The sequence below is a fragment of the Akebia trifoliata genome, chromosome 7 (genome assembly GCF_017979445.1).
Source record: "Akebia trifoliata isolate Shusen 1 chromosome 7, ASM1797944v1, whole genome shotgun sequence".
Taxonomy (NCBI): domain Eukaryota; kingdom Viridiplantae; phylum Streptophyta; class Magnoliopsida; order Ranunculales; family Lardizabalaceae; genus Akebia; species Akebia trifoliata.
This window is the reverse complement of record NC_141381.1, coordinates 13,517,824-13,569,490: the sequence shown is the minus strand read 5'-3', so window position 1 is coordinate 13,569,490 and position 51,667 is coordinate 13,517,824. Positions and strand designations below refer to the sequence as shown.

At 34.7% G+C, this 51,667-nt stretch overlaps 1 protein-coding gene across 2 annotated transcripts; it reads left to right on the top strand.

Annotated features, from left to right (window-relative positions):
- The first annotated feature begins 36,465 nt into the window (after window positions 1-36,465).
- On the top strand, window positions 36,466-49,827 carry EMB1865 (CRS1 / YhbY (CRM) domain-containing protein). Of its 2 annotated transcripts, XM_086447405.1 has the most exons (9): window positions 36,466-37,456; window positions 41,012-41,477; window positions 41,738-41,868; window positions 44,183-44,527; window positions 45,142-45,298; window positions 45,374-45,666; window positions 45,812-45,871; window positions 49,495-49,641; window positions 49,777-49,827. In XM_086447405.1, exons 1-8 carry the CDS (start codon window positions 36,596-36,598, stop codon window positions 49,621-49,623), a joined length of 2,442 nt encoding a protein of 813 aa, XP_086303531.1. In that variant the 5' UTR covers window positions 36,466-36,595; the 3' UTR covers window positions 49,624-49,641; window positions 49,777-49,827. The 2 variants fall into 2 exon arrangements, with proteins under 2 accessions (XP_086303531.1, XP_086303530.1); XM_086447404.1 differs by lacking the exon at window positions 49,777-49,827 and having other exon boundaries at window positions 49,495-49,740.
- The last annotated feature ends 1,840 nt before the right edge of the window (window positions 49,828-51,667 follow it).

Below are 51,667 nucleotides of genomic sequence, written 5' to 3'. Positions count from 1 at the left end.
ATTGAAAACTTCAGAAGTTCTTTGACAGATGAAAACGAAAAAGAAAATCTGACAAAACCATCGCTCGAGTTGGTTGACGATTCCAAGCTTCCAAAAGAAGAATCAGATATCCTGTTCGTGGGGGAAAGATCGTGGATCGATTAGAACAAAGGGTCTAAGACGATCGGCTTTGCCAAACCGATCAGTCGGTCTTTGTTGAGGACGAAGGAACTTCGTTGGGAGAGAAGAAATAAACAGAGAAAATTTGGTTTAAAACATGTGGGTTTGACCATTAAAAAAAAAATTTACTTGAGACACCCCTCCTTAATATTTAAACCGATGGGTAGCTTAGCTCCTCAACAGAACCTCTAAATTGTTTTATTTTTGTAGACACCCCATTTTTGTACTCTCCTGATTAATCAACTCGTCAACCCGATCGCAACGGTTCCCAATGATGGATGTTTATTCCAATGCTTTATTTTGTTACCAGATATGTTTCAGAAATCCGGATGAGGTATCTCGAACTGACAAAACTTAGAAACCACGCTACGCTAGGAAAATACGATCCCAGGAACATAGAAATCATCATCTTACAAACCAAAAAGAAGTTTTACGATAAAAATCACTAAAAATGACCAAATTACCAAAATACCCCTAACATCAAAATAACCCTAGAGCCTACATTACGCTTAGAAAAACCCATTCAAACACATAAAACAACAAATTGAAACCAAATAAATCATTTCGCTAATTTTCACAGAATTTGACAAAATTACGAAAATACCCCTCATAAAATTCACGACCATTTCACACAAAAAATTTCATAAATGACAAAAACCAACATTCCCATTGAATTCCTTATGAAAAACTGATTCCAAAACATCCTGGACCATTGAAAAACGACTTAAAACGTAAAAAATCCTCTTCAAGGGTAAAACGGTAATTTTACAACTTTAATAATTAAAATTTTCAAAATTAATAAATAAATCATTAAATAACGTAAATTGAAACATTAAAGTCAATCAAGTAAGACTAAAGTCAAGATATTAAAAGTCAACCAAGAAAGACTAAAGTCAAAATATTAAAGTCAATCTCATAAGACTAAAGTCAAAACCCTAAATCAAAACCCTAATCTAAACTAATCAAGTCAATCTCATGAGACTATAATAAAAACCCTAATCTAAACTAATCAAGTCAATCTCATAAGACTAAAAGTCAAAACCCTAAATTAAAACCCTAAAGATTAAGTCCATCTCATGAGACCAAAGTCTAAACCCTAATTGAAATCCTAAAAGAAACCCTAATCAAACCCTAATTCTCCTAAAAAACTTTATAAATAGGAGCCTCCACACCCTATTTTCGTATCAAAGAAAAAACCCTAGAAAAAGTAGGTGAAGAAGCCTCCACAACCTGCCCAAAACCCTAATTTTGGAGCCCCAACTCCTTACCTAACACCCTACTTCGATTTTAGCCTAAAAAATACCTAGAAACCTTTCAAAAACACCCCAAAAATCTATAATAAATTCAAAGCATCTAGATCCAAGAAGGAGATACCTTACCTCAGAGATCAGGAATCAGATCCGGAGACAGAACAAAGCAAGGAGTACGGTACAAGGAGTAGTTTCACGAAATCTGAGGGAATAGAACCTTTGCGTATCGAATGTAACATGTTTCTATTTTTTTATCTAGGTTTTGGTCATTAGCAATGTAGTCTTACTTGGGATAAGTAGAGACCGGCATTGGCCGGGCGAGGTTGGTGCCTAACACCTTCCAACCCCGTAACATGATCCCCGGATTCAGATTTTCTGTAGTAGATTAGTTTTTTTATCCATTTTAGAGTCAGTTTGGTTCCTAGACCATAATAACTAGGTGGCGACTCCCAAACCTCAAGGGTCAAAAGCGGATCCGCGTACCCCGCAGATCGAGGACGCTTTCAATTTTTTTTTTTTTTTTTTTCAATGGACAGCACGGGTTGGAAACAAAAAAAAAATTTAAAAAAACATCAACCAACAAATCAAGCTCACATTAAAAAAAGAAAAACAAATCTACTCATATAAAAATTATTATCCAATCATCAAGATCTCATCCTTAATAAAACCATTCATCTTGAAATATCGCATTATTTAAGGTCATTCCGAGGGTCATTCCGAATGGCCCTTGATTGAACCATAAAGACTAACTTGTTAGATCAACGTATTCCAAGTAGAACCCAAATAATTAATGATCATATAATATAAAAAAATAGATAATCAAATAATAAAAAGAGACTAACTAAAAAAAAACACTAGGTTATTGGCAACGTTCCTATACTTGGGGCATTTCAAGTTTGATCCTCAATGTCCCCAGTGGAGTCACCACTGAAAGCGCTCTTGATCCGCGGGGTGCGCGGATCCACTTTTGACTTTTGAGGTTTGGGAGTCGTCACCTAGTTATTACGATCTAGGAACCGATCAATGACTCTAAACAGATAAAGGACTAATCTAGAACAAAAAAAAATTGAATTCGGGGATCATGTTACGGGGTTGGAAGGTGTTAGGCACCAACCCCGCCCGGCCAAAGCCGGTCTCTACTAACTTCCCAAATAGGTTACATTACTAAAAAAACCTAGATAATAATAAAATAAAAAATAAGAAGTTATACCTTTCCGATAGTAAAGATTTTGTTCCCTCACATCTGACAAAAATTGCTCCTTGTACTGTACTTCTTGCTTTGTTCTGTCTCCAGATTTGATTTTCGATCTCCGAGGCAAGGTATCTCTTCTTTCTTGAATCTGAATTCTTCGAGTTTGTTAATGGATTTTGAAGTGTTTTTGGAGGGCTTTTATGTGTTCTTTAGGCTAAAATCGAAGGAGGGATGTTAGGTAAGGAGTTGGAACTCCAAAACTAGGATTTATGGGAGGCTAGGAGGCTTTTAGACCTACTTCTCTTAGGGTTTATGATTTGATACGAAAATAGGTTGTGAGCACCTCTATTTATAGATTTTTTTTAGGGGTTGATTTTGATAGAGTTAGTGTTTAATTAGAGTTCTTTTAATTAGAGTTGTGTTTTAGTTAGAATTGTTTTAGGTAGAGTTATGTTTTAATTAGAATTGTTTTAGGTGGAGTTGTGTTTTAGTTAGAACTCTATTAGATAGAGTTATTATTTAATTAGAACTCTATTATGATTTTGACTTTTGGTCTTATTTGATTGACTTTTAATGTTTTGACTTTAGTCTTAATTGATTGACTTTTAATATCTTAACTTTAGTCTTACTTAATTGACTTTAATTTTGACTTTAGTCTCACTTGATTGAATTTAATACCTTGACTTTAGTCTTACTTAATTGGCTTAAATTTTTGGAGAACCCCCCTCTATTGTATCTTTAATTCTTTGGACCCCCAAATGAAGGGGTCCTTAAAGAAATATCTCACGAACCCTCAACAATTTTGCCTGAGAGCCAGATTGATCGATTTCTTTGGTTTAAATTTTTAAATTAATTTCATTAATGTTTCAATTTAATTATTTAATTTTTTATTTATTAATTTCAAAATTTTTAATTATGAAATTACCGTTTTACACCTGGAAAGGACTTTTCACGGTTTAAGTCGATTTTTAATGTTCTAGGATGTTTTAGAATCAATTTTTCGTAAGAAATTCAATGGAAATATTAGTTTGTGTCATTCATGAAATTTTTTGTGTGAAATGATTGTGAACTTTATGAGGGGTATTTTCGTAATTTTGTCAAATTCTGTTAAAATTGGCGGAATGATTTATTTGATTTCGATTTGTTATTTTATGTGTTCGAAAGGATTTTTCTAATCGTAACATAGGTTCTAGGGTTGTTTTGATGCTCGGGGTATTTTGGTAATTTGGTCAATTTTTAGTGATTTTAATCTTGAAGCTTCTTTTTTGGTTTGCAAAATGATGATTTTTATGTTTCTGGAATCGTATTTTCCTAGCATAGCGTGATTTCTAAGGTTTTGTCAGTTCAAGATACCTCATCCGAATTTCTGAAACACATCTGATAACAAAATAAAGTAATGGAATACACATCCATCATTGGGAATCATTGCGATCGGGTTAACGAGTTGATTAATCAGGCGAGTGCAAAAATGAGGTGTCTACACATGGTCTACCTTTATATGGGGTTCTAGCTCTGGTGCAGTGGCTGGCTCTTCCTCAAAAGTGATTTCAGAGACTCAATCTCCTTAGATATTTTCCAATTCAGACTTTTTTAGTTAATTTAATTAGTTTCTAGTCTAAATTATCCCCTTTTTTCGTTTGGATTTCTAAAATCTGGAATATTAATCTCCCAATCATCAATGGAACCACCTAACCTGTCAATCTAAAGTAGATATTTTAATTATATATTTTATTTTTATTATATTCATGGACATCTTTACATAATGAAAATTTTGGCATCTAAAAGCGCCATTGATCCATGGGTTACTGATCTATTTTTTTGGGGTTTGGGATTTGGGAGTCGCCACCTAGTTATTATGGTCTACGAACTGAAATATTGACTCTAAATTGATAAGAAAACATCGGTCTACAAAAAGAACGGTCTAATGATCACATTACGAGGTTGAAAGGTGTTAGGCACCAATCCCGTCCGGCAAATGCCGGTCTCTACTTTTTCCAATAATTATTACATTGCTAAAAATGACTTAAGAAAAAATATAATAAAATAAAAACCTAATTTCTCCGAGTGATTACCACAACTGGTTCCCTTAGAGCTGGCGGAGAGCGTCCTCGTGTGAGTTTTCTTACTTTTTATTCATCACTAGATCTACTTCTGATCTCCAAGACAAGTTATCATTCTCCTATATCTGAGTATTTTTTATTTTTTGGGTATTTTTTTGTAGGATTTCTAGATGTTTTGGAGGGTTTTTTAGTATTTTTTATCAAAAACTGGGGTTTGGATGTTAGGTAAGGAGTTGGGGTTTTAGATTTAGGATTTTGGGAATGTTGGGGGGTGTTTCTAACCTTTCTTTCTTAGAATTTCTCCTGACCTGCGAGATTGGGTTGTAAAGGCTCCTATTTATAGATATTTTTGGGAGCTATTAAGTTTGACTAGGTTTCTTTTAGATAAGGTGAATTAGGGTTTAATTAGGATTTTGAATTAAGATTTACAATTAGGATTTTAATTCTTACGTACAATGAAAGAATATTTTTTAAGTTTTTTGGAGAACCCCCTAATTATATCTTTAATTCTTTGGGCACCCAGATGGAGGGATCTTTTAATAAATGTCAGGTGAGCTCCATTTGAATTTTTTAGGTTGAAAAATTATCGTTTTGCCTTCAAAAAGGGCTTTTGCGTTTCAATGTCATTTTTTGATATTTTGGGATGTTTTGAAATCAGTTTTTCGTAAAGAATTCAATGGGAGTATCCGTTTGTGTCATTTATGGGTTTTTGGTGTGAAGTAGTCATGAACCCTATGAAGATATTTTCGTAATTTTATTGAATTTTATGAAAATTGGCGAAGTAGTTTATTTGATTTTAATTGTTATTTTATATGTTCAAAAGGATTTTTCTAAGTCTAATAAAGACTCTATGGATGTTTTGACGGTAGGGGTATTTTGGTAATTTAGTCATTTTTAGTGATTTTTCTTATAAAGCTTCTTTTTATCTCAAAATGATGATTTCTATATTTTTTGATCATATTTTCCTAGCATAGCGTGATTTCTAAAGTTTTATTTGCTTGATATACTTCATTTGAATTTCTAAAATATATCTATTAATAAAATAAAGCATTAGAATATTCATCCATCATTGGGAATCGTCGCAATCGGGTTGATGAGTTGATTAATCAGGCAAGTGCTAAAATAGGGTGTCTACAGATGCCCCTCTTTAGCAAGGGTTGAAGAAAACTAGATAGTAATCTATTTTGATAGATTGTGCGATATCTGAATGCCAAAGTTAGTAACAGTTCATTTTGCAGTCTAATTTAGCAATTCGTCAGGGCATTCGGATCCTTGAGGGTAAAATTCTCTCCGAACTAAACGTTGTCAGGTCCTCGAGCACGAGCTCTCACTGACGGCGTCAGAACCTTGAACTTTGAAAAAAATTTCTTGACTAAAGCAAATGTGCACATGTGTGCAATAGTGTGATGTTTGCTGAGTATTTTATCAGATCATTGAGAATAAACTCTCATCGATTAAAAAGAATGTCAGATCCTAGAGATCTTCTCTCACTGACAATAATGATTCCAATTGAAGTGCACTTATGTAATAAGAACAATCATATGATATGAATTAAGACAAGTTTGAACAACAAGGTAATTAGAGTCATAACATTATTAGAATCAAGTGATGTAGGAACTTCATTAAATCCTTTTTGAAATTCTTTTTTTTTAAGAGTTCGAAAGAGCTTGAGTCTCATTTATCGAACTCGAACTTATTGGAGCCACGCTTTTCGGGCTAAGGTTTGTAGGAACTTAAAAAATCCTATTCAAGTTGGAGTTTCGTTTCTCAGACTCGAATTTACTAGAGCCACGCTTCTCGGGCTAAGGTTTGCAGGAACTTAAACTATCCTACCAAAGTTGGAGTCTCGCTTCTCGAACTCGAACTTACTGAAGCCACGCTTCTCGGACTAAGGTTTGTAGGAACTTAAACAATCCTATTAAAGTTGGAGTCTCGTTTCTTGGACTCGAACTTACTAAAGCCACGCTTCTTGGACTACGGTTTGCAGGAACTTAAACAATCCTACTAAAGTTGGAGTCTCGTTTCTCGGACTCAAACTTACTAGAGCCACGTTCTTGGGCTAAGGTTTGCAGAAACTTAAACAATCCTACCAAAGTTGGAGTTTCGTTTCTCGGACTCGAACCTGCTGGAGCCACACTTCTCGAGCTAAGGTTTGCAGGAACTTAAACAATCCTACCAAAGTTGGAGTCTCGTTTCTCGGATTCGAACTTATTGGAGCCACATTTCTTGGGCTAAGTTTTGCAGGAACTTAAACAATCCTACCAAAATTAAAGTCTCGTTTCTTGGACTCAAACTTACTAGAGTCACGCTTTTCAGGCTAAGGTTTATAGGAACTTAAACAATCTTACCAAAGTTCAAGTCTCGTTTCTCGGACTCGAACTTATTGAAGCCACGCTCCTCAGGCTAAGATTAGTTAAAGACTCAGTATTATCGAGCTCAAAGTTTGAAAAATCGGGGCTTTATTGGCTTATCATGCATCTGGATTCATAATTATCATTGGCCTTCGTCGGACTTTTAAGTTTTTATAAAATTTTCCTTTTATCATATGATTAAGAATAAAATTTTGGAATCATAATGACTTTAAAAAATGCCCCTAGTTTCAAGGTTAGCTTTAACTGGAACTTGACTATTAAACTGATGGAATGGATTGCACGAGCAACTATGTACTTTGATATATGACATACAGAAGAATCGACATTCCTTCAAATTTTCAAAACTTTTAAGATTATTATAAGTGCAATAAGGAATTTGATCATTTTCATTTTTAATTTCCTTTGAAAAATGCTTGAGCTGGACTTAAAATCTTGATAATTATTAGAATAGAAGATCTTTCTCTTCAAAGTAGTCAATGGTTCTACATTTTCCTTTAATGAACATATGGACACTCTTAAAGATTTGATATGCTCAAGATGACTTCCGAGATTTATCGAATTCAGCATTGTCTTCATTGGATATGAGCTCTCGAATGTTGTGACTTGCTCCTAAATTTTTTTCTTAATGGGATTTTTCCTTTCTCTTTTTTGGTGCTCTAATTTTTGCCTAAGTCGCCTTTTTAGGTTTTCAACCTAGCGGGTTTTGTTTTTCTTTTTATAAAGATGCCTTAATTTTTTCCTAGAACACTTTTACAGGTTTTCAACCTAGCAGGCCTTCTTTTTTTATAGTTATGCCCTAATTTTTGCCTAAGTCGCCCTTTTGGGTTTTCGACTTAGCGGGCTTCTTTTTTTCCTCGATGATCTTGAATAACCAACTTGACAACTTCCTATTGAATTTTTCTTCTCAATGGGATTTCCTTTTTTGTGTGCCCTATTTTTACCTAGGTCGTCTTTTCAGGTTTTCAACTTAGCAGGCTTCTCTTTTTTTCTTGATGATCTTGAATATTCAACTCGACAACTTCTTGATTCCCTACACCTTAACCGAGTTAATTAGCATTCAAGGGGACTTAATAGGTGGGCTTAGGACATGGTTTAGAAAGAAAATGTATAAGGCTCGAATTTCCCAAAATGTCTCTAGTCTGATATTCTTTTTTTTTCTAATGCCCTTATTTTGGCATTCTTTTTCTTTTTGTAAATCCTTTTGATTCTCTTTTTTTTAATACCCCTAATTTGGCAATCTTTTCTTTTCTGTCAATTCTTTTGACTCTTTCTTTTAATGCCTCTAGTTTGGCATTATTTCTTTTAAACCTTTTAATAGAGGATTTTTCTTTTGTATGATACTTTTCTTAATAGAATACATTTTTTGCATGATCGGGCTTGAAGTGACTTCTCAGGTTGCCTACGTGCCCCCAACTATTTCTTTTCTTTTAGGATCATGTCAAAACATAGTTCAAAGAAAAGATTTTCTTCTAGAGGTTGGTTGGTGTGATTTAGAAAGAAGATGCTACTAATTCTTTGAAGGCTACAAAGGGCTAGAAAAGATTATCTTTTTTTTGGCAAGATAGGAAAATTATTAGACCAAAAAAAACTGCCTTTGGTAAAATGCTACTTGATTTAGCTAAGGTTTTAGGAACTCAATGTCTTGATTGCTCTGTCAAGTAAGGTCTTCTTTTACGAAATTGAATGTGATTGAGTTCTTTGTATTTGACATCGACTCGTTCAACATTTTTAGAACTTCAAAAATTCTCTTATTCTTTTATGAATGACAATCTCCCTCTCTAAAATGAGCAGTATGATGGATCTTCTTGTGGATCTTAGTACCTTTGTCGATGGTTTCAAATGCATCATTCTTGATCGATAAACTTTGACTTTGAAAATCACCTTTGACTTTATGTCTTGATCTATTTTGAGTGCAATTTATCAATTAGACCATATAAGAACGTTTTTTAATTTCTCAAGTAAATTTATTATTCTCTCGTATTCCCCTAAGGATAATGTAACACCCATTTGCACTTTTTGAGTGTATTCTTTAATTCCAATATTTATCAAACTTGATTAGTGAGCCTTAAGTCATTCTTCATGTCAAATTTTATGTTTACATCATTATTGGACGCACGATAATCAAAAGCTTCCTCATTTTATTGGAATTAAAAAATATACACTGATAAACTCGACTAAAACTCAAAAATTATAGAAAAACTAACGTAACTAGAACAATTAACTGGATTTAAAGACTAACAAAAATTGAATTGAAACTAAAAGAAAACTCAGGAACACTTATCTACAAAGTAGGGAGGTTCTTCAAGGTAGATGAACATAATATTATGGTATAGGGGTAGACTAATTGGACTTGACATTAGTATTTTGGCTAGATGGCAGTTTAAAACATTTGTGAGCAATTATTACTTGAGTGGAAGTACATCAAGATTAACCATTGATTATAAAGGTTTGACTCTTAACCATATGATTAAAATTTGAAAATTTCCCAAGTCCGGTGGGAAATACCGAATCCAAATGACTATAAGTCTATAGTGACCAAAAAAGTGAAAAAGGTTAGCCATGGGTCTACCCCTGATTGGGATAGAACATTCAATCAAACAAATTAATTTGACCAGTATCGAATCTTTTTGGTATAAAAAGTCTAAATCTTTGAAAGTAAAACCAATTTGTTTAACCGGTTTAGTGTTGATCAATTTGATGCATTTGTCGATTGGGCTAATTGATTTACATTTTTCACATTGGGTCGGATCGATATTGAGGGTTTAGTTTGAACGGTCTAGACCGGTCCGCCCACTTACCTATTGATTGGATTGAATAGAGCAACTCAGGAACACCCATAGTCAATTTGGGTCGTGACCTATAGGAAGGCTCTTAAATTCTAGGTTTACTACGTACAATGTAATTTATCTGGCCACCCTTGCCCAAGTGCACCTATATACCTCTCGAGCGTACTCAATCAGATGGTACGTGGTGACTTGGTTTGATATACCATAAAAGCGATAATCTAAGACTCCAACCTAAGTCTCTAAAGTCGAAAGCAGCCGGTTTAATCCCCAGTTGAGAGGTGGCGCACGATGCTGAGCAAAGACACTCTTAAGTCACCTCTCATCTATAATAGACGTCGTCTATCCCCCTAGTACATGAAGTACAGTGGGGCAGGATCTCACTTAGGCACTGATTTTTACCAAAAAGTGCAATTGGTACAACTTAGGTTAACTTTGATATACCGTATAAGCACAAGTCAAGGATCGTAGCTTTCATAAATGGTTTAGCATCCCACAAGAGGACCAACCATGTACTAGTACAACGTTGGCAATCGAAACATGTGACTTTGCGGCTTACAATAGGAAAAGGCTCAGGTCGCCCCAGCATGGGTGCATCGATATACTTTTCAGAATCACCTAATCAAACAGTAATGATGCCCCTGTTTGATATAACCTAAGGTACATGACTGAAGTTGTGATTTTTATGAATGACGTCGTATCTTCGAGGAGATCGAGCCACGCACTAGTGTCACATTGGCTATAAGGGACATGCAAACATGCAATGCAATAAAATAAACATGATAGTAGTGTGTGCCAAATAGGGTGGGGTGTGCCCAGGGCATTTTTCAAAGAAATCGGCCCATGTGCCATATCAAACCATACAAGCAAGGATATTACATATATTAATCAAAACAATACCAATCTCATCAACATTAAGATCAAAGTAAGCACATCGAAAATAAATCTATAGAGATCATGGCATTTCAGATAGTCAATCAACAACGATAGCACATCCATAATTAAGCATCGACCAATCACAAAAAACTTTTTTTTTAAATAAACTAAAATAAAATGACCCTTTTTTTATTTATTTATGGTCCAATCGAGGTCGCTTTGGGTGACCCAAACAAAATCAAGACTTTAACAAATATTGACTTGTGGATAGAATGAAAATTGTGGAAATGAGTGATTTTTTTTACGAATTGATTTTTGTTTTACGAAGCAACAAACAAAAACTTCTCTTTTATTTTAGCCAAAATTGATTTTAAAAACAAATTTTTTTTTATTTATCTTTTTTATAAAAAAAAAACTAAAAAAGCCTAAAAAAAATCTTTTGCCACACTAACTTGTTCGCAATCAAATAAATAATTAACAAGCATCTAGATGTGTTATGCTATAGATAAAATTGGGTGTGACAATAAAAAAAAGTATTCTCCTTAGAGAGAGAAGGTTGCGTCCCTTACAACAATTGAGATAAAAAATTAAGATATTATTAGCAATCCATCGTTTACTTATAACACACCAATTCTTTTGAAAAATAAATAATTGTCTACATATGGATTGGTGTGTTACAAATGAAAATTGGTGTGTTAATAATAGCTCAAGATGAGATGAACCAAGTAACCATGATTTTCACCAATTAATTTAAATGAAAATTACACAAAAATACGCTTATTTAACTATGGTTTCTCATATGATCTCTTGGTTTCGATCCCAAAATTCTAAAAAATCTCCAGAAGATTTTAAATCTCACTCCCTTGTTCGAATAATTTCTCAAGTTGAGTTGGCACCTAATGCAATGGTTCAGAGACAAGAAAAAAATTTCTTGAGTGTTCGATTAAATGAAGAATTTTTGGAAAGAAAAAACAAAATAATAATTTCGTTAAGGATTGATGGGTGATCCATCATCAACATCAACTGCCAAGCCGATTTGGATGATGATAGACTTCAGGAAAATTAGAGATGAAAATTATTTTCTGCCTTTTTCTTTGCATTGCCATCAGTCCCATCGTTAGGCCTAATGTTTCGACTGTCGAATAAGTTCGACCACAACAACAGAGGCAGTTTTCAATACTTCTAAGGTGTAGCAACTCGGCTGTAACATCTGATTTCAAGAGTATTCTCTTTTTTTTTTTTTTTAAACCTTCAAGAAAACAAAGGACGTCAATTTCTTCAAATACTTGAGAATCGCACATCACAAACACCACTACAAGAAGATCGAAGCGAGTTGAAAAACGAAAGATGCTTGACCCTTCAATGATATTTAATAAAAAGTGAGAATGATCATTCTTTGGGTTAAAGGCATCCGATAAGATAGGTTTGAAATCGTTGAGACAAACTAGCAAAAAAGAAAGAGAGAGAGAGGGATGAAGGAGAGACATTGTCTCATTTTCTTTGTTGTTTCTTCTTTTTCATATGTGGATAAGAAGATAAAAATAATAAAAACAACGTTTCTGCTAGCGGTACACCACGCATAAAATTTATTATTTATTTTTTTGCGATTCTTTTTTTTTTTTTTTTTTGGAATTCTCTCTTCATCACGAAAAAAATTAAAAAAGAAATTTTTTTTTATTTCTTAGTGCATCACTTACAAATAATTTATTTTCATAACTCGCCATCCGTGCATAGTAACGTGCTAAAAAAAAGATTTTCATCCAAAATTTTTTTTCTAAAACTCAATGGCTCCTCATTCCAACCATCATCATTTCATCCTTATCTTATTGATCTTTGAAATTTTGAATCATTTAGGGTTATTACAGGTGACCCTCAATTGGACCATAAAAGAAATAAAAAAAAAAATCATACCCAAAATCGGAACAAATTATCCACAATTAAGCTAAAATAATAAAAATAAAACACAAATAAACAAATAAAAATAAAATAAAATAAAATAAACTAGGTCGATTTGGCAATGCACCAAAATTAGAATTTTTTTCAAGTTTGATCCTCAAAAGATCTCTAGTGGAATAGCCACTGAAAGCGTCCTCGATCCACAGGTTACGGATCCTCTTTTTTTGGGAGTTGCTACCTAGTTATTATGGTCTAAAAATCGAAACATTGACTCTAAATAGATAAAAAAAATATTGGTCTACAACAAGAATAGGTCCGAGGATTACGTTACGGGATTTAAAGGTGTTAGACACCAATCCCGCCCGGCAAACGCTAGTCTCTACTTTTTCCAAAAATTATTATATTGCTAAAATTGACCTAAGAAAAAATAAAATAAAAACCTAACTTACCCGGGTGATTGCGACAACTGATTCCCTCAGAACTGGCGGAAAAAGTCCTCGTGTGAGTTTTTTCTATTTTATATTCGTCACTGGATCCACTCATGCGAGTTTTTCGTGTGAGTTTTCCTATTTTTCCATTTTTTTTAGGTATTTTTTAGAGGATTTCTAGATGTTTTGGAGGGTTTCTGGATATTTTTTGAGCAAAAACTGGGGTTTGGATGTTCGATGGGGAGTTGGGACTTCCAATTTAGGATTTTGAGAATGCTAGGGGGTGTTTCTAACCTCTCTTTCCTAAGATTTCACTTAACCTCTGAGATTGGGTTGTGGAGGCTTCTATTTATAGAGTTTTTTTTGGAACTTCTAAGTTTGACTAGGTTTCTTTTAAATAAGGTGAATTAAGGTTTAAGTAGGATTTAGAATTAGGATTTTAATTCTTACGTACAATGAAAGAATATTTTTTAAGTTTTTTGGAAAACCCCCTAATTATATATCTTTAATTCTTTGGGCCCCCAGATGGAGGGGTCTTTAGTAAATGTCAGATGGGCTCCATTTGAACAAGTGGACTACTACTTAAAATTTGGCCCGTGGGCTTAATTAATTGATTTTATTTGTTTAAAATTTAAAATTTAATTTATTAAGATTTCACTTTACATTCATTAATATTTTAATTATTAATTTTGAAATTTTAAATTTTTAGGGTTGCAAAATTACCATTTTGCCCTCAAAGAGGGCTTTTGTGTTTCAAAGTCATTTTTTGATGTTTTGGGATATTTTGAAATCAGTTTTTCGTAAGGAATTCAATGAGAGTATCAGTTTGTGTCATTTTAAGGGTTTTTGGCGTGACGTGGTCATGGACCCTATGAGGGCGTTTTCGTAATTTTGTCAAATTTTGTGAAAATTGGCGAAGTAGTTTATTTGGTTTTAATTTGTTATTTTATATGTTCAAAAGGATTTTTCTAAGCGTAATAAAGTCTCTAGGGATGATTTGACGTTAGGAGTATTTTGGTAATTTGATCATTTTTTAGTGATTTTTCTCGTAAAACTTCTTTTTGTTTCAAAATGATGATTTCTATATTTTTGGATTATATTTTCCTAGCATAGCGTGATTTCTAAAGTTTTGTTTGCTTGAGATACCTCATCTGAATTTTTAAAATATATCTAGTAATAAAATAAAGTATTAGAATATTCATCCATCATTGAGAATCGTCACAATCGGGTTGACGAGTTGATTAATCAGGCGAGTGCTAAAATAGAGTGTCTACAACATCGCTGCTAGAGATTGACATAATTAATTGTCCAAATCAAGGAAAATCAAGAAATTTTTCTAATTTTTCTAGGTTTTTTTTCTCTTTTATTTGAGTTTTTATTTCAAGCTTTAAATTTTCTTTTCTCATGTATGAGATGAATCTTAAAGGTGGAGTGAATAAAAATATCAAATTTTCTTAAAGATTAATTTAGAAGTAGATTAATATTAATTTAGGTTTAAAGTTTCGACAAATAAGCTTTTTAACTCATTATTTATTTTAATTACTCGAGAAGGCCCGGATTGTAATAGAACTAAGGACAACGTGATAGTGGGATGTAATTGTCTCAACCCCTTGGATTTGTACACCGAAACTGATGTCAGTGGCTCGAGTCGACTTAGTTAGGTCATTCCCCGTTTAGAACAGGAGGTAAGTTCTTCTTAACAAACTCACGAATCTATGGCAAGTGGGTTTCTGATTGTGTTTTTTTGTTACAGTTCTCACATATTGATTACTTCATTTTAATAAAAGGACACCCCTACAAGGAGAACACTACATAAAATAAGGATCATATTTCATCACTAAATCCTTGCCCCTCTAGGATTAAATTGAATCTCTCAAATCAACCCAATTAATAATTAAAATTTAGTAGACTTGGACCTTAAGACCTTTAAACTCAATAGGAGAGACTCGTTTCGAGTTGTCCCAATTCCTATTCTTGATCGTAATTAGTGCCTAAGAACGATCTTGACCCGTTGTACCCTGCTATACGAGAGGAATAAACTATGCCTATTCTAAACTAGGGGTGATTTAATAGTGCTCTTGCTACGCATTGTGTGCCACCTCTTTTCTAGAGATCTAACTGGCCGATTTCGATTTTAGATAATCAAGTTGGAAGGCTTGATTCATTATTTCTAAATAGTTAGGAATTGTCTAGTTTTAGGAACCCATAGCAAGTCAACTAGGTTGTTTGATCTTGTCTCTGTATGTTTGATATTATTGTTGGATCTCGAGATTGAAATAACTTTCTCTATTATCCGTAAAATCTAATATACTACGTTTTTTGAGTAAAACATAAACAATAATCAAGGTAACCCCACTAATAGAACGAACAATCAAGGTAATGCCATTGATAGAGTGCACATTCTATTAACAAGAGAGAAGACTATGCATGAACTATTGACTCACACATCAACACATCCTCCCTCTTGTATAGTTCTGCCTCAAGTCGAGGTAGACAATTTTGAAATAAGCCCGGCTACCATCAACATGCTGCCCAAATTTCACGGGATAAAGAATGAGCAACCATATATAAATCTAAACAAATTCTTGATAATCTACTGCACCTTCAAGAAAAAGAACTTGGATGATGAGAATGTAAAGTTACGCATGTTCCGATTTACACTAGAGGATCATGCAACTACATGGTTCAACTTACTCACTTCAGATTCCATCTATGCATGGGATGAACTCTCAGAGAAGCTTATGGTCAAATACTACCTTGTGTCCAAAATAAAAAGGAGTAGGAAAGCCATTAGAAATTTCAAGGTAAGACCCGATGAGGAATTCTTGCAAGCTTAGGAGATATTCTATGACTTATAGATTAAGTGCCCACACCACGAGCTTAACAAAATGTAGCTGGTGCACTCCTTTTACGAGGGCTTGTCAGCAATGCAGAAACCTTAATCGAGTTCATGCACAAAGAAAAATTCCTATACCAAACCCCAAATTAGGCTTATGACCTTTTAGTCTAGTTAGTCGAGAGCGTCTAGAACTAGAGTAGTGTAGGCAAAGAATAGGATATAAAGGATTTAGGAATTCGAAGGCCAAGTATCTATGATCTCAAGTCCAATCCTAAATTGAAAATTTTCATGGCCAATCTCATCAATGGAGTCAAGAATTCAACTCAAAAAGTTGACACCCTTGTTGTGTCATCTCTACCTAGAATTTAGTTCCAAGAGCCCAACCTATAATGAATATAGGAAGTGAACATTGAATCATGTGCATTCTATACGAAAATTGACACCCTTGTTGTGTCATATCCACCTAGAGTTCAGTTCCAAGAGCCCAACTTTACTATGAACATAGGAAGTGAATACTGAACCATGTGCATTCTATGCAAAAATATTGAACACACGGTCAAGTACTGTCCAAGCTTTTCCACAATTAAGGTCGAACATGCCAATGCCATCAACTCATACACTATCTTTAGGAAAGTCACATCCAATTCCTATAGTCAAATGTACCATCGACAGAATGATTTTAGTCAATCTTAGGATAGGCCTCCTAGATTCCACAAAAATTCTTCCCAAAATTATTAGGGCCTAAGTCCTCAACATCATTCTCAACAAACTCAACAATTCAATCAGTGTATAGTTCTCATCCCACATAGTATGCCTAACTATTATGCCCCTTAACATACATCATCAATGGAAGTTATAATAACAAATATGATAAAGATGATGCAAGACCAATAAATTAATATGATGCAAGATCAACATCATCAAACTCAGACCATTGCTAAGCTTGAAGTTTAAATGGGGCAGTTAGCACAAATTATCAGGAAAAAAGATATGTGTCATTTTTCAAGCCAAACGGTATCCTATCCAAGAGGCCATTTCAATAAGCAAATAACACACCAAGGACAATATGAGGTAGGTAATAACTTTGGCACAGACCACGAGGTTGTCTAGGCCATTCACACCTAAGGTTTGGAAAAAAGTGGATAATAATATCCATCTTCTTGAGAACAATGAACAATTTAGTGACCCTATTGATTGATAGGGACTCAAGGCCCAAGAAATAGAAAATCAGAAGAAAGATAAGGAACCACTAAGTGTGTCATCAATCCTTACATATATGCCTAAGTGTCACGGCCATGTTATTTCGAAGCGAGGTTGTGCAGTGCTTGGGGTGATAGCCTACAAGTAAGCATATCAAAAATATCTCACATACACAAAATGTAGTTATCAACACAAGAGAATAGAGGCAGCACGATGCAAAGCCTGGAGGCAACCTTATTGATATAGTATGCAATTACCCGGAGTAACATATTACAAAATCTAATAATGTGTGCTACAAGCAACTAGTAATCTACTACACGTGGGACGCCACATAGCTTAGGTGAGGACTCAAAGTCAACGTGGGTGTAAGTCGGGGATTGGGACCAAAGAAATCTTTCTTACAAAGAGTACGCTAAGTCTTTCCTAAGTTTCCAGAAGGAAACATCAAAAGTAGAGGTCGGTCATACTCTTTACCATTTTACAATAATGCTATTAAGTTAACAGATATGCCCTGGTACGGGGCTAATATGGATTCATATGTAACACTGAGATAGATTTACATGGATGCTCTTGGGTGACTCCAAGGTGAGCCATACCTAACTCTAGGTGTCATAATGTTGGCCTTCACAATTTTTCCCACCTATTCTGCAGATGTCTTCGTCACATTGTCCCTAAGAAACTCTCCAATCTTCTACTTAAAAAGGTAGTAAGTTATTTACATTCTCCCAGGTAACTTCAAATTCTGGCATGTTTTTCCATTTGATGAAGTACTCTAGGTTGCTTCTTGCTTGAACTACTGTTGACTTGATGTTTTATGAGGACCTTGTTGAGAACATGCTCTGCTGAATTGTTCAATAACAAGGTGTACGTGTTGGAATGTTGCGTACAGGATTTTGCTAGATCTGTATGGAACAGCTTGAGATAGCTGTCATGGATAACATGGTGAATATTGCGTAACCAGTGTGGTAACTTCAACTTGTAAAAAATTTTGGCGACTCTAGAAATGATGAGCATTGGGCTTTCATAACATTGTATTAAGCATATGTGTGATCGCTGAACTTGGTTGAACATTCTTAACTGATCTATCTTGAGAAGAACTAAATCACTAACTTTGAAAAGATCTGGTCGATGACATTCATCATCCTATTTCTTCATTCACTTAGACGTTTTTTCAAGGTAAGATCTAACAATTTCATTGTTGTCTTACCAAAGCTTAGGAAACCTGTACGCCCTTGAACATTGTTGCCAATAGCCTAAAATAATAATATGAGGTGGTGAGGTTGTTGGCTAGTAATAAGTTCAAAAGGACTCTTATTAGAGAAAGTGCTCTTCTGAAGGTTGAAACAGAATTACGTGACATCAAGAAGATTCGCCCAATCCTTATGGTTGGTATTGACAAAATGCCTTAAATACTCCTCCAACATAGTATTGAATCTCTCAATTTACCCATTTGTTTAAGGATGCCCACTGGTCAAAAAGTCAAGTTGAAACTCAAGTAATCTAAATAGTTCAGTCCAAAACTTCCCTGTAAATTTTGAATCTCTATTACTATTAATGTTTTTGGGCACACCCTAATACTTGATGACATGCTTGAGAAGTAATTGAGCGGCTTCTTCTACAACTCGAACTTAATAGTAACATGATCTCATCTCCAACTTCGAAAAGTACTTGGTTGCCTCAAATTGATCAAATAAGTTGGCAATCAATGGGATAGAATACTTGTTCTTGATGGTAACCTTGTTGTAGACACCTCATTTTTGCATTCGCCTAATTAATCAACTGATCAATCCGATTACGATGGTATCCAATGATGGATGAATATTTCAATATTTTTATTTGTTACTAGATGTGTTTCTAAAGTCAAGATGAGATATTTCAAGTAAGCAAAACTTTAGAAATCACGTTACGCTAGAAAAATAAGAACTAAAATATATAAATCATCATTTTAAGATAAAAATAAACTTTACGAGAAAAATCACTAAAAATGACCAAAATAACACTATTATCAAAATGCCCATAAAGCTTACATTACGCTTAGAAAAATCCTTTTAAATACATAAAATAATAAATTAAAACCAAATAAATTATTTTGTAAATTTTCACAAAATTCGACAAAATTACGAAAACACCCCTATAAGAATCATTTCACGTTGAAAAATCATAAGTGACAAAAATCAATATTCTCATTAAATTTCTTACGAAAATTTGATTCCAAAATATTCCAAAAAGTCAAAAATCAACCTCTCAATGCAAAAACCCTCTTTGAGAGTAAAACAATAATTTTTCAAATCCTAAAAATTAAAAATCTAAAACTAATAATTAAAATATTAATTAACATAAAGTGAAATTTTAATAAATCAAATTAAAATTATTAAACAAATAAAATTAATTAATTAAGTCCATGGGTCAAATTTTAAGTAATGGCTCATTTATTTAAGTAGAGCCCATATGATATTTTGTAAATAACCCTCCACTGAAGTTATCGAAGAATTAAAAATATAATTTAATAAAGAACCCTCCATTGGGAAGTTCTCTAAAAACTTAAAAAATTATCATTCTACGTAAGTCAAAATATAAAATTCAAAATTCAAATAAAACCTAATTAAACCCTAATTGAAACAAACCATATCTCTAAGAGACCTAATCCAAACCATAATCTCCCAAAAAAAATTTTAAAAAGGAGTCTCCGCCACCTAAATTCGAAGGTCAAGAAAAATCCTAGGAAAGATAAGCCAAAAACTCTCCCAAAACCCTAAATCTGAAGTCCCAAGTCCATACCTAACACCCAAATCCTATTTTTTTTTATCTAAAAACACCTATAAATTCTCAAAACACCCCGAAAAGTCAGAAAATATTTAGATCTAGAAGGAGAAAACTTCATCTCAAATATCAGAAGTAGATCTAGCGACGAAAATAAAAACAAAAAGATTCACATGAGGAATGCTCTCCGCCAATTATGAGGAAATCAACCGTCGCAATCACCCAGGTAAAGAAGGTAAATTTTTTTTTTAATTTAAATGTCATATTTTTCCTACAATGTAAAATTTTTGAAAAAAGTAAAGACCGGTGTTCGATAGACAAGATTGATGTCTAACACCTTCCAATCCCGTAACATAATCCCCTACCTTTTATCTATTTAGAGTCATGTTTTAGTTCCTAAATCGTAAAACTAGGTGGCGACTCCAAAAAAATAAAAAGTAGATCCACACCCACGGATCGAGGGCACTTTCAGTGACCTTGTTCAACACCCGATAATCAACACAAAATCGTAATGACCATCATATTTATTTTGGAACAAAACAGGCTCCCAATAAGGTACCTTGGAAGGTCTAATAAACTCAGACTCTAGAAGTCCATAAAGTTGTTTGCTTACCTCAGCTAGTTCTGAAAGACTCATCCTATAAGAGCCCCTCATAGGAGGCGTTGTACAATGTACTAGTTCAATCTTATAGTCAATCAGCCTATGTGACAATGAGGCCTTAGGGAGCTCTTTCGGCATCATATCATCAAATTCTCTCAATAACTATTTAATTGGAGTGAGAGTTGATCTATGATCCTGATCATCAGGTTCAACTAGTAAAATATCAATAAAAGTTTTCTCTCATTTTTTCAATCATTTTTTTAGTTGAAGGGCTAAGATCATCTTTTTCTCTTCATTACATATGGACACAAGAATGAAGCTTGGGCATTCACTTATCATGCCTAGTGTGTTGGCAAATGGCATTGGAACAACCCTGTTTTATCACAAGAAGTCCATCCAAATGATGATTTTGAATTCATCGAGTGAAATTACGAGCAAATCGAGCTTACCCCTCTATGTCCCTCTCTTGATGGACACGACCTTAGCCAACCCTTGGATAAGAGTAGTATGGGAGTTAACAACTTTCATTTGGCTATATTTTTCTCAAGCCGAATATTGAGGTGTTTCGCCTTTACAAGGGAAATAAAGTTGTGTATAGCTCATGTATCAACCATTGCCTAGGTGGTCTTACCACCAATCTTGATGTCCACATACATGAGACCCTTTCATTGATGGATCTGAGTCTTAGAGGTCTATTTGAATGCATTCAGCAAATGCATGGCTCCCATGTGAGGAGACTCATTTCATCTCACCCACTTGTATTCTCGTGACTAGGGTCACTCTAGAAGGCTAGTAATATGCTCAATTTAGATCGTGTTGGTACTTAAATGTCTTGTGAGGATCACCACACAAAATGCATTTAAGTTTGTTGTAGTGATTGTTAGACGAGGTACATGTGTTCTTTGAAGAAGAGGAATCTCACTGCGATCCCTAACTAGAACTGTGTCTTTCTTATCTTTGGAAGACTTTTGGGTGTGCTCACATTGCGGGAAATACCCTTTCGATTGAGGGTTTACCTTATTTTTACCCAAATCCATAGGAGTATAGTCAGTCAATCGCTCGGTTGTGACAATAGTAGACATAAGATCTTGCACACGTTGTCTTTAGAATTTTGTCTGAACCCAATGCTTGAGCCCTTCTTGGAATGAAAACAATTTTTCTTCTCAAATATATCATGAATATCAAGCATCAAGGCGAAAAACTACTTGACATAATTATACACGATACGTGTCTGGTGAAGTTGCCTCAATTTTCTATAGGTAATAAACTCCACATTCTTTTATAAAAACTGATTTTCTAGCTCCCATTTAAGGTCATCCCATGTATCGATGAAACATTGGCCATTTTCCATCTTTATGTACTTGGTTTGCCACTATAGTTTGGCATCACCTGTGAGATACATGGAGGCCGTGGTGACCTTTACCTCTTTTGAATCCGAACAAGCGGCACAAAAATATTGTTCCATATTAAATAGGAAATTCTCGAGCTCTTTCGCATCACAAGCACTATTAAAGGTGCATGGCTCAAGGAATCGCAAGCACGATGGAGGAGCTTCACTACCAGTAGGTCGTTCATTACCAATGGCTCTGACTAAGAGACCTACTTTGGTAGTGAGCTTTATGATCTTTTCTTGTAGCTATACCAGGAATCCTTGGGTATCTTCCTTGAGGTCAATCAATCTAGTGTTGAGGGTCACGGATTTGTTATCCAACGTGTTATGGCGATCACCTAATTGATTATTACCATCAACGAGACTCGATAGCTGGGCCATCAAAGATTCGAGTACCTCTATATGTTCCTTATTGGTACATAGGGGTGGTGGAGTTGGAGCGGGTTGGTCCACGATGCTTTTCTTTCCTCTTACCATTGTTTGCGTGAACTAAATGAAACTGAGGAAAAACTGGGTCTTAAAACCAACTTGGCTTTAATACCAACTATCACGACTGTGTTATTTCGAAACGAGGTTATGCAGCACTTGGGGTGATAGCATGCATGCAAACTTATCAAAAATATCTTACACACACAAAACGTAGCTAGCAACATAAGAAAACGGGGACAACCCGATGCAAAGTCCGTAGGCAATTTTTTTTATATAGTATGTAATTACACAGAGTAATGCATTACAAAAGCTAATAAGGTGTGTTACAAAAAACTAGTGATCTAGAACATACAGAATGCCATGTAACTTAGACGAGGGCTCAAAGTCAACATGGGTGTAAGTCAGAGATTGGGATCAAAGACACTCTTCCTACAAAGAGTACACTAAGTATTGCTTAAGTTTTCAAAAAAAAAAACATCAAAAGTAGAAGCTGGTCATACTCTTTACCCTTTTATTACAATAATGCCACTAAGCTAACAAATATGCCCTAGCACAAGGCTCATATGGCTTCATATGTGAGCCTTACATAGATTTATATAGGTGTTACAGTGTGACTCCGGGGAGAGCTGCACTTAACTCTAGGTTTCGTAGTGCATGACCTTCACACTAAGGCACATTTCCCTTAACGCCTTCAAGATAATGGAAAGGGTAAACAATTTGGAGAAATCTTGGAAGTTTTCAAACACATCTAGATCAACATCCCTTTGTTAGCTGCCATAGAGAAAATAGCCTCCTATGTTAAGTTTTTTAATGATCCCACCACCATCAAGAGGAAAACATATGTCTATCGACAAGCTGTTATGCCAGCATAAGCCTCGGGTTTCATTCAGCAAACCATTGTACCCAAATATAAAGACTCGGGCTACTCCACAATCCCAATCACCATTTGTGATATTGTGGTAGAAAAATGTCTAATATATCTAGGGGCGGGTGTGAATATCTTACCATACCCAGTTTACAAGCAAATAGGTTTGGGAAAGTTAAAACGTACTAACATCACCCTTAGTCTAGTATACCGATCTATGAAAATCCCAAAAGGAATTATAGAGAAAGTTATCATCAAGGCTAATGAGTTCTACTTTCTAATCGATTTTGTGGTTTTAGACACAGAACCTGTTATGAATCCAAACCATCACATCCTTGTGATTTTAAGTCGTCATTTTCTAGCCACTTTGGATGTTGTAATCTGTTATATTAATGAAATGATAACATTAGCTTTCGGCAACATGAAAGTCAATATGAACATCTTTTACAACAATTTGTATACTCATCACCTAGACGATGTTGATGATGTTAACATGATTGACACACTCATAGCCAAGTCCTTCAGAAATTTAGAAAATTATCTAGCCCATTTTGGCATTGGCTTTAACATCGATAAGTATATCGAAAAGGTAAATGTACTCCTAGAGTCTATTACTCCTCTAGATTTCAATAAGTGGAAACTTAAGGTCTATCATCTTCTTGTTTTCACTAATGTGTCCATCCCATCAATTGTTGAACCACCCAAGTTGGAGCTCAAACTACTACTAAACACACTTACATATTGTTACCTTGGCGATTTTGACGCCTTGCCTATAATCATTTCATCTTATCTAGATTCTGAATAGAAGAGTAAGTTGTTGATAGTGATACGAGAGCACCATGAGGGTATTTACCATACCATAGCCAACATAAAACGGAGTAGTCCATCTATGGTCATGAACCAGATTCATCTAGAAGACAACATTAAATCATCAAAATAACCATAGAGGAGACTAAACCTTATTTTGAAAGAAGTTGTGAGATCCGAAGTAATCAAACTAATAGATTTGGGTATCATACACCCCATTTCGTATAGTCATTTGGTTAGCCTAGTTCAGGTTGTACCCAAGAAATCTAGAGTCACGATCATGTCCAATAAAAGCAATGAGTTTGTCCCTACCCATGTCCAAATAGGATGGCAAGTGTGCATTGACTATAGAAGACTCAATACCATAACTAGAAAGGATCTTTTTTCCTTTTCCATTCATAGATCAAATATTGGAGCATCTAGCTAGTCATCCCCATTATTACTTCTCAAATGGCTACTCTAGCTATAAGAAAATCCTAATAGCTCCTAAGGATCAGGAGAAGACTATCTTTATAGGCCTACTAGATATGTTCATTTACCATCGTATACCATTTTGGTTATGTAATACACTTACTACCTTTCAGCAGTGTATGTTAAGTATATTTTCAGATATGGTCGAACGGTTCCTAGATGTCGTCATGGATGACTTTTCTGTATTTGGAACTAGTTTTGATGAATATCTTCATCATTTAAGACTCATGTTTAAAAATTGTACAAAAAATAACTTAGTTCTTAACTAGGAGAAGTGTCACTTTATGGTGAAGTTAGGGATTGTCTTAGGCCACATAATCTCCAAAAAGGAATAGAAGTCGATAAAGTCAATATTGAACTAATTGCCAACCTTCCACCTCAAAAAATTGTTAAAGAGTTACAATTTTTTCTAGGACACATAGGCTTTTATTGAAGATTTATCAAAGATTTCAACAAAATCTCAAAGCCTGTGTGTGATCTTTTGGCTAAGGATACTCCTTGGGAATTTGACCACAACTTCTTACAAGCTTTTAACAAACTTAAAACTAAGTTGACCTCAACACCCATCATTAAACTTCAGAACTAGAATATCTCTTTTGAAGTGATGTGTGACGCCTTTGATTATATTATAGGAGCTGTACTAGGACAATGAGTGGACAAACATCCACATGTCATTCACTATGCTAGCAAAACATTGAATAACTCCTAACTCAATTACTCCACCACAGGGAAGGAGTTGTTAGTTGTAGTGTTTGCACTAAAAAAATTCAATTCTTACTTGATAAGATCCAAGGTATTGGTCTACACTATACAAGCCTCAAGTACCTTCTTATCAAGAAGGATGTTAAGGGTTGCTTTATCCGTTGGGTCTTTCTTTTGCAAGAATTCGATATCAAAATTCGAAGTAAAAAAGGATCTAAAAATGTAGCTGCAAACCATTTGTTGAGTCACCACTTGAGTCATTTCTGGCCCTAGAAACATTTTTATATGAACAACTCATGTCTATCTTACAGTTAATGTTCTATGGTATACTGACATCATAAATTACATTGTCACCAAATAAATACCTAGTAGCTGATCAAAATAAGAGTGGCTTAGATTTCTAAGCAAAGCCAAATAGTACTTCTGGGATGATCCTTACTTATTCAAGTATTGTCCTAATCAAATTATCAAGAAATGCGTCCTAGATAGTGACTACGCTCAACTTCTATCCTTTTTCCATGACCACACATGTGGTGGTCATTTTAGTTGAAAGAAAATCACTGCAAAGTTTTGCAAAGTGATTTTTATTGGCCAACCATCTTCCTTGATGCACATGACTATTACAAAGTATATGATAGGTGTCAATGCTTAAAAAAGATCTAGTGCCAAAATGAGATGCCCCTACAACCCATCCTTATCATCACATTTTTTGATGTTTAGGGCATTGTTTTCATGGACCTATTTCTTATGTCACACGGATATCTTTATATCCTCGTCATGGTTGATTATGTTTTTCAAATGGTTGATTATGTTTTTCAAATGATTATGTTTTTCAAATGGTTGATTATGTTTTTCAAATGGTTGATTATGTTTGCAAAGTGATTTTTATTGGCCAGCCATCTTCCTTGATGCACATGACTATTACAAAGTATATGATAGGTGTCAATGCTTAAAAAAGATCTAGTGCCAAAATGAGATGCCCCTACAACCCATCCTTATCATCAAATTTTTTGATGTTTGGGGCATTCTCGTCACGGTTGATTATGTTTTCAAAGTTGTTGTTTGCAAGATGTAAAACCATAAGGTGGTAGTCACGTTCCTTAAGAAAATCAAATTCGCACGTTACGATTTATCTCGAGCTATCATTAGCGATGGGGGAAAATATTTTTGCAATTATGCTTTTGAATATGTAATGCAAAAGTATGGGATAACTCATAAAGTTGTTACCCCTTATCATCCTCAAGCGAATGGACAAGTAGAAATCTCTAATTAAGAGATAAAGATAGTTTTAGAGAAAATGGTCAACACTACTTGTAAGGATAGGTCCTTACGACCCACAGATGCCTTATAGGCATGTCACACAACTTACTCTACCCATAGGAATGTCTCCCTACAGGCTCATCTTTGAAAAAACCTATCATTTGCCTATTGAGTCAGAACATTGAGCATACTTAGTTATTAAACGTCTAAACTTTAACCTCTACAAATAAAACGAGAATAGGAAACTCCAACTCGATGAGCTAAATGAAATTAGGAATGATGCTTATGATTGTGCCAGGAAATACTAGGATAGAACAAAAATGGTGCACCATAAACTCATCCTAAGAAAAGAATTTCAACCATGACAGAAAGTTCTCTGCTCTATGATAGTAGGTTACATATTTTTTCTTGAAAAATTAAAAACTAGATAGTCAAGCCCATACATAGTCCATTATGTGCACCAACATGGTACAATAGAAGTCTAGAACCTTAAGAATGGGTCAATTTTCAAAGTCAATGGACAAAAACTAATGTCATATCTAAAATACTCCATTCTAGAGGGTGATGAGATTCAAATTGAGGATCTTGTATATCAAGATTAGAAATGGCATCTGTTTGGCTGAAGACGTTAAGCTAAGCATTTTGGGAGGTAACCCATGGTTTTGGAGTTTTTGAGTAGCCAATAATTATTTTTAGAATAGAGTAATGTTTATTTTCTAATGAAAAATGGATTGCAGTGTTTTAAATTTTTTCCCACGCCCCCTCTGGGGAGACAACTTGATTCGTCACTTCACGGCTATCTTTGCTTAAAGAAAGGCACATGATCCATTTATGGAGGAATTTAAAAGTTTAAGTAGATGTAACAATCGTCGAAAAATGTCCATAAATATCAGAGTGTAACTCTATATATATAACACTATTATATAATAAAAATTTGATGCGTTCTGGAATTTTTAACTTTTCAAAACTGCCCAGAACTAAGCATCTCTCAAAATCACATGCACAAGTTTATTTACATAAACTCAAAACACCCTTAGGCTTTTACTATTATCCACAACTTGCTTGTCATATCCATCAACCTATCTTCTAGTACTTCTAAAGATACAAAACCCACAACAATCTCACCTTCAAACGACGACTCAAACCATCTGCTTGTGAAATCTTTCAGGCCAACATATTGACTTTACTCAATATTTTGAAGCAGAACCTCGAAACCTGCAATTGAGGTGTAAAATGGGCGAGTAACAGATATGTTACCTAGTAGAGGAGGGGCACAAAAGTAGGATGAATGGTTAAGCATACTAAAGTCTTATCATACGAGCTAATATCAATATAGGTTAGTATGTAATTAAAGAAACATCATTACAACCTAGTGTGGTTTATCAGTAAATCGAAGTTAGTTCATACTTGGTCATAGCTACTTACCAAAAGAAACAAACATATTATAAATAAATAAATATAAATGCAACAAACAACACATAAATGATGAATACATATGACTAATTTACATCTCAGTTGGGGATCCCAAGTTTATCGATGAAGGATCAACAAGATTATTTCTTGATTTTACGGTTGACTTAATCACCTTATAAGAGGCCTATTTCTCCGGCTAACAATGGTCGTTAATCGGGATGTCCCTCGATCACGGGGACTCATCTTCACCTGGGTCAATCGGTTAGACTACTATAAACTTCCCTCGATCATGGGGACAGTCGTCTTCACCTTGCCTATCAGGCCAATCATATGAATCCTATTATGCTCTACACTCATATATCCCTTTATATTACAAAATAAATAAAATAATTTTTCTTTAAATCATAAAATCCTTTACTCAAAATTTAAAAATAACATAACATATATGTGGATTACATCCCAAAGCGCACTCAAAACCTCACCTTAGGTCGGTCGATCATGCCCAACTCACTTTGGATTGATCACCTCCAATCTTTCTTGTTGGAGTAGTCACCCACTACTTCTTAGATCGATCACGTTCGATAATAGGGTCGATTACACCCTCTATTTTACCCAATGATCAATTTAATTCTAGTTTATTCTACTCGATGATTGATTATGTTCACTAGAACTACCCCCGCGTGGGTACATCGTGTACCCACTTACTTTTCTTGAATTGATCACATCTAAGTTTACATTTAGTCAAGAGGTCCTCTACTACCCTCAAATGGTCTCCAACCACTCCGTATTTTTCCATATTTACATATTGGAACACTTACGTTCATATTACTCCTATGGGATTTCTCTCCACATACTTACATAGCATAAAACCATCAGTCTTAGCTTTTATAAGTGCATATTTATAAATTTGTATTTCACCTAGACATGATCTTTATAAATATCCCAAGTTCACCTAACCGAACACTTATAAGAGACTCTAGAAATTCGGTTCACACATTTTTTCACAATCAAACTTACACAATACTGAGTTTTCTACAACCCAATAGAAAAGTAAAATATAGGTCTCATCCACCCAACAGAATATTAAACACAGGTTTTATCCACCCAACATAAAAGTAAACATGAGTCTCATCCACCCAACATAAAAGTAAACATTGGGTACTCCTTGATCCAAAGGTAAAACAACCATTCAACTCGATCTCATATTCATTGTAGCTACGTGGTTTTCGTCGTCATGACGACCACAACTACTAAATATTGGAGTCGCCACCATTCAGATTGGAAATGGGTGTGAATGGTCACCCGGTGTGTGCCTTGTCGAAAAATTGCCATTTTTGACGTTAGTGACTCGCAACGGATAGGGTTGATCAAACCTAGAGGTTCGGGTAAGCGGCTCCGTTGGAGAAAAGGGAAGGTGTTAGGCACCCCTTTCTCCCCGCCACATGGCGGTAACCTCAAATAACTCGGTCATTTTGATTTTTAAAAGAAAGTGGAAGGTGTGTCCCATGGGTATATTTGTTCCCTAAGTAGGATTTAATTTTGGCTTGATCATAGGATCATCTCATCAATGGAGATGATCCTTGTAGATCCAAGCCTTGAGGTCCATTTATGCTCAACTCATTTAAAGTGAAATGAAAAGAGGGGGAAGATAGAAGAGGGAAGAGGAGAGGGTAGAGAAAGGAAAAAAAAAGGGGAGGGGGTGTTGATTGCTCCCACCTTGTACTCTTGGATTCCTTCTTCTTCTTTTTCTTCTTCTTCTTCTTCTTTGAATTCTCTTTAGTCTTTGGTGAGTTGAGTGAAGTTATTTCTCTTAGAGTGTGTTATAAGAGAGTAGTGAGGAGGAGTAGATAGAGTAGATTTTTTTCTTATGGAAACTTGGTGTGTGTGTGTACCCCTTTTTGGGGTGAGAGGAGAGGTATATATAGGTGTTTGGAGGGGGTTTGGGGGTATAATGGGGTTGAAATGTGAGAGAAGGGGTAATGGTATAGGATTTAGGAGTGAGGGATGTGAAATTTAAGGTGAAATGGAGGGTAAATGTGTAATGAATGAAAATGGGTGAGGTTTAGACCTAAATGGGTTGGATTCTACCCAAACCCATTTGGGTAGAGTGTTTGATGGGTTGACATGAGTGATGGTTGGTGGTGGAGTGGGGGTGTAAGAGAGTGGTTTAGAGAATGAGTGTTAGGTTGGTTGATGAGGTGAGGTGTGTAGATTTAGGAGAATGGGTTGTGTAAGAGGTTGTTAAGTTAGTTTTTGGGAGGAGAAAGGAGATGATGCCATATGGCAATCATGATGAGGGGGTGAGGTGATGAGATTGGTTGATTGGTTGATGGGGGTTGTTTGATTAGAGAGAGAGAAATGGGTTAGTTGATTGATGATGAAGGAAGTATGGGTTGAGTTGATTTTATTGGAGTGTTTTAAGGAAGATGATGGGTAGAGGTATGGGTGATGATGTGGGTGGTTGATGATGTTAGATAATGGTGATGGGTTAGGGTATGGGTGAAGGCTGGTTGGTTATTGATGTTAGAGGATGGGGGTAGGTTAGGTTAGGGTAGGGTATGGGTTGAGGTGATTTTAGATGAGTTGTTTAGAGCATGGTGATGGGAGTGGGTGATTGGATGAGGGAGGTGAAGGATGGTGATGACAAGTGTCATCTTTTGATGTTGAGGGGTTGATTGGTTGATGTGGGTAAGGGTTGATGGGTTGGGTGGTGGGTTGGATAGTGAATGGGGTATGGATAGTGGTTTATGGGCTTTTAATGTATTGGGCTTGGGTTAGAAGGGTTGTGGGTTGTTTTGGATTGGATATCGGATTTGGAGATGGAACGGTGAAGGTTGGATGAAGGGGTAGGCATCCAAGTCTCATATTATTTTTCTTTTGATTTTTTTGATTTTTTTGATTTTGAAATCATTGATTTAATTAAAATGCCACGTGTTGGCGAATCGGGCTTTTGGGCCCGTTATCGGTTTTTGCACGCGAGTGCGGAGCGACGACGTTTGAACAACTGTAGGATGGGTCACCACCCTTTTTGCGAGTCCTCGAGACCCTGGGGTGGTCTTAAGAACATTGATTTGACCGAAGTCACCACCTTTGATGTTTTTGGGCCTTAGGGGCCCGTTGGCCCCTTTTGTTGGAAAATCGATATTTTGCATGGAGCGGGGTGGATGGGAGTGTGCCGAGCCCTTTTGGTGGACCTACTAACCCATTGAAAGGCGTTAGTGGCTTGGGTTTCGGCAAAAGTATCATTTTTCGATGATTCGGGCCATTGAGGCCCGTTGGTCAATTTTGTTGAAACATTATTGTTTTTGGGCCCTTTCGAGTGAGGGCCCGTTCAAATCGAGGTGTCTACATTCATTACTTCCTCAACATAAATAGAAAAGTAAACTAATAACTTTAGTTTGAGGAGAACAATTCTCACAAAGCAAGTGTAAACACAACAACTTGAAAATCATACAAATATTCATAAATTTGGTACAAATTGATAATTCATATTTAATGTAAATTAAAACACTAATTGAAAATCACAATTAATTATTAATCTCATTTTCGGTTACAATCGTGTTTTAAAAGATATTTTAAATCATTTTGTAACATTTGGGACTCATACAGGTCCATGGAACCTTTTTAAGAAAAATGACCCTCATTGTCCACCAATGACACTCTGAGGTGGTAGAGGGGGTATTTTTACGATGGCACCGCAGAATATACCTACGACGGGTCACGGTGCCACCGAGCTTTCCATCGTGGTGTCACAGACAACACAAATTATGTTACTTGTGTTCTTTGGTGGTTCCCACTAATTCTCACCATAGATGAGGTGTGTACCACCCATCTTGGCTCACTATGTCTAAGGGTGGAACCCCTACATAACGCAAGAAAATATAACACAAACGAATGATGTGAACTGATTTGAGAATGAAATATGGCTGACTATTCAGAGTTTTCAAAGAGATTGGTGCTATTAGAAACTTTTAGAGAGAGGAAAGAGCAAATTTTGCTCCAACCATAGGTTTTTATAAAAGCAACTACAAAACTAACCATGGTTAATCAACTAAGGTGTGATTAACCATGGGTTAAAGGGAGTGTTGATACATGCTTTTGGTTGCACTAGAGTCGACTATGTGTCCCTCAAGATCCTCCCCTCATGACACCTAAGGGTAATAAGTATCAAGGTGCTAAACACCTTATAGGACCCTGGTGAAACCCGAATGACTTAAGTAATTTTACTAACCTACCCTTCTACTTTGGTTATGTATTATTTAAGCTAAAAAAGAGGACCTTTTGTTAGTTACTTAAGATTTGTCCCATTATTAAATTTGACCAAAGTCATCTTCGATTGATTTGTCACCAAACTCCAAATTATTAATAAATAATAGTAATATAAGGAAAAGAAAATTCTTACTTCGCTAGAGTCTTACTCTTACATTCGTTAGGTACTCAACAAGGTTCAACTGAGTATTCACACTACCCTACATTGACTTTGGTCAATCTTGATTGATTGGTTATGAATCCAAACTTCTAGATTCTTGATTGTGATCATTTCTCACCAGATTTCGACATGAGAATATTCCATTTTGAATAACGAGATCTATCTAATGGTAGTATCCATTTTCCAAAATTTTGTTTTCTCACAACTCTTGTTCTTATAGTGCTTTCCCATTCGTTTTTGTTTTTACATTAATTTTTCATGTGTGTTCCTCGACAAATCTTCCAACAACTCCAATTCTCTTTCAAATTCATTTACTCATAAATTCTTAAATCCTTTGACTTCATGTGCCTTATCAAAAAAATTTCTAGAGATACAAGATGACTTGATTGGATCGTCATACTTTTTTAGGTCATTCCTATATTAGAAATACATCAAATCAGGTATTTTTCATCATTTTCCTTATCTTTTCAGTTAGTTTCAATTATGCATTTCACATATGCATTTTCAAAATTGGAATATTGAGGACAATATTCAGTTTAGGTTTGAGGGTATATGTTGGTTAACAAAGATATTTATTTAAAGTTATTAAAAAAGATTTAAAAAGAAAAAAAAAATTATTTTGGTATTTGTTTTTCAAAATAAAGCATGAGTAGATATTTTTAGACATTTTATTAAAATTAAAAAAAATTAGAATTTCAATAATGAGCTTTGAGATTTGAGCAATTCCATTATCATTCATTTAGTTGATATTTGAAAGAATTGTTTCTCTAAAAATTTCACTACACATCTGACTAGTTTTAAGAGTATAGGTTGATTAGAGTAACATGATATCTCTGTTTGTCTAAATCATTAGGGAAAATCAGGTCTAGTGAACTCTAACTTCCTTATTCTTTGGTTGACTGGTTAGAAGAAAAATAGAACTAGGGATTTACATCTTAGACAACCACCTTAGGATTAGATTGGATACCTTAAAAAAGACTACTTGCTTCAGAAAATGAAAGAAAAAAAAGTCAAGAAAAAAATTGAGGAAAAAAATTTGAACTATGAAATGTAGTGAAAAGACCTAAAATAAATAGAAGTCAAAAGAATGAAAAAGTAAAAAAAAAAATCCAATGTGACTAAATTATCTATGTTTCAGTAGGGTGAAAGTCGTCAATGATAAAAATGTGAGTAAATTGCAATATCATAGATAAAATCCCTTAAAGGTATTAAAGTAAACATTCGCACCTCTCACTACCCAAATAAGATGTTGAGTTTGAAGTTAGATTTTAGATTAACTCAATCATTTTAGGTAGATTGAGTCTAATTGTATTTTATACTTAGCTAAATTTTGATATAAAATACTATGTGTTGAATTTTGTGGGTATATTCATTATAAACCCCCATGAGTCAAACTCGTCCACTGGGGGTACTTTAGGGGTTTAAGGGTTTGTTGCATTCGCTAAATGTAATCAAAAGGCATACAAAAGTGATATTGTTTTATTGCTTATTTTTATTTTATTTTTCTATTTTGCTTGGGACTACCAAAATCTAGGTTTGGGGGGTGTGTTAAGTGCCTAAAAGTCCCATTGTTTCAAAAAGCACTTAATCATATTTTTAACCTAAAACTACAATTTCTTTATAAAATTATGGATATAATTAACTTATCATAAGTTATATTTTACCGACTAAATTATATACATTTTCATGGCTTTAGAGGGTTTAATTATATGTCAATTTCTTATAGATAAAATAGATGGGACTTGAAGAATTAAATAGTGGGAAAACTACCAAAATCAAAGTCAAAGTGAGGTCCAAGAGATTCGATGGTTCCGGATTGACAGAATTAAGTTCTGAATCTACCACAGTATACTAGTTTGTCCATAGCTTTTTACTCACTAACCGAAATAAGGCGAGATTTTAGGATTAGCAAATTAATTTAAAGGAGAAAAAAATTATAATTTCACATAGCAAAGCTAATTCACACATCAAATTGGCCAAAATACGTAGTAAATTAGAGACTTTACTATGTAAATTAGAGATTATCAAAATGGGACAAGATCAATGGGGTTAGAATTCTAATTGAGAGGGGAAGATAATTTACTTTCACATAGAAGAACAAATCCAGATGAAAAAAAAAATGTAAAAATGTGTTGTCAAAGTAACATTAATTTTTGTCTATAAAAAGATATTAACTCTCTAAGTTTTGGGGTTCTCTTTTGACTTATTCTCCTGTCACACACACACTCTCTCTCACATTTCTTAATTCCATCTTCTTTTATTTTAGGTTTTAGTTATTATTCTCTACAAATTGGAAGATAAGTATTTGTTTAAGATTTATTTCAGAGTTCAATAAAAAAAAAGTTATTTTCCATCTGTTTATTTGTTGACTTTCTATAATGAGTCTTGGCTAATCTCCCAATTTATAAAGATTGATGAAGTCAAGATGTTTAATTACTTTTAAATTTTAAAATTCTTGCATGTTTTTCAAAAATTTTAATACATTTCTCTTTAACAAACCTTATTTCTAAATTTCTGTTATTTATTTCTCCTTATCCCTCATCTCGGGCTCGTTACTATTGGGGAAAACCCACTGTGATATACGATTATTGGCCAATAAAATTTTTGAAGGGAAGGAAATCTTTGTCAATTCTTAGATTTATAAAAAAAATAAGGGTTTTTATTGTTAAACCTTCTGAATTAAGAACCTTTGTCAATTTATTGATTTGAGTTATTAAAAAACTACTTGAAAATAAATAAATTGATTTAAATTAATTATCCCGAGTGGATTCAATCCCCTTTGATGTTTTTCAATTCATATTTTTTTAATTCATTAATTAGTTCTTAGTTTATTCCGTAAAATTACATCCTTTTTACCTTTTGATTTTTAAAATTTGGAATATTAGTCCCCCAATCCTCAGTGGAACAAATTTACTTACCAATCTAAAGTAAATTTTTTAATTTTGATTTTATATTTTGTTCTTATCATTTTTAGAGACATCTTTACACGACGAACAACTCACACGTACATATGGGGGCTCTAAGGAGGAAACCCAAAGATTTCTAATGGGATTTGGGCCAAACCTTTGAAAATCCTTGGTACGTGTGTGTTGGCGTCACACATCCTGTGCGTTTCACACACACGCACGTCTGGCAAGACCCAACTCTTAATTCCAATGTTTTTGTATAAGCTTTATTTAAAAAAAATAAATAATAAAAAATAAAAAATTGAACCATTTTTTTTAAAGACAAGTCCATTGGTTTTATAAAAATCGACTAGTTTGAAATGTCTTTTTGTTTTGGTGACTATTCTAGATAGAGAGGTGTTTCTTCCAAACACCATGTTTGTATGAACAATTACCTCTCCCTTTGTTTAGACACCTATTTGCTCCTATTTTGATTCGTTCAATCAGATTTCAACCTTTCTTCTTCTTCTTTTTTAATCACTTGTGATCTATAATTTACAAGAGTACTCAGTACATTTGAGTTTGCCATTAATAGAGATTGGAGTGCTACCTCTCTGTTACAAATCATTGTATCATGAGAGACAAGACGCTTATGAATTGTTAACATCAAATCATGGGTGACATCTGTCTTATTAATCTTAAAATTTATTTTTTAAACAGATAAGTTCTTTTTAATTTTTTTCTTCGTTAATTTTCTTTCTAGATATTTAATTTGGATTCGACTTCTTTTCTCAAGTAAATTTTTGTTTTTGTTTTTGTTTTTGTTTTCTAATAAAAAATGTTTTGTGCACTCAATAGGACCATGGTTTTCAAACTCGGTTTCACGTCTCGTCTCGTCCAGGCCTGATATCAAGTTGTTTTGGACAAGTTTTCCAATACATTTGAGACGTCTTGTGAGACAAATAAAAAAAATTGAACGTGAGTCCTAAATCTCAATAAAAAAAGTGACTTTGTGAGTTGGTCTCGTTCAACTTTGATATCGAGTTAACTTGGACGATATGTCTCGGTCTAGGACGAGTTTTAAAATCATGAATAGGACTCACATCTTTTAAAAAAATTAAATATTTATAATACCCTCATGGGCATGTGATTAAAAGAATTGAGAGTACTATAGATTTTTAATCATTTAAGATGACATGAGTCCCACCAAAAAGTTTATTGAGTAACAAACTTTGTAAACTAAAGGAGATTTTGTAATAAAATAGAATATAGATAGGTCTGCCCGGTAAATCCCTCAAATAAATCTAAACCGGTTTAGAGGGATTGATTCGGACGAGTCATCTAGGATGGGAGTCTGTGAGAGACGAGATGAGAATATGAGATACCGGATGCGCCAAACTCAAACTCGTTCTCGTTCTCTCATCCTTGTTCAATTTGCTTCTCACTCACCGCCATGGGGCATGAACTCATAATCCTCAAGTAAAGATAGAAGATAGAAGATAGAAGATAGTACAGAGTAAAGACGACTATGGCTTTCTGTACAGCTAAGCTAACAGAAGTACCACTACACAATTCAATCCCTCTACGTTCTCATTCTTCTCTTACTCTCCTTTTCTCATCATCATCTTCTTATAATAATCCCTCATTTTCTCTACTCAAACCCTTTTCCACCTCAACTTCTTCTCTCCGATCTACAGAACATATAAGACGTTCCAATGGCCCTAGAAACCCTAACAATTCTCATAGATCTAGGGTTACTTCTGCTCCCTGGCTTAACAAATGGTCTTCTGTTAACTCTTCACTTGACACAGACAAGCGTCAAAAGGTGGAGGATGATCGAGCAGAGAGTCGATACTTTGATGGAGATAAAGGGAGAGGTGCAATTGAAAGAATCGTTTATCGGTTAAGAAATCTAGGGTTAGAGTCTGATGATGATGATGTTGATGTTGATGTTGATGAGAAGGATGATCATGATGGTGATGATGATGTAATGCCGTGTAATGGTGAAGAGAAATTGGGGGAATTGTTACAGCGGAAATGGAGTCGACCTGATTCTATTATAGTTGATGAAGATGAGGATGAAGGTGGGCTTTTGCCATGGGAGAGGAGTGAGAATGAGAGAGAAGAAGAAGAAGAGGAGGGAAGAGGATTGAAGAAGAAGAGAGTGAAGGCCCCAACATTGGCAGAGTTGACTATAGAGGATGTAGAATTGAGGAGGTTGAGGACCATGGGGATGACACTAAGAGAGAGGATTAACATTCCAAAAGCGGGAATTACACAAGTGATTCTTGAAACGATTCATGACAAGTGGAGAAAGTCGGAATTGGTGAGGCTCAAGTTTCACGAGACGCTTGCCACTGATATGAAGACGGCACATGAAATCGTTGAGGTTGGTGTATTTGCCAAATATTCTTCTTTTTTTAGTTATCATTCTGAACTGTTAATTCTAATGGGTTTTTGGTTTTTGGTTTTTTTTTTTTGGAAATGTTATGGTTCCTTATCCTAAATATTGGAGTCAGCGAGGAGTTTTATTTTGCCAATCAACTCTATAAACAGTTATAATCTATTTATCTTTTGTGAATGTGTGTCCCCAAATCTGTTATGACTACTTCAATCCACATTATTTCACCTATTTAGAGCATTTAACTTCCAGTGTAGTGCTAGTTTCTCAACCATCTCACTCAAGTCACCTTGGCATCATGGTTTCAACTCTCGGTTTGACATCTTGTCTCGTTCATGGACGAGACTGTGTTGTCTAGAACAAGTCAACTCATCTCAGATGAGATAAATCTTTTAATTCGATTCACAATTATTTATTCATATATAATAATATGAAATAATTATAATTTTTTATATATAAATTATGGTTGATTATAGAAGATGTTTAATCATAAAATCATATTTCATTTAGGTAATAGGAATTTAAATTCTAAAAAAAAAATCATTTTAATTAATATATACAAAATTCCACTTGACGTGGACGAGTTTTATTGACTTGTCTAATATTTTCAAAATATCATCCATGTCATCTCATTTATCTCGCGAGATGGTGTGAAAGCTAAGGCGCCGTGTAAATCCGTCTTGTTGGTCAACGATACCGAGATGATTCGGGTGAGTCATCTTGGTCTCAGACGAGATTTGAAACCATTCTTGTAATCCCTGAAGAACTCCATACCCATTTTCATCTTGTAGTCATCCAAGGTATTGGGTGATGAGGTTATTACTCAGTTGATAACTTGAGTCTATAGATCACGTTTTGGTAATAATATTCCTTTTGGTGCCACTATTGACAATCATTGAGAACACTTTATTTTCAATTTTCACCATAAGGTATGTGGTATTTTTCGTCTTTTTTGTTCCTTCTTGTGCTTGTTTGGTCAATATTCTTTCTAGCATTAGTACAAGCCCATATCTTCCACTCCACCAAGGTAACAAAAGTGTTTCATTTTATCATCATTCTCATTGTTCTACATTTTAGCTTCAACTAAATTCGAAGTTTAATTTGGACATTGCACAACATACTACCCAACTCCACCATGCTTGTCACATTGGAGGGAGTCACTTCGAGCAATGGTGTTTCCCTTATCATGAATATTTCCTTAATTTTGAGACTCAGGTAGAACATGTGAATCTCCAACCGCTCGCTAAATCATTAGCTCGGTTAGGTTGCCCATGTTTAGTTGTGTGCTTCAAAAATAGCTAATGACCCCCCTATTTAATTTTTGGACAGGTACCCCCTAGTTGATAAATTCCTGTATTATTTTCAGATTTTTGTGTCTTAGTTTTAAAAGTATAATGTGGACGGATTTCTTAAAAGTCGAGAAAATTCGGATCTTTGACCAAGATGTGTAATTGTAGTACACCCAAAAGTTTGTTAGCATAAAGAACTAGAACACAAGAAAAGAAAAAAAATATATGAAGTTCTCCTTACCTCCTAGAACTAGCCATGGTTTATTCTGACTTGGAGTATGGCTCAACATTTACTATCTTCTTCGCTTACTTGATTGAAACAGACAAATTAAATGGATGGTTGGTATCAGTACCATATGCAACCAAGAACACTAGACATGTGCCTGTTGTAGGGGGATAATAGATTGCATAGACTAATTGGTGTGATATTTTCTGAGCTCCAAGATTATAACCTATAGGTTTACCCATAACCTGGTTATCGCATTACCCTTATATGTTATATAGTAATCAGCCACTCAACAATCCAACTAGAGGGCCCCATCTGGAGAGTTGATAGACGAAAAATGGGACTATTGGATGATAATCAGTACACTTATTTTATAGTATTTCCAAAATTATTATTGAATCGTCAAGTTTGACAATTTTTCATTACTCATTAGCACTCCTCAGTTATCAATTTTGGACATGCATTTCTGGTCATTCATGTTAGTTGGTGTTTGGTTATTGGTAAAAACACCTACACCAACTATTTATTTTTCTCAAGGAAAACAAAATTTACAAATATTGGAGTTACTGGCTTCAACTGAAAATATAGAGCAAGGATCCTTTGGCACTTATTACCTTTTGTCGTGTGTTGGGGCCTATGGAGATAAAGGAATGATTGAGTGTCTGAAGGGAAGGAGCATTCGGTCCGACCGATTACCATGAGTATTTTGGGTCATATCTTCTTGTGGAGCATGCAATTCAAGGATTTTAAGGAAGTTTTCTTTGAAGATTTGATGTTCCGATGGGATGCAATCCGGAGTAGTTAACCTTAATTTAGATCTCTTGTGTTGGGGCCTATGGAGAGAAAGGAATGATTGAATGTTTGAAGGGAAGGAGCATTCAGTCCGAGAGATTACCATGAGTATTTTGGGTCATATCTTCTTGTGGAGCATGCAATTCAAGGATTTTAAGGAAGTTTTCTTTGAAGATTTGATGTTCCAATGGTATGCAATCCTGAGTAGTTAACCTCAATTTAGATCTCTTGCAATCGTTTGAAAAAAAAAAAATCTTGGTTGTAATTTTGATGGTCAACTTGACCGGATACCTTTCATCAATAAAATATTTATACCTCTTCAAAACAAAAACAAAAAAACCCCATGTTTTCTTTGAAGAGAGATTTACCTGACATACCTAACTGTTGCATTTTTATTACAAAAACTGCCTTTGAGTTTCTACAACTCCAAGGGAACCTAACTTTATGAAATGTGTTACCCACCAAACCTCACTTTATCATGTTTCTTACCCGGCAAATCTTGGAATCGGGATCCACGCCATAAAATTCAAATTTATGCCATTAATTTGTTACTTAACATAACTTGGAGTGGATTCTAATCACATCAATTTGTGGCATCCAAAAACATGATCTACTGGCACAAGGTTATAAAGGATAAATTTTTAAGAACTTTGAAAACAAAAATTAGAAAAAAAGAAGTTAATTTTCACCATTGAATTTTAGTTTCAAAATTGAGAGTTCCGTAGCCATCCAATTTCAAACCAATGATCAAGATCGAGAAGGTTTTTTTTTTTTTTTTTTTGAATGTTTTCTTTTGAATCTGAGTTTTTCCATGAAAAATAGAAGTCTGTGGTGTTGGATTGCTAATTTGATAATCTATGTGGGCCCAAAGACCTTAGTACGATTTGAAATCTTACTTAGTCATGCTAGCCTGATTCATAAAGTAAGGTTTGTTCGGGTAACAAACTTGATATAGTAAGGGAGTTTTTGTAATAAAATTGTAACAGATAGATCTGCCCAGCAAATCTCTCTTCTTTGAATCATACTTGAATGGGGGAATGTGCAATTCTTAACCTATTGACTATTCTATCTTTTTTTTAGTGATCCACTTATAGACTATCAATAACTTAGCTTGCTTTATGTGTTGATTTTTTTGTGTGTATTTTTTTTCTCGTTCGCTTTACATTTATTTAAAGTAGGTTGTGTTAGTTGTAAAGGTACTCAGTTACGTTGCTAACTTGCTGTTATGCTGATTAGCGTCGAACTGGAGGCTTAGTAATATGGAGGTCAGGAAGTGTTATGGTGGTCTATCGGGGAACTAACTATGAAAGGCCTTCTTTAAGATCTCAATCTGTTCTGAGAGAAGGTGATACTCTTTTTGTTCCAAGCATTTCATCTGCTGACCATTTGATTGCAAAGAATGGAAACGATGCTATTTCAATTCCAGAAAAAAGTGAGCCATACTTCATGAGTCCTGATTCCGAGAGGATGACACAAGAGGAAGCTGAGTACAACAGCCTACTGGATGGCTTAGGTCCTCGCTTTATTGATTGGTGGGGTACTGGATTGTTACCTGTTGATGCTGACTTGCTTCCTTCAACTATCCCTGGTTACAAAACACCTTTTAGACTTCTTCCCATTGGAATGCGACCGCGACTGACAAATGCAGAGATGACCAATTTACGAAAACTTGCCAAGTCACTTCCTTGTCATTTTGCCCTTGGTATTATTCACTTCCATATCTATATGGTTGAAAGTCAATTAGTGCCTTAATTTTGTTTTTTGTTTTTTGTTTTTGAGAACTTCTATTGCCCCATCAACTTTTGCTAATGCCACCCCAAAATGTGTGCTCATTCTTGGTGATTTACATATGAATTGGGGTGGCATTAGCAAAAGTTGGTCTGGCAATAAAATCTCTCTCTCTCTCTCTCCCTCTCCTTCCTAAAATATTATCGCAATTTCCCTTGTGTACTTGCCATGAAGGGAGAAATAGAAATCATCAGGGTTTGGCGGCTGCTATTGTGAAGCTTTGGGATAAAAGCTTAGTTGTGAAGATTGCTGTCAAGCGGGGAATTCAAAATACAAACAACAAGCTAATGGCCGAGGAGTTAAAGGTGGGTCTTATTTCTTATCTAAGTTTTTGAGATGTAGGAAGGCTAATGTCTAAAATGGAAGTTAGTATATGTAAGGAATAAATTTTTTTAATTGTTATCTTTCATAAATTAATTTTGACACTTTTTCATGAATTATTGAAAATGTTTCCATTTCCACAGGCTTAATAGGAAATTCAATTCATAGTTTCTTTTTATATATTTTGGTGTAAAATCACTATTCATTCCGCGAAATAGTTCCATGAATAGTAAATTTCGACCAAAATACATGCAAGATTTTGGAAAAATTATTTTGGACAGATATCAATTTTGACAAACTATTCTTAATTTTTATTTGAAAGCGCATTCTAAAAATATGAAGAAAATTTATGAAAATATTTAGAAATTGTAGATTGCTTGTAGAAAAGGTTTGGAAATTTCACAAAATATCCATTAATTACTAGAAAAAATTATGTTGGATTCGGTTTTTGTATATCATTTTATTTTGATGTATTCTAAGCATAGTAGCATGCACTTGTACTTATACACATGACCACATATGGTCATTCATATTTTTATTAGTTGGATGTATTAGTAATTTATTCATATATGTTTAAAAAATGGTTGAAGGTAGTACTCAATAGTGTTTTCATTTAAGTAAATGTTTACATATTAAGGTACATATAATTAACCTGGTATGAATTTTCTTATTTCTATGTGTAATTTAGTTGTTTTTGGCTATCATTTGGCTCTTAGACACCTATGCCAGGGAGTAGGAGAATGTTATTGATCTTCATTTTCACACTCCATATGGTTGTTAATAGGGGTGCACATGGTTCGGATTGGTTCAGATTTTGGCAAAATTGGAACCGAACCAAATATGACCGGTTCTACAAATTTGGAACCGAACCAATCCAATTACCCTATAGAACTGAACCAATCCAAACCAACCTTGGTTCAGATTGGATCTCGGTTCTCATACTTATTATTTTCAATAGTAAAATTAAAATAGTTAAAACTTAAAATTAAGCAAAATAAATATTAAACAAAGCATCATGCATAACACATAACACACATAAACAAAACATCAACATACTTATTATTTCAACATAAACAAAAACATCACGTATAACACAAAAATAACAAACCCTTAGTCCGATCTTACATCGGTCTACCTATGCACCAAAAATTATTGGAATTTATTTTAAAAAATGAAAATTCCATGGATATTTCAAGTGGGGGAGTGATCGATAGAGAAATTCTTATAATTCAAAGATCCGTAATTAATGAAAAGGGAAAAAAAAATATTATAATCATATTCAAATATGAATGTGACACAAAACACTCATAAAATGAAATAGAAAGGAAGTTGAAATTCATTAGGAGAAAATCAATTTTTTTTTATTTTAAAATCTATTGTTAAAGCATATAAAAATTAGTACAAAATATATATATTGGTTCAGTTCTATTATACCCCTAATCCGGAACCGAACCAAATGGATTGGATTTTTTTTTTTTTTTAACAATCTGCACCCGAACCAAGCTATGCTCAATCTGAACCAATCCAATCCAATCCAATCCAAAAGGCTTCGGATTGGTTCGGTTCTCGGATTTACCCAATCCAATGTGCACCCCTAGTTGTTAATTATAGTATAATGACTTTTGAGTGGCTTTTCATGCATGTTTTATTGAGCCCCATAGTTTCAATGAAATTTTCTTAATATTTCAATCATTTTCAAGATATTTCCACTGTGTCCATGTGTTATATGTCAAGTTGGGCACACATCACGAATCACGAGGAATTGGGAATGGAGTGGAGACAAGTTGAAAGAATAGTAAGAGACATCAAGCAAATCGCTGTACAAGCAATGAAGAACCAAAAACCGATATCCAAATCGTTATGGCATTTGGCCCAAATTACTATATCGCTATATCACTATATCACTATACACCATGGAATTTTTACTGATATCTGAACTTATAATATTCTCATTTTGTAGCTGATTGGATAACTGCTGAAACCAAGTTTAAATCTACCCTGTTAGGGGAAAATTTTTAATTGGTGCAAAACTTGTTGCGGGTGCCAAATGATGTCTATTTTCCTTGATGCATTGAAATGTGATTATTTCTGTAGAGACACTAAATTTCTGACAATAGTTGACATGAGATACTAAATCTTACTGTCAAATAAGCATGAAAATGCAGAAAATATTTTTTTATCAACACATGTGAATCAAATTAACTATAAAATAAAATAAAAAATCAAGGTGTACAAATTTCCTACATTAAAAAAAATCAAGCTGTATATAATCTAAATATTTTATTAATCATCATGCAGAATCTAACAGGAGGTATCTTACTGCTCCGGAACAAATATTACATTGTCATATACCGTGGAAAGGATTTCCTTCCAACAAGTGTGGCTGCTACTTTGGCAGAAAGACAGGAATTGACAAAAGAAATTCAAGATGTTGAAGAGAGAGTGCGGAGTGGAGGAGTTGGGTTCGCTCCTACTAATAGATTTGAAGGGAAGGCACTTGCAGGGACTCTGGCGGAATTTCACGAGGCTCAAGCTCGATGGGGACGAGAAATATCTGTTGAAGAACATGAGAAGATGAAAGAAGAGGCATCGAAAGCTAAGAATGCCAGGATAGTCAAGAGGATTGAACATAAACTAGCTATTGTAAGTAGCTGTCTTGTAACACTGTTGAATGCTGGAAAAAAAATCTAATTATATTATTTATGCTATCATACTCTCATTTCATTCTAAGTTACAATATTATTGAATTGGTAGCTATTAGATTTTTTTTTTTTTCTATTTAGAGAAATCCAGTGTTATAATTGCGAGGTATGCTATGAGTTTCCTGTTCATTTTTTTTTAAAAATTGGCTCATGAGGGAGGTTATCATTTTAAAGAACTTTTAGCAGGTTTTTTTTTCCCGAAAAAAGCTTCGAGGGCTATATTTGGAGTTTTTAATGTTAACTTTGAAGATCCAGGATGATTAATAGGGTTTAGAATTTGATCATGAAAAGTTTAGCACACAGTCTTTTGAGTGCTTCTCTAAACTGCAAAGCTCATGATCTGGTAACCATACTTCAGTTTATGTTTTTAATTTTGGACTTTTAGTTTGCCTTGGTTGTCCAAGTCTTGGAACTTAAATTCAAGCACATTATTTACCAATTTTTGTTGATTTTTATGTGGGATTCTTGGGGTATTTATTTTGTACTAGAAACTTCATATCTATGTTATGTTTGAGTGTTACATAATTGGATTTCTAATCACCAATGCATGAGCAGGCCCAAGCCAAAACGCTACGTGCAGAAAGACTCCTGGCAAAGATAGAAGTCTCCATGGTTCCAGCTGGCCCTTCTGATGACCAGGAGACAATAACTGATGAAGAACGTTTTATGTTTCGCAGAATTGGTTTGAGAATGAAGGCATACTTACCTATTGGTGAGTTTATCCTCTTGGCTGTAATCTCACTCAATTAAAACTGCTGAATCCTTCAATCTCTGGTCTACATGGCAGGCATTCGTGGTGTTTTTGATGGTGTTATTGAGAATATGCACTTGCATTGGAAGCATAGAGAACTGGTGAAGCTAATCTCCAAACAAAAGACCCTTTCTTTTGTTGAAGATACAGCAAGGTTATTGGAGTATGAGAGTGGAGGAATATTGGTAGCGGTTGAAAAAGTCCCCAAGGGTTATGCCCTTATTTATTATCGTGGAAAGAACTATCAGAGACCCATTAGCATAAGGCCAAGAAACCTTCTAACAAAAGCAAAAGCGTTAAAGCGTTCTGTTGCCATGCAACGCCATGAGGTTCCATCATCTTTTTCATGCCAAATTTTGTTTCTTTTGTAATTTAGATGACAGTGTAGGATATATGTTCAAGTTTTCGATACCTTTGTATGTGTCGATATTTGGATGTTATGAATTTGAACTGTATTTTGAATGTATAATGCAGGCACTCAGTCAGCACATATCTGAATTGGAGAGTGCAATAGAACAAATGAAAACTGAAATAGTAAGTGTCTGTTTCCTTGTTTCTTATCTATTATACCTGGGTATGGTTATGGATATGGGTCCAAATGCCGCTCTTACTTGACCACCAAATCTTAGGGTGCTAGCTCATGGCTGAATAGTTAAAAGTTAAAACTGTGATAATCTATTATTTTCTTTTAGATGTTAAATAGTCCTATGCTTTCTATTTGTTGCTGTTTTTTCTAGAAAACAGTTGGATATGAAGATGTCAGCTGGGTGAGTTGGTAAAGTTTTCAGTGATAATACTACAAACCTGGGATCAGAATAAATAAATCAAACCATTGTATCCAATGTTTTCCTTTAAAACTATTGAACTATTGTAGGCATCATGTTAGTCACTTGGTATATTTATTTTGTTAACAATGTACTTGTTTGCTATAACTTGTAATCTTTCAAAGTTCTATTTCTTGAAATGAGAAGTATGCTTTGGGGGGGGGGGGGGGGGGTTGACTTACCTTCCGCAACTCGTAACGGGACTTAGATTGAGGTTTCATGTCTCTAGAGATGCCACTACATTAAATCATAAAGGGAGAAAGAGGAGAAGAAGAAGATTGAGAGAGATAAGAAGACTGTATTTTTAAGAGGTTCATCGGCAAATCGACTAACATCCCCAGGCTACTCCAAGCTGCATTAGAGGCTACTCCTACTGGTTTTAGGTATGAGAATATGTGGTAATTTATGATATTTTTTTTTGGAATCGATTCATGAGTGGTAGTAGACCTTTCTTTCTTAGGTAGGCCTGTTTTCTAGTTTAGTGCAAGGAGTGTGGAACAAAGAGGTATTTGAAATAGAAGCTAAGAGTGTGGAACAAAGAGGTATTCAAAATGGTTGATGTAAAAAGAAGATTTTGTTGGAAGAAACTGCTAGGATTGGTAGCATTGAATAAGGGGATGAGTTATTATTGGAGGAAACGGCTAGAAGAATGAATGCTAAGGTGGAGTTTCAAGAGTAATTGAATGTGGATAAAATTGGCTGGAAATGGAAGGCTAGGGTGATGTGGTAAAAGGAAGGAAATGACAATACAAAATAGGAAAATATCTGAGAATATGGGGAATATTTGAGAGGCATTGCACAAGCTTCAGGTTCAATATTTTTACTCATCCCTAGGATTCCACAACCACCAGGGTGACTCGATGATAAATTGAGCAAGTGCAAATAGGTGGTCTCTACTCATCCTATTAAATTTTGTTTCATTAATTCTACATGAATTTTGAACTTGAAAGTTGCTGGACTTTCTTTGGTTATTCTTGTTATGCACACATTAATAACCCTATTGCATTACCATAACTCTGGTACACTTTTGAACTTAGACCCATCTTGAAATCCTTGGGAGTTCAATAAACTCTTAATTGAGTATTGGATTGAAGCCTTAAGCTAGCAGAAATTCGATCTTCCATTGTCATCCCTTTGTTTCAACACTCAAGGGATTTTCTTTGTGGGATTGTGATTGCTTTTAGGATTTGGACTTCAATTGCCTGTTAGACGTTCTTTATCGTAAGTAGTTACATGAGCTGAGATTTATGTTTGAATTGTTTATTCGATTTAATCCTGGTCTCAAACTCATCATTTTGGGTTAGGCATCACTGTCCTGCATCATAAGAGATATGGGAGATAATAGAATATATAAAGGATGACATATCTCCTCAAACAGATTAGACTAAAGCATCTCCTTTCACTAAAGAAATAATCTTTTTTTATTAAAGGAGCATCTTATGTGTCCCAAAAGTTGTTGTTATGAGACAACTCTTGATAAAAAAACATAAAATGTTTGGTGTGTTTATCATTTATTTTGTTAAATTATAATTTGATTTGAAATTCAGAGCCTTGAATTCCTTATAAATATATTTGGATTGTAAGTAAAGAGGCATATCAGGAGTGTTCTGACCTCTTAAGTGTGCTAAATCCTTTGGTGGTTCCCTTTACTGTAATATCTCCCTTCTATATTATCTTATCTCCTTTATATATTCTCTCATCTCCCATATATCCCTATTTTTCTGGAGAGGAAGTCAATCAAGAGGTTAAGTCTTGGGGCCTAGACTCATAGCTCAGTTGGTTTGACACATAGCATAACAACTTTGAGGTCGAGGGTTCAAGTCCAGCTTGCCCATAAAAAGAGAGGTAAAGTTTTTAGACAAAGAAAGGCAAGGTTAATGTAGAGGTCGGAACACTCTCATTATGCCTTCCATATCTCTTAACAGTCACAATGTCATGTAGATAATCTGGCGTTTGTTTGTCTTATCGGCAAACAAATGCCATATTTATATGTGGGTATTGCCAAGGTTATATTGTGCCAAGGCATTGAGTCTTATTGGGATTATCTTGAGTCTCAAAGAAAGTTCTCCCAGCTTGAGTCAGAACTCTTTACCATTTCTATTATAGTCAAAGGCTTTGCTTACGCCTATCACCTGTTTGTGTTGAACAAACTGAAAAAAGGCATTTTGAAGCTCAGTTGCGATCATTAGAGCCAGCGTAATTGGAAGGACAATCTGTTCCAACTTCTCCAATTCAGTATTATCTCCACCTCCTCAGCCATCCTATATTCTAGCCAGTCTTTATCCTTCCACCCCCCTTATATATAGGGATTTGATTTCCAGAACAAACGGTTCACAAATGTCATATGATAAGATTAAACCTGGGCTTAGACCTATAGCTCGGTTGGTTTACACATTCAAGGCGACCTTGAGGTTGTGGGTTCAAGTCCAGCTTACCCATAAAAAAAAGATAAGGTTAAACCTGATCTTAAAACTCTTTCCTTATCTTCATATGTCATGCTATCTCCATCATATGACGCCACATTGAATCCATTGGATGCTGTCTGGGATGTTGTGCTGTCCAAAATATCTCATTGTTCAATATGTCCAATTTCTAGTCTTTCCAATTTGGAATTTTCTGATTTGCTTGACTTCCAAACTTGTACTTCTCAGGTGTTTGTATGAATCTCGAGGTGACACATTTCCAACCCATACGGGGTGTAAGAATTTGTATCCACATTTATAGATGTTGCATGTATTTGGAAATAACAAGTTATTCAATGATGAATCTCTTTTTACCTTTTTAAGTAATACTTGAAATCATATTTTGTTTGCTTAAAATGTCCTATATCATCACGGCTTCCAATTGTAGTAGTGTAATGATATGGAGATTGGTGTTCCTAAAAAAAATGATATCTAGCTTAATTAGACTAAAAATTAAGGTGTGCTACGTGCTGCATAAGATCTTATTGTACTAGATAACATATGTTAGCATTTTTTATTGTAATAAAAATTGTATTGTTAAAATCATTAATCTTTTTAATTATTAATATTTTTTGACTTGTTGAAAAATCTCCAGTGTGATTCCAAATGTGTCTCGGAATCATCTGGAACTCAGAAGATGAGAGCTTTTTTTTATCATGTCTCATATACTATTTCACATCGCATGTTTTTTCTACAGAGCTTCTATTGCCACACCAACTCATATGTAAATCACCAAAGAATTAGCACACATCTTGGGGTGGCATTAGTAAAAGTTGGTGTGACAATAGTAAAAGTTGGTGTGACAATAAAAGCTCTCTTTTCTGATGTTTGAGGTGACTGTAAATAAATCCTGATGGCTTATGATGTGCAGGCTGAAGATGATGGTTCTTGTATGGAGTCTGATGATGATGATGGTTCTTGTATGGAGTCTGATGATAATGATGATAACCTCGATTGGGAAGATGATGAAGCATCAAGCTCATCAGATTTTGAATCATGATCTCTGTATTTCATCAAGGTGAGTTGACTTAATGTATTTTGACCAGTTTTTAACATGTGACAAGTAGCATTTATATCAGCTCATAAAATTCCAATTAAGTTACTTCTTTTGTTGTTATGTTCTTTCCTTTTTTCATATACAAAACACTTCAAGAAAACCAGCATTGAAAACCATAACCCGGCAATGGAATTTCCAATGTATTAAGCGACGCACTTTACACATGGGTTGGCTCAATGCCAAGGAATTGTTTTCAGTACTATAAAGAGTTCTGCAAATATCCTCTCTTTTATGTCTTGTGCGACATATTGTGCAAGTTTCCAAGAGTCCATGCCTCTAAAGAAGTCCATGAGACCTCACATGAAGAGAGTCTCCTTAAACTTCGAGACAACATATGCAGAGAATCTTCTTAAACCTTTTGAAGTCCAGAAGAAGACGAAGATCTTCAAACTTCCCAAAAGGACCTAAGCCTTTCACACATAATTCTCTCCCACTGGTCTAGTTAGACTTCCACTACTCTTTCCAGTTATGAGTTCCACTGATGTTTAAGATTTTGGGGGCATTTTTTTTTTCTTTTGCAATAAAGTTTTGTAAGATCCAAAGCCCAGGCAATGTTATTCCTGAATAGTGTGTAAACTTTTGGTGGTATGTGTGTCTTAGAATACTTCACACCTTGGAATTTCTCCAAGGCATGTAAACAATGTCAGATGCATCCACCTCCAAAATGTCATAAATTTCTTGCTATTTATATATTGTACCTTGCAATGGTATTGTCTTGCTACTCATATTTGAGAAGCATAAAAACTTCAGTTAAATTAAGCTTCTATTACGCTATGCTCTCTCTCAGTAGTTTGTCAATCTAGCTTCTTAGTGGAATGTTCAAATGGTTACTTTCAGATGTCATTGGGTCAAATGCTTGAATAATTTGTGTTGCTAACAATGGTAAACCTAGGTTTGCTCATTGTCACCATCATCAATACCTTGTCCTAAAGATTTGGAGTCAGAAACAAATTCTGTTCCTTCGTTCAACTCTGTCCAAAACTACATTTTTTGTGATTGAAAGTTTATTTGAATCTGCTTTCACTATCTCCATCCACATTCTTTTGGGTCTTCCTATTGCTCTTTTAAAACCTTAAACTTGAATATTTCTTCTAAATGCGGCTGTAATCGGCTTTCGTTGAACATGCCCAGACATCAGCCGTTCCTTTACTATTTATTATGGATGACCTTACTTTATAAAGCTTTGTTTTAGCAACATATGGATTTCCTTTTTCTTTTTCCTCTTTCTTTGATCCGTTGTAGACTAGTGGGACTTCATTTTGTGTGGCCCACTATCCTCATTGCATACACAATTATTTTGCCTAAAAAGAAAAAAAAAAAAAAAAAAGGAAACCTTGATCCAATGTTTTGAGTTTTTTCTCCTAGCAAGTTGATGGATGTAGTATGCTTGCATCAACTTGGGTAGTTAATCTTCATTGTCATGTAGATATATGGACATAGAAGTTTCATTGATATTTTCACTGGTTGGCTTTCTATAATAGGTGAAAATAGTGAGGGAGATGATGTCGGTCTTACCTAAAGTTGAACCTCAACTAGGAGGAGGTTGTGTTGAGTGTTGTTTGGGTGATTTTATCCAAACATTCTACCTAAGTCAAGTCAATGGTTGTTTGGAATATTGCAGGGAAAATGGGGATAAAAGAGCAAAAACATCAGAGGAAGGAAATACGCGTATGGAAGTAGGAGGGGTGAAAGTTCTTAGGCCCCAAGAGATTTTTTTGTCTATTTGAATGTTTGTGCGGGCATTTTTTCATCCATCCTCTTCATCACTCTAAAAATCCCTACTTATATGCAGATTTGATATAAAGGGATAATGATGCTCTTCTAACCAAAAGTTATTATGTTGTTAGGACATGCATGATATGAAAGGATAAAAATGCTCCTCCCATAACAGAAGTGCGTAGTTGATAGGTATACAGATACTCTTTGTTACGTGATACACGTGTCAAAACGTGACTTGATACTTGCGCGTTGTAATACTTTGCGCTCT

What these genes read in the sequence shown, in the direction of transcription:
- EMB1865 (XM_086447405.1), top strand. Translation starts at nt 36,596, where the DNA reads ATGGCTTTCTGTACAGCTAAGCTAACAGAAGTACCACTACACAATTCA. An exon ending in TCCTTGTCATTTTGCCCTTG is followed by an intron (nt 41,478 to 41,737) that starts GTATTATTCACT and finishes CTTGCCATGAAG; the next exon opens with GGAGAAATAGAAATCATCAG. An exon ending in TAATGGCCGAGGAGTTAAAG is followed by an intron (nt 41,869 to 44,182) that starts GTGGGTCTTATT and finishes ATCATCATGCAG; the next exon opens with AATCTAACAGGAGGTATCTT.